At 41.4% G+C, this 71,207-nt stretch overlaps 6 protein-coding genes across 11 annotated transcripts in view; 3 read left to right on the top strand and 3 right to left on the bottom strand.

Moving 5' to 3' along the window:
* LOC122770797 (guanine nucleotide exchange factor VAV3) overlaps window positions 1-22,081 on the bottom strand; it is an 85,961-nt gene extending 63,880 nt beyond the window's left edge. For both annotated transcript variants that reach the window (XM_044027916.1, XM_044027925.1), the window contains exons 1-2: window positions 21,688-22,081; window positions 2,560-2,676 (exon numbers count right to left, since the gene is read on the bottom strand). In XM_044027916.1, coding sequence (XP_043883851.1) covers window positions 2,560-2,676; window positions 21,688-21,894 — 324 coding nt within the window. In that variant the 5' untranslated portion in view covers window positions 21,895-22,081. The remainder of the gene's footprint in view (window positions 1-2,559; window positions 2,677-21,687) is intronic.
* A 7,303-nt stretch (window positions 22,082-29,384) lies between these two features.
* LOC122780309 (crystallin J1B-like) lies at window positions 29,385-35,390 on the top strand. Of its 3 annotated transcripts, none has more exons than XM_044043208.1 (10): window positions 29,385-29,496; window positions 29,807-29,873; window positions 30,357-30,536; window positions 31,298-31,396; window positions 31,838-31,930; window positions 32,236-32,392; window positions 32,551-32,666; window positions 33,532-33,609; window positions 33,992-34,131; window positions 35,048-35,390. In XM_044043208.1, the coding sequence occupies exons 2-10, from the start codon at window positions 29,807-29,809 to the stop codon at window positions 35,165-35,167; spliced, it is 1,050 nt and encodes a 349-aa protein (XP_043899143.1). In that variant the 5' UTR covers window positions 29,385-29,496; the 3' UTR covers window positions 35,168-35,390. The 3 variants fall into 3 exon arrangements, with proteins under 3 accessions (XP_043899143.1, XP_043899224.1, XP_043899309.1); XM_044043289.1 differs by having other exon boundaries at window positions 29,804-29,873; XM_044043374.1 differs by lacking the exon at window positions 30,357-30,536.
* A 1,656-nt stretch (window positions 35,391-37,046) lies between these two features.
* Window positions 37,047-46,388, top strand: sh3glb1a (SH3-domain GRB2-like endophilin B1a). Its single transcript, XM_044040659.1, has 9 exons — window positions 37,047-37,240; window positions 37,601-37,742; window positions 38,766-38,894; window positions 39,302-39,435; window positions 40,555-40,647; window positions 42,152-42,241; window positions 43,061-43,161; window positions 43,429-43,663; window positions 45,338-46,388. Exons 1-9 carry the CDS (start codon window positions 37,178-37,180, stop codon window positions 45,443-45,445), a joined length of 1,095 nt encoding a protein of 364 aa, XP_043896594.1. The 5' UTR covers window positions 37,047-37,177; the 3' UTR covers window positions 45,446-46,388.
* A 5,392-nt stretch (window positions 46,389-51,780) lies between these two features.
* Window positions 51,781-56,447, bottom strand: nrros (negative regulator of reactive oxygen species). Of its 2 annotated transcripts, XM_044029467.1 has the most exons (3): window positions 56,180-56,447; window positions 54,952-55,045; window positions 51,781-53,789 (listed from the first exon to the last, which is right to left on the bottom strand). In XM_044029467.1, exons 2-3 carry the CDS (start codon window positions 55,030-55,032, stop codon window positions 51,843-51,845), a joined length of 2,028 nt encoding a protein of 675 aa, XP_043885402.1. In that variant the 5' UTR covers window positions 55,033-55,045; window positions 56,180-56,447; the 3' UTR covers window positions 51,781-51,842. The 2 variants fall into 2 exon arrangements, with proteins under 2 accessions (XP_043885402.1, XP_043885372.1); XM_044029437.1 differs by lacking the exon at window positions 56,180-56,447 and having other exon boundaries at window positions 54,952-56,172.
* A 4,118-nt stretch (window positions 56,448-60,565) lies between these two features.
* On the bottom strand, window positions 60,566-63,703 carry fbxo45 (F-box protein 45). The gene is made up of 3 exons (XM_044028398.1): window positions 63,114-63,703; window positions 62,022-62,378; window positions 60,566-61,589 (listed from the first exon to the last, which is right to left on the bottom strand). The coding sequence occupies exons 1-3, from the start codon at window positions 63,459-63,461 to the stop codon at window positions 61,404-61,406; spliced, it is 891 nt and encodes a 296-aa protein (XP_043884333.1). The 5' UTR covers window positions 63,462-63,703; the 3' UTR covers window positions 60,566-61,403.
* Window positions 63,704-64,917: 1,214 nt separating this feature from the next.
* The window catches only part of fam168b (family with sequence similarity 168 member B), a 9,470-nt gene continuing 3,180 nt past the window's right edge, over window positions 64,918-71,207 (top strand). The window contains exons 1-5 of one of the 2 annotated variants that reach the window (XM_044038848.1): window positions 64,918-65,025; window positions 69,299-69,390; window positions 69,483-69,569; window positions 70,505-70,647; window positions 70,780-70,978. In XM_044038848.1, coding sequence (XP_043894783.1) covers window positions 69,321-69,390; window positions 69,483-69,569; window positions 70,505-70,647; window positions 70,780-70,978 — 499 coding nt within the window. In that variant the 5' untranslated portion in view covers window positions 64,918-65,025; window positions 69,299-69,320. Of the gene's footprint in view, window positions 65,026-69,298; window positions 69,391-69,479; window positions 69,570-70,504; window positions 70,648-70,779; window positions 70,979-71,207 lie in introns of both variants that reach the window. The other variant, XM_044038837.1, reaches the window with a different exon arrangement.

Here is a 71,207-nt window from a genome sequence, read left to right as displayed (position 1 = left end):
ACACAGACGAGGAACTCTACCAGAGAAAGAGAGAGCGGACAAAGAGAGAGGAGTAGGTGTAGGTGAGTGGCAGCTTCGCCCATCTCCTCCACTCCTCACCTCATTAGCCTCTGCAGAGCCAGACAAGGATTAGGGAGCTGATTCAGGGATGTTAAGTCCACTCTTTGGACTTTGTGGGATTCACTCAAGAGTCATCAAAGTGAAATCACAGCGAGTGAAACTGTTGGAAGGGAATCAACTTCGCCTAGCATTGACTTGAAGCCATTCAAATCGAGTTCACACAACACAACTTGTAAAATGACGTCTGTTCTCCCAGGACGCACATGCAAGGAGTGATACAGGAAATGATGTGGAGTGAATTGATCCGTCTGACTCTTCTTTTTCTGGTGTCCTACATCTGTTTTTCATTTTCTGCCTCCCATCTTTTGTCCATCCTGATCAATCGAGATAGCTGGAGTTCGTCCGATCAGATTCGAGCAATCGGGGAATTTTGGTCAGAGTCGGCGACGACTTGGCAAAACTCTGGGGCGTAGATTTTTGTATGATAAATGAGGCTTTAGTAACGCATTCAATAATGCATTACAAACGCGGAGCTTCAACAGCAGGAGACAACTGTCTGCAATATGTGATGCTACAAAAAGTAGCTAACAGTGTAGTTTAGCAAGGATTGATTTAGATAAATCAAAGTGTCTTTGGTAAAAAATGGAGGCAGATGTTTCGCTGTGGCGACCCCTAAAGGGAGAAGGCGACAGAAGAAAAGGAGAAGGAAATGTCTTGATTGAAGTGATCAAATATGTGTGTATGTATATATATATGTATATATATATATACATACACATATATATTTGAGAATTTCAAACAACAGCACTACTTTTTATGTGCAAATACATAAAGTAAAATAAAAATCATAGGAATATGCAAATCTATCTGTAACATCTTGTGTGGACAAAGATTTTCATGCGCACATCCTGTTCATCAAGACTCTGCTGGTTTCTCCACACTGAAAACGCTCCCCTATGAGACCAAGGCAGAAACATGCCAAAAGTGTTTTTAATTATAGATGTCTAAATGAATAGATGATTTAATACTCGCTGCTTCTTTTTTCAGTTCAGAAAAAAAAGGGAGCTTTCAAGTTGTGATAAATATGACACTATCTGAAGCCCCTTTCATTTCCCTTCTCAATACTTTGGGTTAATTTTTTGTTCATTATGTGCAAGTGTATTCATCTGAAGGACAGTATTCTCACGCCTTTTGTGTGTGAAAGCCTTCAATTGGTCAACACATATCCCATTCCCGCTGGTCAAAAACAGGTGTAATGCCGGGTTAAAAGTGTTTCTCACCAGCGAGAGTGTGACTCACTCCAAAGTCAAATGACTCTGTGACTTCACCACCGATCAGCATTAGTGGGAAAGCAAGACATACTGTAGCTGTGTGACTAATACTGTTAACATAGCTGTAGGAAGTGAAAGGTCAATTCAAAGACTAAAGTCCAAGATACCAAATAGTTTCCATAGGAAAAAGGTATTTTTTCTTCTTCCTTTGACTCTTTTTGTTTCCACGATGTCATAGTTAATGCACCCATGGGTGAAAATAAAAAAGAAAGAACAACCACTGGCAATGGGAGTCTTGTTAATATATATTTATATATATATATATATATACATATTTATATTTATGTATATATACATACATATTTAAAATCCTGTGTATAATTGCTCATTTTTACAGTGACAGTATCTCAGGGATGAACATTACAGCATAATATTCAGCACTGGACACACACATATACTATTACAGGGCCGATTAACAGCACACTGTGTTTATAGACCTTTGATCTCATCTGTTTATGACATTAACATACTGTTTTTGTAAGTTTAACTTCCCCATGTCGGCTAATCAATTGTAAAGTCTCCCTGTCTACATGTTTCTTCTCCCTCAGACACCCACACACGACCTGTCATCACATATAAAGACCCCCCCCCCCCACCCTCTCTCCTACTCAAGGCTACAGTCTCTAATTAAACCTCATGGGGAATTGAGGAGGACGGCGGCGCTGTCAAGGAGCCACATGCCGTTTCACAGCGAACGAGCAAAGTCCTATCAAAGAAACGAACCTCAGGCAAGACTTTTAACCCCACGTGAAGTCTGCACGCTGAGCCATTTTCACTCTAATGAGAGGAAGCCATTAAGCTGCTGGGTCGTTTTGCTGAGTCGGGCTTTTGGACTGTGGGTAAAGCTGCAGCGTGTCATCAGACAGCGTTTAGCACCTGTAATGCCAGGAAGAACATCTAACTAATGACGGTGTAGACATGACAGACAGGCCATAGGGAACAACAACTAAAGAAAGACTGGATTTCATGCACTCAGGCCTTATTTGGATGAAAAATACCTCAAAGAATAACTCAATTATAAATCATTTTTACTAAGTTCTACAACTATGACACAAAAAACACTTTTGCCCACTTGACTAATTCGGTTCAGCCTTGGGGTTGGACAGCTGGCACACAGTGAGCATGGATGCAGGCAAGAGCCAAGCCTGACTGAGCACTCCTGTCTTACCTTTCCAAAGTCCCGGACATCGAAAAGGTCAAAGGCCTCGAACAGCTCGCTCTTCTTCATGCCAAATATCTCGATACACGCTGCCAGAAAGGTCCTGATATTCTTCAGGCACAGGAACTGTTTTGGGAAAGACAGAGAGTCTTGTTATTCGGTGACTCGCACAGAAGTGTAATCACAGTGCGATTTGTTGTCTTTCGACGACATTGTCTGTGTTATCAGTGGTGCAGCTTTGAAAAACAGACAAATCAGTGTTTATTGGCACCACAAGAGCATCTCGGTTTATTAATATGATGCTTTTCCTGTAGGACACAGGCCAGCAGAGTGGTGGCCAATTAGGAGCAGACAATTCAACAGAGCAGGAAAAGAAGCTATATGCTGAGAGAGAGATCTTATTTACTCCCACAATACAGCTTTGTCTTTACTTAACATATGTAAATAAAAACAGATCTCTGACCACTGTTCAGCCGCATCTAATGTGTATCAGTGTGAAGAACGAACATGTTTCTACACACACACACAAGAGAGATCTACTTACTGTAAGTTCCATCAACACCTGACGAACTATGTAAAACACTATTGATTTGTCCCCAGTGTGCACACTGGCACAACAAAAATGATGAAATGACCAACGTTAAATGACCAGGTGTAATGGTGCGGGAGCGCTGTCACCTTCACTCTCCGTCAAAGATCCCTACATAGTAGGTTCCTACAGTAGTAGGGATTTGTCATATGTGACAAATATTGATCTTATTTCAGAGAAACGAATGCTGTTGCTTGTACTGTGCACCTTTTTGTTTTTATGCACCTGGGTTCAATATGACAAACTAACTTATTTTTAATTTTTAAGAGAGCAACAACTGTGAGAGCTACTACAGTGCACTTTTTTTTGTTTTTATGCACTTTCAGGTGTACAAAAGGAGAGAATGAGCAATTTGTTTTTCTTCATCATTGCTACTACCTCTGATTCTGTTCACGTACAGTTCTTTGTTATGCGCCTTTCATGCATTTGCGCTGTTTTTTAAATTTTAAATGTGTTTTGAAAATGCAGCCCAGCTGAGTTTGTAATTAAATGGCCCAGCTCTATTTTGCACACACAAAATCATGCCCATGAATAAAAATAGAACAGTACGATGTGTACGACTGATTTTATGCGAAACAAATAAGACTGAAGAACAATTACCAGTTCTTTTTTGCTTATTTTGTCTCAATGTCAAAAAACAAGCCAAAAAATTTGTGACAAAGACTCTGATTTGCCGGCTTCCTGCAACAGTGCAAGTGAAATTACCATAATAACGACACGTTGGCTTTGACGTGCAACTTCTCAGCTTTCAGAAATGTTTTCCAATAGCACAAACTGTCGTGCAATTACTATAATGAAAAGTCGCTTGTGCAAACATGTCATCTGTGATACGCTCAAGTTAAAATAGCATCATCATGGTCTCCTTAGTTGTGGAGGATTGTTATGTTTTTTTGGAAAGCGATTCTAAAGTGCATTAGTGACATAGATGGAGAAAACTAGTAACGTCGAGGCAACACAGGGGGCTACGGACAAGATAGAATGAGAACAGATTTTGTTTATGATACAGACTGCATACATATCATGATAGCTCCAGTTCCACCCTGTTTTCCTCCAACTGAGCAAACTGTTTCTAAAGCAAACACACCCACAACTCAATAAAACACCACGCTGTTACTCAGAGATTGAATCCAGATTGTTCCCTGATTAATCTACAATATAGAGAAGGCTACTCCTCCCAAAACACATGAAGGCCAGACCTCACTTTCACTCTTATTTATGAGCTTCATAAACACATCAGCTCCTTTGACTTATCTGCTTGCTCTCTAAAGATTGGTTTTGGTGCAACAGGGTGAAAGGAGATAGAATTGTGTTTTGAGTAGTCTTTCTTTTAATTCTGGAATAGTGTAATACAATACTGTCACTGGGAAAAAAAAAACATTGTGACGCATTTTAGTTTGCTCACCTCAATAACCTCCAGACAGTGTTTTCATTACTTTTTATTTCCCTGTTGAGCTGCAGTAGAGGAACAGTGACAGTATATTTGAAAAATAGGAACCTGATTTGCTGAAGTTTCACATTAATTTTGGAGACATAGGCATTTATCATAAAAATGTCATTCCTTATTTTTAACATTCAGGCTTTACAAGAAAAGATAAATTATAAGACGATGAAGAAGATACATGGGAACAACTGCCAAAACAAAACACCAGGTTCAGGTTGAACCCACTTTTTCAGCATAGTCACACTTTTCATATCACACATTCTGTCCTGACATTAAAGTGTATTGTTGTGTTCTCGCCTCCATATGTTGTAATGTAATGATGTACAAATACTTGTAACTGTACTCAAGTAGAATTATCGCATATCTGTACTTTACTCCGTTATTGATATTTCTGACAACTTTTACTTTTACTCCATCACATTTCCTCAATAAAATATGTACTTTTACTCCGAAACATTTCCCTTAACCATCTCCGTTACTCGTTACTACAAAATAAAAGTTGAGTTGATGACGTAATGCGTGTTTGTTGATGCTAGTTGTTTTTAGCGGCACCGGCGGTTAGCCGCTAAGCTGTTAGCCGCAGAGTTCGCCTCCAAGTGGACTTAAAACACACCAGCGGCTCGTTGTTTACCGTGTCCGACACCAAGGCGCTAGTCTCCGGGTCTCTGGTCTCCTGTCTCCGGGTTTCTGTCGTACACTCAGGACGCCGGGTATCAGCTATCCGATATTTCAGCTCTCAGCTGTCGGCTGTCGGCTGAGCGGCCAACCGGTGAGCTAGCGAGCTCAGCTCACGCGGGTAAACCGCAGATTTCGTGTCTAAGTTGAATTAAAACACTTGAAGCTCCACCAACTCCAACAGTTTCAAAAAGGTTCAAAAATACAAGCAGACACAAGGAGGTTGAGAGAGAGAGAGACAGAGAGAGAGAGCTTGTCACCATTCATGACAGAAGGTTAATTTGAATGTTGTTTGCTGGTAACTCTTATGCTTTTATTGTTAAGAAGCCACAATAAATGTCATATTCATAATTGTAACTGCTCACTTTGTTTAAATACTTTTACTTCTAATACTTAGGTACATTTTATATCAGAAAATGACTTCTCATACTTAAGTACAGTAAATGTCAGGTACTTTAAGACTTTTACTCAAGTAATATTCTAAAAGGTGACTTAAACTTCTACTAAAGTCATTTTCTGGTTACATACTTGTACTTTTGCTCAAGTATCGCTTTAAAGTACTTGACATATTGGTCAGGCTTATCAGTGACAATAACTACAGCATATGCAGAAGAGAGGGATTTAATCTCTACAAGAACATGCTAATGAGATGATATCCAGTTTGTGGGCAAACAACTTTGCTGCCAGCAAATAAAGAATCATAATGCAGGTATTCTCAGGAAAGAGGAGAACAACAGGCCAGGGAATACAGTGTCCCTAATTACAGCAGCTGCGGGGTGCATCCTGGGCATGAAATCAAGCAATCAATAAAGTAACTCCACTAATAAACAGGGTTGTTTACTGGGAACGTCTCATCTACAGCCTAAACCCTGAGCTAATGATCTTAATGGGGCCTAGCCCAGACACTATTCATCTAAATTATGTGCCGAATGCCACTAACAAAATGGAGACAACTGAGAAATACGGCTACGGGTCTTGTGAGGTGGCCCGGCTGTCTGCAGGCAGGAAAGAGGATGGTGTCAGCGTGGAGCGGTTAGTAACATGCAGTATCTGTGACTTACACCACCCATTAGCTTTCCTGTAGCTGATACAGGATAGGACAACACAAGAGAGCTGATGAAAGACTTATTGAGGAAGTGGCGTTGCCACATCGCTGTGCACCACATGGATTAGGTTGAAGTGATGATCTCATCTGCAAAGGTGCATTTGAGAAGAATTGCAGCATTTACCTAAAGCTGATTATTATTTTTGCCTCAGTTTGGTCTTTGTGAGTCTATTTATATTTAACCCTGAGAAAACAGAGCATTAAAGGCTGCTTTTTTCCATTACTATGATAAAACGGCTATAAGAATGTGTGTCTTATATTGGGTTTTTTTCAGCATTACCTAGGCAAGCTGATGAAATTATTACTTTTTTTTCATTTTCACCAATTATAAAAACACACATGAGCAAAATTTGTTTAATTTAGCTCACTATCACACACAAAAACAGATTAAATAGTTTTCAAAGCCCGAAATTGTAAAAACATGTATTCTGACACTGTAAACTTCCATCCATCCATCTTCTACCGCTTTACCCTCCACATGAGGGTCGCGGGGGGTTACTGTGCCAAGGACATAGGACAGATCGCCAGTCCATCACCGCCATTCACACATATGGTCAATTTAGAGTGTCCATTTTACCTAAACTGGAGAACGAGGAGAAAACCCACACACACACTGGGAGAACATGCAAACGGGTCGCGAACCCAGGTCTTCTTGATGAGAAGGCAAGAGTGCTAAATTGTAAACTTAATATATATAATGTATAATAATATAGACATATATTATAACAGTGTCTAAAAACCATAAAGAACATATTACATTTGTATGTCAAAGCATGTCATTCCACAAAAGTCTCTCAAAAATCAGTCTATGCATGCCACTGAAAAAATAATCCTTCCTGTCCAGGATCTGTACCACATGAGCACTAAGGGTTAGAAGTTACTCACTAACTTTACCCTGTCCGAAGTACTTTAGGTCGTAACGTGGCACGCATGATGGAACTGGTAAGAGGTGACATCAGTGCCAGCACTGGCACAACAAACCCGGCGCCGTATGGTTGTGGCTTGTGTGTTTGAGCAGTGAAGCGTTGTGGCTGAGTCAGACCATGGAGCAAGGACAACAGCACACCAGTGCATACAGAGGACTGGAAAAGAGATCTGAATCAGCAAAGCAGCCGCTAAACAAGCAAAGATACTTTAATTGGATGTTTGAAAAAACGTGTTTTAAGTACAGTAACTGCATCAAAAACACAACGTGACCACCTTTCAAATATGTTTCATAACAATCTCTCATTGCCATCACCCTCTCCTTCTTCTTTTTCTTATTGGCTAACAGATTTAGAGGAAGTGAATTTCATTAGCTGTTTCCTGTTTCTTTAAAAAAAAAAAAAGAAGCATCACCCAGTCTGTGCTATTAGCATGTGGAAGCCGGATGTGATCGTGATTGACAATCTGTCAGTGTCGTCTTTAAAAAAAACGACAAAGAGCAGGGGGCAGGAGAGACAGAGCAGACGGCAGAACCCATTCCGTTTTTTCCCTAACACACCTTCACCCCTGTGGTCCCCGGTGAGATCTGATTTGTCCGTACATCAAACACTTCAGCTGAATTAGGTTTCACAGTGGCCTTAACAAGAACCAGAGAAGTCCCCCAAGCAGAGCGCTCCAGATAAGAGGCAGCGCAAAGTAGCAGGCGAGCGGCGAGTGAATAATATTCAATGTTTACACTTGTTCACATCACTTTCTTTTATCACGCGGGTACATCCTGTCTGCCCCGGAGTCTCTTGAGAGTCCCACAGGACCTCAGTGTATTATCTGAGGGAAGCAGCTTCACAGAGACAGCGTCCCTGGTGCATTGAGCTGAAGACAGAGAACCGTATCCAGCAGAGAGGAGCAGAATGAGGCAGCTACACTGTCACCTTATACCATGACTGAGGTGAACGGCCTCGTGTGTGCATGTGTGTGTACTCTATGTATGTACTAGGTTATAGAAAACGGTGCTCACTGTTACTATGGAGTGCACTTTTAAAGCTGATGTAATGAATCAGGAAGTATCACTGGAAAAATGGTCGACATAGCAGGGCGTTTTTCCGATCATCGGGTCAACTTTCACTGGACATCCTGAGGTCAAGGAACATGTCACTGACATTAGACTCCAAAACTTTTAATCCTAGTAGCAGTGTGACATTTGCGCTTGTGTTTTCTCATTATATTGATGTGAAGCACATTGGGTAATGTGGGTTAGATAAACATTGATTGATTGACTGTTGAGTTTCATCCACAGGTTATTTAAATATGCTGAGATCTTGAGCTCCTCTCGTCAGAAAGATGAACGTCAGATGATCAGATGATGTCTGACTCTCTTTTACGCAGGGCGTGACGGCTCCAGTGCTGATCTGCTGCGTTCAAACAAGGTTTTGCCGAGGATCTGCTGTTCAGCTTTTGCCATGTTTGACACTGAAAAATCCTAACACATACTTTTAAATACATATGTCTGTGTACTGAAATAAAAGCCAAGACTCTTCAGCCTTGCATCATCCCACTTGCACATAGTGTATTTCACAATAAATCTTTGTGGAATGAGAAAATAAATGTAATCGGGGAACTGAAATGCTTTTCTCGGGTTGATTCGTAGTATTAGGTGTAGTGAAAGAGTCAGTATGAGCGCCTGTGCTCTCTCTGAAGTGTCCAACTTCTTCTTTCACTCTTTTTTGGAATCTCATAGGTCAAAACCAGCCATCATGCTACAAATTTAGTCGTGAGGCTGTAAACAGAGGAGCAGAAAAGTCGTTCTCTCTCAGATTACTTCATTTCCATTTTGCTGAAACATTAAATGGACATAATAATGTCGTAAATCCTGCCTACCTTTAAATTGTGTTGAGGTAAAATGCTATCTTTGTCTCTAATCCTTGGCCAAACGCGACTGTTTCATTCAAAAGAGTTGACACATCAGCCAAATGAGCTGTTTTATCCTGTTTCCAGTCTCTCTGATAAGCAGCTACTGGCAGCGGCCTCATGTTTAGTATGCAGAGGCGAGACTGATCCCTGACTACTGTAACTTCCTTTCTGAATGCTGACAACAGGCGAAAGCGGTTTCATTCAGAGGAAGACCATTAAATGTGACTGACAGCTACGGGAGAACGAGAGATCCGAAACCATCACGAGTGGAACTCGCCTTTCACGCTCACAGACCCGGAGAGGTGTGTTATTATATCAACCAGCAGCAAAACATTTATTCTATCACAATCAGTAAAAATGACAATCAATTCATCGTATTTAAAAATGCTGTGTCTAAGATTTTCTTGATCAGACGTGATTAAAAAAAAACGATGATACTGATGAGCTAAGACCTTGGAGACCTGGACTTGGAAAGTGGATAATTGTATTTATTATTTTACTCTATGAAACCTGCAAACCACCTCGTTGTGTACAAGAAGGAATTAAGGAGCGATTATGTTGCACCATCAAACAGGAAACACATAAAACCAACAGAAAGAACATTGCGTGGAGGATTTCAACTCCCACCTGTGCACTTCATCTCCAGAAACAAACCATCTGGAATATAAAGCAGAAGAAATATCCCTTTAAGACAGGCCATCTCACTCCTGTGCTTTTCATATGAGCCCTGTCGTGCTCTGTATCCACAGTAAGTGTCAAATATCCAAGTCAACGCTCCATAGCAACAAGCTGAAGCTTTTTTATGGGCCCGATGTGTATTGTGGAGCTTAATAAAATCTTGTTCTCCTATAGATCGACACAATGAAACACAGCTGGGGTTTGCCTATCTCCCTGCTTAAAGCTTCCTGGGCATCCATTAATGGCAATCAAATGGATGAGTCTCTTAAAGAGGAAATTAAGGCCAGTACAAAGAATCTAATTTGGTGTTTAAAAGCTTTTTCTCTTGTGCTCAGTCAGAGCAGCGAGGGAGAGCCAGGAAGGAAGATACAGAGAGAAGAGCATGCAGGGAGTGAAAGGAAGAAATCTGTTTCAATCAATGTGCTCCAGCCAGGCCACAACCAGTGACATGTCACAGTCCAAGAGATCAGGTGACGTACATGTCACGTTGAAGCTTTGGTCAGCTGCAGAAACAGGAAATGGGAGGTGGAACGTAGACAAAGGTCTGCTGACACTGACCAAACCGATGCCCTCTTTCAGCTTGACACCACAGTCCCAGCCAGGGTGTTTTAATGGATATTAATGAAATGCTGTCAAGATAATGCAGCGGTCAGCAGCTTTTTTTAAATCGTGGTAACAGTTTTCGTAATAATTCCTTCTCGTTGTGATAACATCTGCACCAGACTCAAGGGTACATGGGTCAGATTGTGTTTTCCAGTCTCATTTTCCAGTCACTTTCATGACTCTGCATATGTTAGCTGCACAGTGATCGCCTCTCTGTCACCGTCCTTTTTGCCCCTTGATTTTCCAAGTGCTGCCCCTCCTGCTCTTTCCTTCAATAATTGTGCCATATTACACACACACAAATATTTACTTTTAAGTGAGTTAAAACACTCAAATTATTAAAACTATATATGATTAGCACTCAATTTTTCAGTTCCTCTCAGCTGTGCTCAAAGTCTTTTTCACCTTATTTCTGAAAGAAATAAAGAAAATTTTAAGTAAAAAAGAATCAGCACAAATGATCCTAAAGAAAGACATCCAGGGCTACAATGATTATTTGATTATTAATCAATTACTAAATGAATCATCAACTATTTTGATAGTCAATTAATTGTAATTTTGAGTGTTATCTGGTGTTTCAACATGTTAAATGTGAATAGTTTCTGGTTTATTTGCTCCATATAACAAAACTGAATCATTTTGGTTTGAGGACAAAACAAAAAGGAACATTGTCATTATTTTCAACATTTTACAGACCAAACAAGTACTCGATTAATCAAGAAAATAATCATCAGGTGAATCAATTATGGAAAAAAATCATTAGTTGCAGCATCATCATGCTAATAATTCTCATCTAGAACGATTCTAAAACTCATGGAAACACAGCAGCAGTGAGCATAGAAGAGTATTTAGTAGCTAAAGAGCCAAATATTACCTTAATTAGATGGTGGAGGCCAAACACAGAGCGAAAAAAAGAGAGAAAACTGAACAGTCAGGTGACCATAAAGGTCATTCCTTATAAATGCTGATGTTACATGTCTGCTGCAGGCTCTCCAATGCCAGTGTTGTGTTTGTCCATGAGTGGCCATAAAAGTATATTACAGCAAGTTCATTCACTTCCTGTTCCTGCAAGATGACAAGTTTTCCATCTCCAGTAAAAAAAAAAAGAAGAAAGAGAGAAAAAGAGGCAGTTCAGGAGGAAGAGCATTTCTTGTAATGCATGACATCTAGTTAAACCTGCCCCAGATGCAGGTCCAACACACCTGATTGAGATGAACAGCTCGTCATTGGGCTTCTGCAGAGCTGTTCATCTGAATCAGGTGTGTTGGAGCAGGGCAACATCTCAAACATGCAGGGCAGTGTTCCCTGAGGACCAGGGTTGGGAAACACTGGACTAGATGATCCAGTCAAGACACAAATCCCGGGAATCAAAAGAATTAAGAATAGGTAGTAATACAACACAAAAAAACTGTGGATGAAGTCATGGCTGAGAAGTTATGGTTCTAAACAAACGTATGTAACATCCGCTCAACTCGCTCTCATTGGGTATTTCGGGGTTCTGCTCACGCCGCCCAATCACTGTTGAGTCTTAAATATCAACAGTATGAAATCAAGGAGACTCTGATGTGGTGTTAAAAGGCACCCACGATTGTCAGAAGAGCCAGATCAGGACCGGAATCTGGCCAAATAATCCTCTAGTGTGGGGCAGGTTTAAATGAAATGGATCATGTCACTGAGGCAAAGACGAGAAGAGACTCCCTTACTAGTTTCCTGCCCAAGTCTCTCGCTGAAAAGTCAAGTTGTTGACACACTATATTTTAGTTCATGAATCTGTACAAAGTGCTAATTAGTGCGCTATAGCGGAGCTAGTGGGTGGATCTTCTTTTTTTTTCTCTTTTTTTTTACCCCAGTCTTCAGTCTTTGTGTGAAGCTAAGATAACAAGCTGCAGGCAGAGTAGCCTCATGCTATATTTATCAATGCTACACAAAAGACTTGAGACAGTGTTCGCTATTGTCACAAACTTGTGTCAGCTCTTTATATGGCAAAAATTCTTCCTCAGTTCCACTGTACGTGCTGGTTCACTGCCACGTTGTCCTTATATTCGAAACATAGACACGGTTCATGTAAGCTGTGCTTTTTCTGCTAAAACAAAACAAAAAGTGGCATCAACAACTGTCTGTTTCGGCTGCTCGCGATGCTCAGTGTCAGCACTGAAAAGATCCCTGACCACGCTGAAACAGCAAAAGTGCATCGCAGCCATCTGGACTTTTGTGAACACGACACAAAACAGCCGGCCACGTCTTTTTTTTCTCCTCAAGGTCGTCCGACAACATGAACATATATAAAATTATAATATTAAAGGTTAATGAATTTTTGATCGCTGTGGGAATAATACACAACGCCTTATATGGACGTCCTGGGTGTGTGTGTGTCTTCATAGATCGTATATTCAGGCTTTAAAAAATGCTTCTTATGTGTTGAACTTTGAACTTTGTCGAGTCAAAGTTGTGATTCATTTTATATTGCATTTTTAGTAGCGATATAAAGTAGCAATAATTGTGCAGAAGTCACAAAATAGAGTGTAACTTCATACAAATGAGCCAAGTGAACTTTGAACTGTGACATATTACATAGCCAAACTTCACAAATTCAATCCAATTTTATACATTTTCAGTACTTTTAGTGAAAATTCTTTTTATTTTCATCAGATCGCCTATAGATTGTGCTGGAAAAATGATAAAAAGACGTTTTAAGTACGTTTAGTAAAGGAAAAAAGGCGAAATGCTCTGTTCTGAGGGTTAAAACACAAAATCACATCTGTTTCTAATGAGTGATTTAGCTCCTGAACAGAAATCAGTTGCATCCACACTGACACACCTGAAAATCACTTAACACTTAACTGTCCCCCATGCCTCTGCAGTTGTTTTAGATTCCAAATGTCCTACTAACAAGAACATTAAGAGCAAGGATTTCCGTTATGAGATCGATGATGAGGCGAAACTGAAACTGAAAGTAAATGTTAACAGCCTTTCGTTCACAGCTGTTTTCTTGTACACTAAAATGGATTCAAACCTCTGTTTTTGAAATTGGAAAACGCCGGGGAGTACGGCGGATGTAGCCTAATTCATATAGTTCTGTCAATGAGGCAATAGGGGAAAACACCAGCACCGTACCACCGCTGTACTTCCCCCACAACACCAATAAGTCTCTCTGCGGGCATTTTCGATTAAATCCTTGTTTTAACCCCAATGACCCCCCCCTCCCCGATATTCACTAAGCTGATGCCACCACCCCCGCCCCGAATAGACAAGAGAATTGAATTAGTATTAGTGTGTGAGATATTTATCTCCTTGACTGTGGGAGCATTTTGTAAGGGTAAAAAGGGGCTAAGGGTGGATTTGAATATCGCTTAAACTGAGTGATGCATGCATAAACGTGAACGTGTGAATGCACAGACACTGAGGCATGAATGGTGAGTTCCTCTTTCCTCCTTTCCTCCCTTCGTTTTTTGCCTCCTGGAAGACGGTGTTTGAAAAAGTGTGAATAATGCGGCGCTGTGCTGCATGAAAGACGACCGTGGACTGGTGTGTGACTCATGTTTGTGTATGTGTGTGTGTGTGCCTCTTCAGACGTGACTTTGACTTATAAATTGTCCTGGAGGACGACACAGCACTTGAGTTGATAAATTGAGGATTTGTGCCTCCAGAGTTCCCACAGATTTTCATTTTTAAAAGGACACACTTCAGTCTGTAGAATGATATACAGAAAGTCGCGTTTTGGTTTCTTTCTCCCTCTCTGCCTCCATAACACATATAAGGATATTACCATTTCCACTAGACAACAGTCATCCATCACTACCACTCTGGGTCGTTCAGTGCGAGACACCTTATACGTAAGTGTCCCTGCAGGATAGGACGCAGGGTCAATAATCTGCAGCAGGCGTCATCCATTCCCGTACGGTGTCTTCTTCACGCAAACACAAACAAATTGCATGAATGTTCCGCAGACATATAGGTTTGTACGGGCTGTTTGATGTCTGCTGCAGACTGTGAGATCTCGGCTATCGTACAGGATCGTTACGAATCACACCGTGCATCATAGTTACTGACACCTACGGAATCCGAGACTACGGCGACTATGTGCCGGATGTAAACAGCAGAAGAAGAAGAATAAAACTCCATATGTGATGGTCACTAGAACCCCGTCCATAAACCGTATAACACCTCTGGAACAACCTACCACATGATCACATCAGAAACTCAAAAGTCACCTCTTCAGACAGGCTTATTCACTCTCATAGACTCTTACAGCTTCAGTAGTGATGCTGTTTCTTGTATTTTATTGACACCTGCATTTTGTACTGTTTTCATACTTTGTACGGTGACCTTGAGTGTCCTGAAAGGCACCTATAAATAAAACATATTATTATTATTATCCTAAATTTCTCAGATTTTTCAGCTCTTTACATGTGAATATTTTCATTGAAACTGTTTGGGAAACAGTGATCAACATTTTTCAACATTTTATCGACCATTTCATTGATTACGGTGGCTAGTTGCAGCCACGAGACCATGCCACTGGCGTTTTTCCAACCTCTCTCGCAGTATTCTGTAAGAAATCACCACCATTGTCTCACATGGGGCGTCTTTCAGCCCCAAATCGTACAAAGTCGACCAGGCTTTACAACCACCTCGCTCGACTCCGGGTTTCCCCTACAATGAACCTGTCAGAAAAGATTGCACACTAACACACACTCTGTGCCGCTGGCTACGTCCGTGGTAGTAAGTCGTTATCTCCTGAATAAACATGTACGACTCCAGACAAAGCAAAGCATAATCATTGCCATACTACCATACTAAACGGGGTGATACTATCATTGGTTTCACCTTGTTTTGAAATGTCTCCTCTGATGTGCGTGTAAGAAAATGCCACTTGAGATGATAATAGTTTGCCAGTAAAGACAATAGACTGTATTGACTTTCTCGGAGCTTTCACAGCACTCAGCAGTGATTAACTGACCACCCCCCTTCTCTGTCTCACACACACACACACACACACACACTAGAGCAGAGTAACATAATAAACATCGACTGCAGGAACGCTCTCTACCTCTGAATATCACCTAATAAAATCAGCATATACATTATCCATGCTTTACTGTGCACTGGAGCAGAGCCTTTACTGGTCGGCTGTGGGTGCAGGCCCGTTTCCTTGGCGACGGAATGGAATGAAAGGTCACATGCACGAGTGAGACGCAGCGCAATCGTTGCGTCCACGTCGGCGGACACGTGTCATCGCAATGACACGGTGGGAAAGAACCAGAGCGACTCCACTCTCTGGATTTGTAAGACGGGTGAGAAGGCTGCATATCCTGTGCAATGTGGTGTTCTCACACTGACAGGTGCAAATCCTTTCTACGCGACGAATTTACGAGGGCAGCCGAGCAGCAGGAATACAGAGGGAGTCATCACAGGCCTCGTAAACTGCATAGCAGCCACATGTAACTGGTGGTATTAGTATGCAAACGCAGTAATGTTAAGGATCAGTATGCATGTGACATGTTGTATGTGGCGGTATCTGACCAAATCTGATATTTCCATATTTCCTGGAGCCTTATTGTTCCCATAGAAACAACACAGGAAGGTATAGTACATACTCTACACTTGTGTTCCTCTGAGCGTCATCCTTGGGCATTAACAAGGTCAAATCTACATGATAAACAGTATGAGCTTGTTTCCATCCAAACAACCAACCTGAGACTGCACCCCCTGAGTGATGAACTGAACTAGTGGTAGATACAAGCTTTGGGTAACAAGATAACAACAACGGTTGTTAAGAAAACAAGGGAATAGTCGGCGAATAGTGAAACAATGATTCTGTAGCCAGTGTGAAAAATACACGCCAGTAGAGTTCACCTCACTTTCTTGGTTTGTCGTCACGTACAGTCACTTTCGAGAACAAACCCACATTTGGTTTTAATCATTCATAATTACAACTTGATACTAATCCCGAAAATCAGCCCTCGTCGTATCAGCGTGCATTTGAGACGCCTTATTTTGCAGCACTGTGTAGCTGCAGGTTTTAAAGTGTGTATGACTAAGTGTGTGAGAGAAAGAGTCTGGATTTGATTTTGTAACTCTCGCTCTCTCGCTCGCTCTCTCTCTCTCTCTCCCACGCTGTCTTGAATTTTGTCCTCGCGAGTGAAGCGAACGCCTTTGAAGACTTCACTGTGTGAGCCCCAGCTTTTCTCCTCACTGCTTGACACCACAGAACAAAAAAAAGTGTCTCGGGCTTTATGAAATAAACATACGTGCCATGTATAATGCATAATGGCATTATTAAAAAAGCTGAGGTCTCCAAGAGTCAGGTTAAGGTCGGTGTAGAGGTAATAGAGCTGCCATCACCTGTCCAGTATCTGCATAACCTACAGTAACATCTGATGATGTGTGACTTCAAATATGCTCCAAAAAGCCTGAGTTCTCTGTGTGCACTAGCCTGTATTCCACAAATCAAAAATAAACAACACAGTGGCATCTCTTCATTTTCCGCTCTCTGCCGACGCTCGTTACTCGCGCTCCGTCCGCCTCGTACTCTTGCTTCCCAAAAAATGACGACAGAGTCTTTGAAGCCGACTCTATGAGGCGCTAAGTGAGGAGCGAGGCGGCTTCACTCTTCATTGAGTTTGACATCTCGGTGCTTTGGTCTGAACTTGATCAAGCGCATGTTTAGTTTCACTTCCTTCCTCTATTCCATTTCCTGATTTCCTGTGCACGTCGGGGCCTCGCGGCCGCTCTGTCACGGAGCGCTTCAGCTGCTCGTCTCATTATGAGTCCGCGGCTTGATGGGGGAACAACGTTTCTCACTTCTGGTCTTTTCGAGATATTTGTATTTCAGTTAATGTGCAATACAGATAACACTGTTGAATGGATGTGTTTACATGGCAACACTTATTTTGGCTGAAACTTCTCATTATAATGTTCAAACTAGTTGAAAAGGGTGACCTAACAACACCGAGCGTATCGCTGACGACACGTTTGCACGAGCGCACTCCGCCTCTCCGCAGTTACAGCGCGACAGTTATCGGTGATATCGGAGAAATTCCAACAGTTTCGGGCTGAGAATTTGCACGTCAACGCCGACCAATGTGGTTATTATGGTAATTTCACTCACATTGTTTTGGGAAGCCGGAGAATCAGTGTCTCAGTTTTGTTGTACATGTACAACTGTAGTGTTTTTCTGAATAAACCATAGTGTTTTTAAATTGTTAAAACAGTATTTTAGCATGCATTAAATTGTAAATAACCAGATATTAGACGTTATTCTGGAAAAATGCAAAAGTACTTAGTTGCAGGACATTCTCTGGTCCTTTTATGGTTAAAATAAGCAACAACAACAACAAAAGCCCAGATGGACATTTTGAGGGTTAGGCGTGAAAGGGTTAACTGATCTTTCATTGTGTTTTTGGACATTTCCCCCAGCCCTAGTATCAGGTCACAGTAACCAGGCTGCTCCTGCAGAGGATCTACATCCTAACCGGGCTTTACTGCTATGTCTCTTTAGACAGTTTTCCCTGGTTCTGCAATGGGAAAAAAAAAGAAGCATTTTATGCCTCTTAAAGTAGGCGCAGGAGCCAACACAAGCCGAGTCTGAAAGACGTGTGCAGTCGCCTCGGTACAAACGGAGATTCAGCACAATGCCAGCCCACATGTTTTGAGGAAGAGAAGCATGGAAGGAGTCCACTAAACCATGCAGCCGCTGATTATGTGGCACTTTCTCCTAAAGAAGAGCAGCAGTAGCTGTGGTTGAGCTATGTCTAGACTATGTAATTGGTACATAAGCGGCCTGTAAAATAATGATCAAAGGCGGGTGAAAATGTCGCTTCTTCGCGCTGATCGCCGGCTCCTAGCGGGAACCCTGAGAACCATTTTTACAAGTTGTAAACTTCCGCAAATTCCACGTGTACATGCACAGAATAAACATTCGCCAGCCTGCGTGCGCTCGCGGCACTTGCATCAGTCCTCGTCTGTCAAAGCGGCACCCGTCGTATAATTTCATCAGCAACTAGGGGGATTGTTGCGACTGCCGATTATTGTACTGCTTTTTCATCATGCACACGAGCACTTTGCTGGCTCTTTGTTTCCCCCGACTGAGTCCATTCCTCACACAAATACGGCCTACGCACAAATATCGTCGCAGAATGAGAAACAGGCCGCCCTGAAGCCAGCGTGACACATGTGGACCCTCCGGAGCTCCTAATGCAATGGGTTTTAATTACGCGGCAAACGCGAAACAAACCCCGCCATGACCCTTTATGTCCACAGAGATGCGTCTATAGAGGCCAGACAGGCTCCTTTGTAGCCCTGTTCCTTCACTGTCTTTGTCTTCCTGTCTCATGAGTCCCATGGGTGAGGCCACTGTGGCGTCCCATGTGTTCACACTGGCCAATGATAAAGTAGCTGCCACGGACCTCATGAATTATGCAGGACGGGGATGCAACTCCACCCTCAGTTATGTTAATGTCACTTTGGGGGACACAGAGGGAGGAACTGACGCACATGTTAGAGGACGGCTTTGGAGTCGCAACCTTCAGGCCGCAGGTCTTCGCAGGACCAAATTGGGAACTTGAACTGAAACACTTTTGATTCACTTTCAATAGAGCAGTATCAAGCATATGTGGGTCCATTTAATCCAAACACTACTTCGGAGCTCAAACAGAGCTATCGGACAAGGTTGTTCTCCACGTTGTGAGGGAAAATTCGAATCTCAAAGCCAACTTTAAGTTTAAGTACGCTCATATTCTTATAACCAGACCTGGTGTTCAATATTAACAGCCATAACTTAGGATAAGACACAAACTAGGCGCCTTTCAAGGTTCCTTCACTAGATACCAAGGCGCCAGACATCTGGACCTGATACACTGTTTCAAGGCTTACTGACTATATGTATCAGACCTGGCACTCTGACATGAGGCCTTTCTGTTCAGATGTTCAGGCATTTGTCTCAGTTCTCCTGTGAGATCTGATCTCATCAGAAGATAAAGTGCACCCAACCATGGCGGACATCGCCGTCACTGAATCGCCGTCACTTTGGCAACACGAGCCACGACAGACACAGCTCTGCTGACCTCCAGCACCAAGCATCGCCAATCACCAGGTATTGACTTCTCAGAAGAACAGTGCATTTAAGTGTTTATGAGTTAGTTATATCCACTACACTAAGGACTTTGGTCTTTTCAGGAAGTACAGGGTGCACATGTAGATGCTGATCACTTTCCCACTCTTGTATTGTCACTCCAACAAAGACTTGCGATGTTTTTACTCAATAAAAACAGTTTTGCTGCATGGACAATAAAGTGCCTACAAATACTACATCTAGTCTCCACACAGAGACACATGTGGGTGTGGAGCGTTGTTGCTGTTGCGGTTATACTGTCTATAATAGTTTGGTGTTTTTGCAGGTAAAATCCTCCGGACAGGATGTGATGCACTTGACAACTCTGGGGTTTTCGCAATAAAGAAAGACGACCCCCTGAAGCTGCTTTACACAGTTTAACCTCAGTTGTTAGGCAATAATAGGCAAAAAGAAAATGATCTCCCACTTAAATAGGCTGACGATCCACGATGATGAATGACTTTAAAAGAAACACTAACAGCCCTGACAGTATTACTTGTGTATGGCATATCCTCACATGCACTTTGTAAATATACAGTTTAGTGCGTAAGCCTACAGCTAATTTACATCTGAATGGAGTTTTATCACTGGCTCACAGTGAGTAAGTCACTCAGCCATGCATAAAACAAACTCGGCCTATAAATAACCAAGGCCAGGCACTGAACACCCTAATACATAACGTGTCATTATGTCACCGGCTGACAGTAAAACCCTGAACTACTGCTGTCTGTCTATTTAGTAATCACATTGTTCAAGCATAACTTCTAAAACTTAATGGACTGTCCGGCTCCTCTTACAGCCCCAATCCAGTTTTGTCCGAGGCCTCCGAGTAAACAGATCCTTCGACGGTGGATTTCCACTGCTGCTGATGATATTACAATCCTCCAATGTGCTTTTTTTTTTTCGATTGTCCACCTCAACTGCGGGCGGCATCATATTGACCGCACCACTGTGACTTTGACTTTGGTTTAGAGCAACACAAAACTCATAATTGGGCCTCGGATGAGACCTTTAGATCCCTTACATTACGATACTGTAGTGCAGGCAGAATTTTCATTTCTGAAAAACAGGTAAGGTTTAAGGGGTTAAGATTAATTGGTTAAAGTCGAGGCTGTCCAAATGAATGGAAGTCAATGAGAGTCCTCAAAAGGATAGCTGTGCAAGCCTGTGTGTGAGTCTACAGCATGTCTTTGTTGTCACTGAGCCAGATCCACTGTTATGAAGGTGAATATTAATCTGGCCGTGGCTCCGGCTGTCCTGTTACTGAAGCAGATGGTAGCTCACAAACAGGAGCCATGTGGTCACATCCATCGCTCCATCCATGGTCATTTGGATTCTTTTTTATTTTATTTTTTTAAATGAGTCGTACAAAAAAAGTACACAATTACGAATTGGTAAATGTTGTGAGATGAACCCACTTTCCTGCAGAGTAATCCTTACCCTCCCTTACTGTGTCTGCATCACCTGTAGGGGGCAGATTTAGGAGCCAGAGCACATAACGGTTCAGTGATGCCCAACAGTGTCTCTGAGTCACATTTACTGCAGGTTACTGATTTTAACGAAGTGAAAAATATAAAAATATGTCATTTCGGCTCGTTGTGTAACTTTGAACAACGCGCACTATGTCCAGTTCGGTGTCTACCAAATGCCGTATAATTATTCAGCAATTTAGTCTTTACTTGCTCACTTTCATGTGTAATCAAGTGACAAACCAGATAATAAAGAGCTCATATTAATGGTAAGGAGCACATCGTTTCATCGGCATGTTCTTCACGCACAAGTAGTGACTGAATAGAGTACAATTTCATCTACTGGGAGTTGAAGACTTCACATTTGAGCGGATTTTCCGCCGTCAGAATACAGTGTGGGAGCTGATTAAAAAAGTTGAAATGTACCAAAAATCAAGTGCTATTTTGTGGCTCATATGAACCCGAATTTGATCTCCATCCATCCTTGTTCATGATACGATTCGGCGATGTTCTAGCATGAACGTCATTTTACTGACGAGCAAAACAAACTTTAAACTGAAAGAATCCTGACGAGATCTGGTTTCTTCCCTGCACGTCGGAGCAGCAGCGGGTAAATGAGCGCTTGTATCTCACCTGTGACATCTGAGGTCTGAGGTTGATCTCCTTCAGGTTGATGGACTGGCCTCTCAGGTTGTTGAGCAGATGGCACAGCAGGACTCCATCCCGGAGCGTCTGGGCCAAATCGAATACCTGCGCGGACTCCCATGTAACCCGGTGGTTGACTGGTAGCACCTTGCAGTTGATCAGCCACAGCGAGCATTGCCTCCAGTACTCCATCATGATCGAGACTTCGGCGAGGACGAGCGAGGGCAGAATGTCTTGTTATAATTCTGTGCGAAGCGGGACGAACAGCTGACAGCGCGACAGTGCTTCTCAGACCGCGTCCATGTTCACTCTGAAACCCGGACAGGAGGAGCGGGAGGGGGGCCGGCGGACAAGCAGGCAGACGACCGCTTCAAAGATGACACTCCGGTGCACTGAGGCTGTGGATGGAGAGCACCCTGCTCTCGCTCTCTCTCTCTCTCTCTCCCCCTCTCTCTTCCCTCCCCCTCGCCTCGTTCCTCACCTCTTCCGCCTGCCACCCACAGACCGCCTGTCTATGTGCTGTTGTCACTGACTAAACACTGCACAACATAACAGGGACTACAGTATAGTTTAAAGGCAATATTCATATTCATATGAGAGCTTTTCCATAACCAGGGGATCACCCACTCCTGATGACAGTCCACACACATATGGAAGAGATTAAGGGCCACAACAATTGAAAGAAAGAAGAAATAAGCATGAATTCTGAGATAAAAGTCAGAATTCTGAGGTTTTTTTCTCACAATTCTGATTTTAATCTCAGCATTCTGACCTTTTTTCTTTCTTTCAGTTTTCCTTTTTACATGTGGCCCTAATACTCTTCCTTACTTGCATGTTGTATGTTCAGTTTCTGCTGAATATTACACACCAGACCTTTAAATGAACTGGTATTGATCATCGTCCCGTCAAAGCCCGAGTCTGGTTCTTTTTTCTCCGTCACGTGCAGTATCAAATGAAATAAAATGACTGCATGTTTGGACGTTTTTTTACAGTCTCTGAGTCATAATTGCAGTCGTAATGTTGCAGGTTTAATTAAACAGAGTGTCAACGATATGCTCTATAACAGGGGTGTCAAACTCATTTTTGTTCAGGGGCCACATACGGCACAATGTGATCTCAAGTGGGCCGGACCAGTAAAATAATAGCATAATAACCTATGACTAACAAGAACTTACAAAACATGACATTTCTTGAGATTTCAACAATATCATGCCTAAATTTACTATTTACACATCACACTGGGTCTATAAAGGCACAATCATTTAGTCACAGGTATCTGGAAGTGAAAAATATTGCATTTGACATTACGTTTAGATTGTAATCGTGGTGTGAAATTTCAACAAATTCATCCTGTGGGCCGGATTGGACCCTCTGGCGGGCCGGTTCTGGCCCCCGGGCGGTATGTTTGACACCCCTGCTCTATAATGTGTCATCAATACATCTTCAGCGATGTGTGATCAGCTGTCAGTATCAATGCACCGAGGGTATAATATAGCTTTCACTGCGTATAGTTTACATTCGTGCCATGTGTGGCTTCATGCTCTGCTTCTGTGATGCATCTTGGATATTCCTGACCTTTCATTTGCAGGAGTGAATCATTATGGGAGGAAATGGCGTGCGTGTGTGTGTGTGATCTGCACGCACATCATACGTGAGAGGTGTCGTTGGGCACAGTTAGAGCTCGGTCTCCTGATTTTGCCTCTGTATTTGATTTATTGTTCGACAGGTTTGCTGGTTTTCGTGGTCGGCTGAAATCAGCAGCGTTGTGCTTCCTCATTTTGAAAGAAAAAAAAGGATGTTTGGCGTTTCCAAGCCATCGTATAACATGACACCGGGTTTAATGTATAATCCTGGGTGAGAATATCTGTATGCTCTTTAATGAAACGTGTAGAGTCACTTCTGTTTTTGACTTCTTCTGTCGTTAACAGTGTCCGCCCACATGACGAAGCATTGCACGCTGTGATTGTGTCCGATTTAGCTCATACGGTTTAAAATGTCTGTTATACACACATTCACTTGTGTGCAGCTCTGAGGCAAATGTGGTAACTGTGACTTACTTCACTGTGTCTGCTTATAACGACTGAGCCAGTGTATGTTTTGTCTGACGCTGGGTTTTTTCCTCTTACTGCTCCCGTCTGTGTGGGTGAAAAATGTCTTCAGATTTAGATGCACACTGACTTCCTCTGCTTACACTTGGGCTTCAAACGAACACCAAGGGTTTGATGTACAAGGTCCCTTTTTTGATTTCCATTTTTATACTTATTCTTAATGAGTTTTTCTTTTAAAGTGTAGTGTAATCCGCCTTAACTCAGCTCAACTTTGTGTATAAGAAGTGCTTCAGCATCATAAAACAATATACATTTGAAATAAATGGATGAAACAGACTATACGACTGGAAAAACTTGCAAAAACGCAGACGGGAGCGGTAAAAGCGATGGCATCAAATGTTTTTTGGAAACATCACAAGCCAGGAAAGCACATGTGTGTAAAAATTAATAAGTAGGCTACATATACTGTGCAAGTCCAAGTGCTGCTAATCACATTAAGAGTGAAACATGAAGATGCATGAACACACAGAATCCAGAAACGATTGGAAGACGGAGAAGAACTGAAGTCTCGTTTCTTTTTATACATGGAAATAAGATCTACCGACTCTTAGATTTGCAGAGGAAGGAAACTGACGGGGGGGGAAAAAAAAAATCATCTGCACAAAGAAAGTATGTCGATGAATCACTCTGTACAGAGTGCATTTACATACACAGACTCAACACAGGCCTGTGCAAACAATAGTCCAAAAGATTAGTCTCCAGCGTTTGCAGCTGTAAACACTGGCGCTGTCCCGGATTCCATCGCTCGCTCTGCATCTCGGCCCCCGTCGTGCGTGCGTGCGCAGATGAGTGTGATTCTGTTTGTGTGCGACGAGCAGAGCGATGAGGGTTCTGAGTGTGTGTGCGCTTCACGTGTGGGAGTTAAGCTCCGTGTCCCAGTGGGGGCACAGACTGGATGCCGTGGCTTCATAGTGCAGATGACAGCAGAGGTGGCTCGTGGCCGGATGCTGCGTGACATGCCTCTCAGGACCCTTCTCCTGTTTCAGCTTCCTCTCCTGAACTGGAGGGACAGTCATGGCAATTATCAGCATTCCCCTGATTAATACTGTACAGGGGAGACACACACACATGCACTCGTGGAGTACACCATATCATTTCAAGGACTGAGGATGTTCTCTCGTAGCTTTTCTCTGCGGCAGCCGTACATACACTACATGAACTGAATCATTACAGCTTTACCATGAGGTCTTTGTTTAAAAATAGCATCACACAAAATAGCCCTATACTATAGACCGGTGGTTGTCTAACCTTTTATACCACCTGAGAAAATACTGAGCTCTCGAGGTAACACCAACGTTAAAATACAGTGGCGTAAATAGGCCGAGCAAAGCCAGCTCTCTCATCATCCTCCTCTTCCTCACATATTCTTCACACACTGGTATAGTGGAAATAGATTAAGCTGCAGCGAGAGATAAGGTGACTCTAATTATTATTATTCCCCATACCCTGGTATCTACAGCAGAACAGTATTTCTGATTTTCCTCCAAGAACCACCAGAAGAAGCTCGCGTACCACTGGTGGTGCACGTACCCCAGTTTGAGAACCTGGTGAAAAGTGCCTTAATTGCTCTCGGGTTTCCTTCAACACACACTTGGATGATTTCTGGGTTATTTCCCCTGGAATCTGAGCAGCGCTTGAAGGTAACGACTAACCACGTCAGCATCCAGGAAACAGCATGATTATGTCTGGGCACATATGGCAGAAACGATGGTATTGCCAATATTTTTTTTTTAATTATTGTGTTAGTGTCACAGCAAGCAAGGAAGCAAGCAAATAAAAGTGGGACGCTAAGGATAAACACAAACAATGAGAGAAGGGAAAAAATGTGAGTACATCAGATTAAATCCAAAGGTTTGTAAGAACAGTGTTTGTGTCCGTCAAAGTGTGTAGACATCAGCGCACATATCGTTGTTTTTATTCTGAATGAACGTCATTCTTAAAAATGTTACAAGCCTGGCTTATTTAGGAGTTATAGACTGCAAGTTTTCAATGTGCAAATGTCAACCCTAAGAACATGTAAGAGAAATTACAGTTAAATACAGTGTTGATACATCGACTGACAGAGTGACTCTCTCTCTCTCTCTGTCCGGCCTGAAAATGGTCTGTGAAGCATAAAAACAAACGGTGCTGCCAACAGGTCGGGTGATAACGAGCTGTTTCATTTCCTTCCCATCATTTGCTGTATCTTGTCCAACACCATGCAGGGGTCATGTGATAGAGAGCAGACACACGACACCGCTCATTTACCTGAATAATCTTCTATTGTGAGGCTCTGTGTTGCGTTTAATTTCATTTTAGTTTAATTATAAATGTTGCACATGTTTTATTAATAATAATAATAATAATAATAATAATAATAATAGTGTGTCTTGAATGATGTCTCTATTTGTTTGTGTCTATTTTATTACTGTTCTGTCCCAGTGATGTTGTATAGTTTTGGAATTTCAATATCATATTCTGTTCTTAGGGCGACACTGATATATCGGTGCAGGGACGACGGATAAAAATAGCCTCTTGGCTGACTCTGGCACATTAATAGAAATGTTTATCAATGTTGTATTGTTCCTGTTTTAATAAACCTGTCCTACCACTTCATCAAACAACGCAGATGTTTGCCACCCTGCCACATTGCCTGCGCTCCATCAATACCTCCCTGCAGCTCTGATTTACCCGGCTTCTTTCTGCTCCTTGTGTCACTTGATCTGGCGACAGTGGCTGGCCTGTTATTGCAGCTTGTGTGTCCTCTCTCTGTGAAGGACACGTCTTCCCCTCATGCTCTCTGTTTCCTCCCTCGCTTAACAATGTGGAATTATCTCACAGCTGCGCCTTCATGAAGTCAGTTCATCGACGATGAACCCCGATTACAGCAAATAATGTGTTCCATCTAAATGCAGAGAACATCACTGTGTGTGTGTGTGTCGCTTAATCACTTGACAGGCTTCAAACTCATCAGGCGACTCAATGAGGGCGCCAGAGTGTGCAGTTCCAAATTGGGCAGTGTGGCTTTCTTTAAATGTTACATAATGGTTTTTTTATTTTAATGTTACATCTCGGAAAATGTGCATTCTTTGCCCAGAATCAAATCAGCCCAAGATGTAATATCGAAGATGACCATAGCAGCTGCTGTTCATTGTTTTCTAACTGCTATTGATCGCCTGACCCTGCCCCTAACACGCTATTTTGCTGGATTAGGAGGCCAGAGGAGAAATCAATGTTCCTGGGATCCTCATGAGAGTCCTCGGATAAGTGGAGGCTGGCCAGGCCTTTGCAGGCGCTCCATCAGCGCTGGAGGGGATCAGCTGCGGGACGCAGTGAAGTGGAGGGAACATAGAATCACAATCACAATGACCAAAGGGGTTTTTCTTTTTCATCTCACAGTATTTTGACTGTGGTGTTGTGGTGCGAGCCTGTGAAATGCAAGTCCGCCAAAAGAATGGAGATTGAGAGGCCTGTCTGTGGTCTAGGCAAGAAACAGTCATCACACCGCCCCCAACAAACAGGGGCGTTGGAGCACTTTAGGCGAAGCACATTGTCTGTGGTACACCCCGCTCTGAGAACAGCTTGTTACATCAGGCAACAGCGATGACACTTTTGTGAGAACACCCTTAAATTTTATGATTTACTGCAGAAAACTGCAATGACGCCACGGCTGGAACTCTCCTCACGCGGCTCACTGCCAGCGAGGCCCCCATTCAGAGTTGTTATTGATTCATTGATCCCTCACGATTGATCCACCCTGCCCTGAGACATCCAATCACAAGTGAACAGCAGCGGCGAGCGCGACTCTTCACACATGGCATTAACACGCATCATGGATTCTTCTCCTGTGAGCACATGTAATTTGATATCTCTCCCCCGTGCTGTACGGAAACACACACGGATGTCATTTCTGACGTCGTACGTGTGTGTGTGTGTGTGTGTGTGTGTGTGTTGGTCTGAATCAGCGCGAGGGAAACGAACAGATCAAAGGTCTACTCACGCAGCTGTAACATGAAATACGTGTGAAACGATCTCATGAGCAATTAGCATTAATGTAATAATGCCTGCGTCAACTCGAGCTGCCTCAATCTCCACCGTGCTTATCAAACACACCCTTCCTCTATCTGTACTTCAGCACGTCGCGTCCATCTCTCTATGCCTGTCATTTCCTTTGCCTCCTCACTCTGATAAGATATTTGCTCATCACTTCTCATATCTCACGCAGGGCTGGCCCAAGCCTTTAGGGGGCCTTAAGCTAAACTTTGATTTGAGGCCCCCCTTCCCACCACCACATCGCCTGTGCTTGACTATTGTTGATATAAATGTAACACTATAAATTGCATTAATTATATCATTGCTATGTTATTTACTCCAAGCCAGTCAGTGAAATCACAAAAATAGTATATTTTATAATTTACACTTTCATATGGGGGTTAAGGTGAAGCGAAAAATAAATAATAAATAAATACAACAGCAGACATTTTGCATTTGGGAGGGGACAGATGCACAGATTTGCACTAAAAGTGCAATCTTCAACTCCAAAATAAAACCAAACAACTTATAAATAAACATTATTTAGATATAAGAATGCACAGATATCTAGATTTCTTTAATATGTTTAAATGTCTGGGCCCCCATAATGCAGCCGATTATGCCTCAGACCGGCTCTGTGGAGAATGATTAGATCTTTTCCTTGTAGTACTGGCTACATGTGATAAATGTGTGTGCTGGAAGGGTAAAAAATACTTCATGTTCACTATGAAACTGCAGCAGGACAGGGGACATGAGTTGAGATGGCTGTCTTTAGTGCATCCTGCGTACAGAATGCTTTCACACATGCTAATTTGCCGTGGGAATAATACACAACTCCTTATATGGACATCCTGGGGGTGTGACTTTATAGGTCACAAATTCAGGCTTTAAAAAAACGTGTGTTTTCTGTCTTCTTATGTGTTGTTGAGTCAAAGCTATGATTCATAGCATTTTTATATAAAGTAGCAATAACTGTGCAGAAGACACAAAATGGAGCCTTTTTCTTTGGTTTTTGTTCATAAAAATGAGCCGAGTGAACTTTGAACTGTGACATATGTCCAAATTTCACAAATTCAGTCCAATTTTAAACATTATGCGTAATTTTTGCTCAGGTGTGTTCATATAGTTGGTGAAAATGTATTCTTTTTTCATCAGATTGCCTAAGTTGTGCTGAAAAAAAGCATATACACATTCTTATAGCCTCTGTATATACTGTACGTGTTAACAGTAATGGAAAAAAGCAGCCGAAATGAGAATGAGACCCCATGCGTATTTAAAACACGTTCAGGTATGTATTTTTCGTCCATTCGAATATCTCAGGACAGATGTCGAGACAGGTCTGAGACTCCTTGGGCCCCAAAGTCTCTTGAAAAGCCCCTGAACACAAAGCCATCACTCATTTTCTATAACGCACTGAAGCTTCAACACGTGTTCTGTTTTACTGTTGAAATATGAAACATGAAATGAATGACATTTCACTTGTGTGTGTGTGTGTGTGTGTGTGTGTGTGCTTATCTCCAAGCTGGTGGTATCCACGCCCCATCTTCCCCTGTCAGGAAACCAAGGCAACTTCATTCAACACACACAACAAGTGGATGTTACAAGGTGAAGACACGGTGTTGAGCTGAGGACACATAAAGTCTTATTCATTTATCCAACGACACTCAAGGTTTTCAAGGTATGACAACACGACACAAACGCTCCCTCCGTTAAAAAGAGATTTGAAGGCTAACTTTCTGATCTTTTAACCAGGTGTAATGTCGCTGAATAGTATGTATTAGTAAGAATTTCACCAAATATAAATATGACACAGAGTATTATAAGAATTTCCAACAACAATATTGTTTTTTTTCCTCAATGATAGTAACGCGTGTTCTGAAAAACAGTGCTTTTACAGATGTTGCTTCATATGCAGATGAACAAGGTGTTCGCTCTGGGCTTTTTTTGTTTTAACGACGGTTGCATCTGTGTGTGTGTGATGAAAGCAGATGGCGTTGAGTGTGGCGGACAGAGCCATAGGGGCCATTATTGGGGCAGCAGTTGCAGATGCAGCAGGTAAGAGAACTGATGATTCTGCTGCTGATACTGACTCTGTTAGAGCGAAAAGGATAAGATTCAAATACATGGTGTGACGCTCCTTTTATGTCCAATGTGATGCCAAACAGGTCAAATGTCACGCGCGTTTGATTTGAGTAGATCCACGATGGTCTGCGGTGGCACAGTGCGAACGTTCACGCGGCTTCGTTATCAGTAGCACCGAAGCCGTGTGTGTGTGCAACCGATAAAAGACGGGGCGGACACAAAGTTACGAAACCCAGCCGCTGTTCTGATAAACATGAACCAAGAGGAAGACTTATTTAACCACCACACATCACTCTCATCAACCCACAAACCATATATAACAACATACGTTCACACTTTCATCACTCAATATCTGTCAATATCTGCCCCTCTGATATCGACATCAGGAAAAAAAAGAAAACGATTGAATGTTCCAACCGCTTTTTGTTGTGTGTGCGTGCTTCGCCGTCCACGCAGCCCAGCCGATGCACTGGATCTACAGCCCAGAGCGGCTCAGAGAACTTCTGAGCGATGTGGAGCCGCGTCCAGAGTTTAGGCCTCAGTCAGCGAATCCTTTCTACCGCAGAGCGACGGGTGAGCAGACGTGCTATGGCGACCAGGCCTACGTCCTGCTGGAGTCACTGAGTCACTGCGGAGGTACTGCTGCCACAAACCATGTGTCATGTGTTAACATAGCTTCCTCTGAGGCCACGAGTGTTGGAGACAAAGCATGAACTGGGAATGAGCTGATATCGGTGTTGTTGGGCAGATACCGGCCACAACTACTGGATCAGATATCGAATGCCAGACGATCCATAATGTACATGCTTCTCTAAGCACTGGTGGCCAGTGTGTGAGTGAAAATAGAGCGTCATGTTTTTGAAATGGCTGCACATATTAAGCATCAGAATAAATGTTTTTGTTTGTCCAAAAATAAATGATATTGGAATGGGTAGAAATTCAAGGTTGTAGAGCTGAGATGTTGAGATGTATGATAGAAATTCCTCACTTCCTCTTTTCTTTTTTCTTTTTAATTGTATGTGTTGGTGGGGATGGGTGTGCGGTTTTTGTGTTCCTCATTTTGTTATTTGTCCTGTGAACCTCTTTAGATATCTCTGGATAGATAGATAGATAGATAGATAGATAGATAGATAGATAGATAGGTAGATAGATAGATAGATAGATAGATAGATAGATAGATAGATAGATAGATAGATAGATGGATGAACTTTTACTGTGGTGCATTTGTCACCTGGCCTTTTCTTCCCTCGCATGACCTCAAACCACTTCCTGTCATCTTGTATTTTAGTGATGCCATTTAGAGAACGTCGACGTCATTTTTGTCTGTATGCTTAAGAAGTAGAGCATGGCGGTGCTGCTGGTGCAGCTGTGTAACCGTTTTCGTCACGTGTTGGCAGATGTGGACGTGGACGACCTGACTAAGCGCATCTACAAGTTCTTTGGCCGGGGAACTGAGTACGACCTGCCTCTCAATGATCCATACAGGGAGAAAGGAGGTACGGCACCTCGTCATTTTATCCCATATCAATAACTGTGTTCACATAATTGACCCAGCGCGCCTGAAACGATGCGAGTGCCCATGTTACTGTCTGAAACATAGTGATTTTCCTGTCTGTGGGTGGGAAAATCCCTTTCCGTGAAAATATTCTGTACAGTCAGACTTGCCCGAGCTGATGACCAGTACATTTTTTTTTACCGTCAAGATTCCACATAAATGTAGTGCTGATGTAAATCACCATAACAGCACAGTAAACTGCAGGCACCTTTATGTCTGGGCTGTGTCATCATCATAAAAAGTGAAAGTCTTCATGAAGGGACGGAGAAAGAGAATCTCCCACCTACAGAAACGTCTGAGGGAAAGTTTCCTCTCACTTGTTCATATTCACCACATTGTCGATATAACTTTACATGAAGTTGCTGTTATTGCTATTTGCCAGGTCCTAAAGCCATCCTCCCCATCGATGGCCCGTGGAGGCACGCCAGCCTGAAGGCTTTCATCAGAAACGTGGATGCCGGCAAAGATGAAACTGGTAAAGAACAAACACTAAGCAACAGATTAAGAGCCATAAATACATCTGCAGTGTCATGCCAAAGGCTTTCATCAGTCTCTATGGTTTCCTCTTGCTCCTCCACCTGGCTACTTGAAGAAACTGCATTGAACTATATGAAGGAAACACCACGAGTGGACATTATGTAACAGACGAGGTTCATCAGTGACCAAAAATGATGCCAATAAATAATAATAGCTACAGAAAAACAATAATAAAAAAAAAACACTACCAGGCTGAAGTTTCAGATTGTTGTGATGTGTGTGTGTGTGTGTGTGTTTTGTGAGGCTGTGATGTGGACTGCCAGATGGACGGTGTCACTAAACTGGCCCCAGTCGTGGCCATGTTCGCTGGACGACCCGAGATGCTGGAGAAGGTGGAAAGAGCCGTGCGGGTCACGCAGAACAACGACATGTGTGTGGCTGTGACACTGGCTGCTGCGAGGTATAAGAACGACAACGCAATAAACATCACATCACACAGTTAGTTAGCGCTGAAGGTCGAGATGCTGTTGTGTCTGAATGTGTGTGGACTCCCAAAGGCCTGAAGCAGTTTGGAAGTATAAGACAACCCCCTTTTCTTTTTCTGTCTGACTTTATAAGGTTTTTGGAGCATTTCATTCTGAATGGCCCAGATCCCAACGCCCTGGATGCAGTTCTGGCTCAGCTGAATGACCCGAAGAGACAGAACCCTCAGGAGCTGGACCGAGCTGTCACTGGTAAGAGTAAATGTGCTGCTGTATGTGTATTTTTAGCTCGTCGTTCAACTCCCTCTCTATCGAACTGTGCAGCACTACAGCCTGCTGGAAGAAGAAGAGGAACCCCTCCCTGGATACGCTTCAAAAGCTAAACATACCCATCACCTCTAAAGCTGAAAGTTGTCCTTTTTGCTTTTAGCGAAGACAATATGGAGCATAAAGAGATTAGAGGAGGATGCCAACTACTGTAAAACAAAAAAGAGTGTGATGTCAAAGTGGCCGTTTAACACAGAATATTCAAGTTACAAATTCACTACCACGGTTGCCACGGCAACCTGCTCACAGCTCAAAAGGATGTGTCATTTCGCCACGTAAGACGGGGCAGAAGTGTCTCGTTTAGCGAACATGTCCGTCTCATTTCTATCGACGTCTCTTGTGCGTCTTGTCCAAACACTGAAAAGATGTTCCTTAATTAAAGCTCCTCAATTAACTTTCTTTCATCACTGTCACGTGAATTAGTCAGGGAAAGAAGTGCACAATAAACAGTGAACTTGATCTATTTGACTCTGCAATGATGATGAGAGTAGTGTTTACCTCCTCATTTGTCTTATTTGTCAAGCTTTTCTTTAGTATTTTCAGAGCTGCTTGCAGCCTGTACACTGTTTTTTACTGTTTTTCATGTGATGTTGCTGAATTAATGGGGCGATTTATCTCCCTTTTTAGGAAGAACATAGACTAAGCATATGTTATTGGGAATGCGTCCATTTTAAAGGAAATTCTGACAGTTGTTCTTTTTGAAATCAAACTATTGTTTTTAAAGCTGTTCTAACATGTGCGTTGACAACAGGCAGTAACTTATAAGGTCCTCCCACTGTCTCTGCTTCAGCCCATATCCACCAGGTGAAGGCGAATCTGGCCAAGACATCCCAGCAGCTCATACCTGCTGTGTTCACAAACACATGAGGTAAGGCCGTCAGTAGCAGGTCTATTGACGTGGCATGGCCTTCCTGTCAGTGGGTCTCAGGGAGCTGCTTCTCTGGGCCTTTGATCTCCTCACTAGTACGTTCTCCCTCCTCCTTTCCTTCTTCATCTCCTACTGAGGATGGGTGTCTCAGATTTTACAAGGCCGTGAGCCTGAGACACTTAATGTGCTCACGGGGAGATCAGCTCCCCAGATCTGTTCACATGCCTCATATAAAAAGGAAAAAGTAAAGCACAGCGTGTTGCCTTTTTTTAAGGGACATTTAGCCTACGAAGTAAAACGTTACCCCCGACCACATCCTCTGATCTATTTCTGTAACATGTGCGATGCCTCTGTCTGCCACTGACTCGGTGTCTGTGTCCAGCTTTGCCCGGTGCATTCCAGGGAGCGCTTCACGGAGTCCTGACGCTGAACCAGCTGGAGGAAGCAGTCAGGGACACCATGCGCTGCGGGGGATGCACCTCCAGCCGAGCCTCCTTCATAGGAGCCTGTTTTGGAGCTCAGGTAATTTAGACGTAATAATGTAGTTGACAGACACTCAGGAGGAAATTTAAAAAAACCTGAATATAGGAGTGGAGCCACACCGTTGGTGTAATGGTTAACACTCTTGCCTTTGCAGCAAGACGACCTGGGTTTGTGGTCATGTGGAGGATAAAGCAGTAGAAGATGAATGCAGTGAATTTAAAGATGTTCACTGACAGCGTTCTTTATTATCGCATTAAATCACATCTTTAATTTAGAGGTCAAATGTGAGTTTACCTATGGCCGATGCTGATCTTTTGTCCAGGCCTTTGTGTTTTCCATGCGATAAAACATGAATACAAAATATTTCAATGATAACAAATGGCAGACAAATTTCCTTAACTCTGTTATTTTGTGTCTGTGCTCCAGCAATTAAATAGCTATATATATTTTAAATGGGAAATAATGAATACACGTAATATTAAATAAATCAAAATAGATTATCATAAAACTTTGTCAGAAAAAAATGGATGGAAAAATATAGTTGCCGCAATCATAAAGTTTAGAACAAGACAATAAATAAATAATTAAATGAATGAATAAATAAATAAATAATAGTAATTTAATTATAAAGCTATTGACTCCTGACTAACTGACCAGCAGCTTGTTTGCTTTTTAGTGCGATGGATTCAATGTTGTTGGGTTTTTTTTTGTGTGTTTTTTTTACACTTAACACTATTTGATTACCAGGTGGTGAAATACATCATAATCATATTCACATGTGGCACAATGCGTGGCCTGACACTCACTTACATTCAGGGTCGAGCTCAGACTGGCGGCGGTACGCGGAAACTTGCCGCCTGTTGTCGTTGGTCTCTTGCTGGATGAAGTCACCAGTGAGCTGATGTTGTATAACGTCTCCTTGATGCTTTCAGCTGTCATCTTGGTGTGTTTTCAGACCGGCCCTCAGGGAATCCCAGAGTCTTGGAAGGACAGGACGCTCAGATACCGTCGGCTGCTGGAGCTGGCTGAGAATGTGGTGCAAAAAAACAAATCAGCAGTTGAAGTTCAGCCTTGAATATGACTGAAGCTGTTGATAAGACTTTCCCATGTTGCAGTACTTTGACGCAGCAATCCATGATGGTCTCATTCTAAAGTCATGTACTGAGTGAAACCTGAACCTCTTTGTTCTGGAAAAGTTGCTTCATGGGAGAGAGTGAGTGTTGTGTGAGGAGTGAGACATATTCATCTAGAGCAGCTGCATTGTAAGCGACAATAATAAACACTGTTTATGTGCTTAACATGTCTGCTCTGAGCCATTTTTTAAGTGAACTTAAAGGATTTATCCCAGGAGAAAGTATGTTTTCTGCCGCCAGGTTTGGATCTTCTCCTTCCCTTAAATACTTAATGTTATTGTGAAGTGAAAGAGCAGATACAGACTTACTAATGCGACATATTCCTTCCTCAAAGGGGCTGTTCTGACTTCTGAAAAGTGCTGACTTCCATATTCATGTGCTTTAAGCACCCGCCTCAACAGCTCTGACAGTCAGCCAAGTGTAAAGCAGCCAAAGCTTTAATATCTTTGACACAGTGTGGTTGTAAAAAAAAATGCAGTGTGCAAGCTACTATTGGTTACCCTTGGCTGCTTTTTACAGCTTATACTGACTTGTTGAAAAACAATAATAAATAGGCAGGAGTCCGTGCTTGTTCAAACACAGTAGATCAAGAATCCATGTATGTGACGAAGCCACCGTTTCAGCTGTGCACTAAGTTGAGCTGAGCAGAGATGTTGCAAATGTACAGAGGGAAAGCCATTTGATTTCTCTCCCTTTCTGTGTGTCTGACTTCCTCCCACACAGCAGGTAGGAGCCACTCTCTGGCATAATGACATCCAGACCTGTTTTTGTTTTTCCAGAATCTGCCAAAGTCCACTTCCTTGAGACGTTTGCTGAGGCAGAGCAGATGGTTGCAAAAGAGATTATGTTGTGGAAATATTATCTCCATTGTGTTGCTCATCAGCACACATGTTGAATTAGATTACACGTCAAACAATACGTTGTGCGGTTTTATGAGGATATACTGTATATATATACAGTAGAAAATATGTAATATACTTACTTACTTTACATACTAAGTTTGGAAGGTACACCTGCCTTGGTATAAAACAGTATGTATGCTGAAAGAAGGCAGGAAGTAATCTCTTTCTATCTCCTATGATAGCCTCACTTACACCATCCATATCCACCCATGCCAACTGATTTGAATAAAAAACAAATGTTTGACTTGTCCAAGTTAAATATGTCACTGGCTGGTTATAGTGGAGTTTAACATGTTTTTAAATTAAATTGCTTTTAATAAAAGTGGACAAAAGTGTTTTATATTTCCATAGAAATTGTGTGAAAACTGTAAAACACAGCGTTGACACTAGGGGTTGTTTGACTGTCAATAGAAGTCCTATATGATGCATTCAGTTCTCAGTGGTAAATCACCACAATACATTTATGACCAATTTGTATTTTTACATTTAGACCTCAATATTTGTTTCATTTTCACTAATTTTCGAGAATAATCTGCCTTATTGTGTAAAAAAATAGTTTTAGCCCACTGTCACACCGTCTAATCACGCCGTTGCTAGAGAACAATTCAATCTTACCACTTATAGTATTTTCATAGTGGCTGAGATGTTTCTGATATTTCCGGTACATTTGAACGCAGCAAAAGATTGTTGGAAATAAGAGGTAGCAAGAGAGAAATCTCCAGCCAACTACCGTCTTCGCTTTGACATAAAAACAAACTATTCGTCTTCTGGACACTTGATTGAAACGAACAGCAACGGGTCACTAAAATGTGAAAAAAAAATGTAGTTCACGTTTTATTGTTGTCTTTCTGGTCGTCGGGTGTTTTTAAAAGGGCGTAAGAATAAGCCTGGCGCGTAAATTATCTTGTATACGTACTATCTTTGTAGGAACAGCTGGGTGGACCTCTAATGAACACTGCTGCTGCTTCTACGGCATTTTCTGTGGGGATGGACGTCGGGCTGTGAGACGGGCTAGTTGTAGTGTAAAGTTTTTGATATTCCCTCTGTGCCATGGACTTCAACGTTAAACGGCTCGCCGCGGACGCCGGTACTTTCCTGAGCCGCGCGGTACAGGTACGTTTAAACTGCGTAGTTGACGGAGGCTGACACTAAGCATTATTAGTTATTAGCTTGTGTAGCGTTAGCTCGTCCGCTAGCTGCACTGCTAAAGTTACTGAAGCTGCTGTGTTGTCGCTGTATTCTGCAGAGAGCTAACAAACCCCACTGATTTAAACACTTTCGCACCATGGGTTGTTGTTTTAAAACTGTTGACCGCCTCATGTCACAATGTGCTACTGTTTATTTCATCGCTCATCGAGGGCCTCAGGAAGCAGCAGCAGTCGGGCGGATAACTTTAGTTCATCAGCGAGCCAGTTCAGCCTGCCAACCACAGCCCTTCGTCCACACAGTATAAGTGAGTTCTTTCTGTGTCAGTTCACAGAGGAGAAGCTCGGCCAGGCTGAGAAGACGGAGTTGGACGCACATTTGGAGAATCTCTTGGGCCGAGCTGAGAACACCAAGCAATGGACAGAAAGGATCATGAAGCAGACAGAAGTCTTACTGCAGCCCAACCCGAGTAAGAATATACGTCTGACTAATAAACGTGACTAGACACATCGAGGCAGATGTCTCCCGAAAAGAGAGGCATTAAATAGCACTCAATTAGCCAAGTATGTCTTCAGGTTTCCTGATTAATGTCAACATAAGTTTCACATTCTCCTGCTAGAATCGTTTCAAGACTGATCCATTCACTTAATATTTGTAAATCACCTATTTTGTGTTACCAGTCACAAGTTTAAACATGATATGTATAAATATGACTACAAATTCCGACACTGCAATCTGCTTTCATTCAAATGTTTTGCAAAATGTAACCACATTTTTTTATACATAAGATAGATAAGAAGGTGCATCTTAATGACATAAATAAAGAGAACCAATAGCTGATGGTATTGCTGTTTTCTGCTACTTCCCATCTATTATATTAGTTATGTGTTTCTTGCACAATGTCGACGTGTGATGTGGTTTTATCATTATCCGCCGCACATCTCTTCTCATTGACAGTTTTCACTATTTTTCCAGTGCAGTGAAAGTGGTTGCAGTGGAATCTCTTTCACATTCCCAAATTTGGATTTACCTTGAACGATTGCATCCATTTGCTACCTTTTCCACCTCCCGCAAATGTAAAAATGTTAATATGACATATTGAAAATGCACATGGAAACAGACTGATGGAAACCCACCATTTGAAGTGTCTGTTATGTCTGTCAGTGTGAGCTCAGCTGTGCTGCATCCTCCTTAGTTCATATCATGCTGCTATACTATAGCATAACAAACACTGACAGGCCAGCTGCTGGGTACATTATTTTAAAGTGGATTTTTACTCTACTTTTCTGTGTTAATACACTACATGTATAACCTGTACTGTTTGTGATGGTCCATGACATTCATGTGACTTAATAAGAATCTCATCAGGTGTGGCAGAAGAGTGGATTAGTTGTTATGAAAGCTTCTGTATGGAGTCACTGTCATTACTGTGATTGGCTCCCTCACTGTAGTCCTGTGATTTGTAATTGAATTTTCTTGTTGCCAACCACAGATGTACGACTTGAAGAATTTGTTTATGAGAAGCTGGAGAAGAAAGTCCCGACACGAATGAACAATCATGAGTTGCTGGGCCAGACGTTGATCGACTCGGGCAGTGACTTTGGCCCTGGAACTGCTTATGGTGAGTGACGCACCCACCTGATGCTTTTGGACTTAAATGAACTTTAAGCCCCTGCTGCATTGTGGGGAAACTGTGGGTCATATCATTATTTTTTGTTAAGGATATTTTGCTTAGCCTTGTGTCAAATCTCTTTTCTGCAAAAGCAGCTAAGACGATGTTTGGTGTCAAACTCAGGGAGTCTTGTCGGGACATAGTAATTTAATGGTTTTAAAATAATCTTTTTGTGTGTGGAGAACGCCAGAACACTCTGTCAGGTATACCTTGTCCTTTCTGGGTTTTTGGTCTGATCCACGGATGTTTTTATTTTCTCAACATAAAACCATTGTTTAAGATGAAACAGAGATGCTAATTAACAGTCTCTTGTCCGCTGTTGTCCTGGGCATGACGTTTTGTTTGTGCCATTTCAGGAAATGCTCTGATAAAATGTGGTGAGACAGAGAAGCAGATTGGTGGAGCGGAGAGGGAGCTCATCCAAAGTTCTGCCATCAACTTCCTGACACCTTTCAGGAACTTTCTGGAGGGTGACTTCAAAACCATCCTGGTGAGTCTGACTTTTTATTTAGAACAAATTAAAGTTAGTTATTGTGGAATTAACTTGCTTTCCATTAATGCAACAACAGCAATTATATATCTTTGTGTATGAACCAAAGGCAACTTTTTCTTTTTTGAAGTGGCAACAGATAACCTTTATAATGTCAAAACTGATTGCACAGTGAAATGTTCTACAGCTTACATTAACAATATAAGCCTCATATTTTTTTTTGTCATGAAAAAAATCAGAAATGTGATTTACAGCATGAAGCAGGAAGTCTTGTTTGGACTAACATACTGGAGTAATTTCCTCCCTGGTCTTTGAACTGGAAATAGGACACGACTGGAGCTGAAACAATTAATCGACTTACTAATCAAATTAATTGACAACTATTTTGATAATCGATGATTCGGTTTGAAGCTTTTTTCATGATTAAAACAAGTTTTCCGATTGTTCAAGCTTCTTAAATGTGAATATTTTCTTAATTTCTTAGCTCTGGATAACGAAATAAAGAAATCATTAAAAGTTCATTTTGGTTTGTGGACAAAACAAGACATTTGAGAACATCAGCATTTTTTAAGGACCAAATGATTAATCAAGAAAATAATCAACAGATTAATCGATTATGAAAATTATCGTTAGTTGCAGCTCTAGACACGACATATAAACTACAGTACTGTTGCCGGAAAGAGTCATGCTCGATATAATGATTAACATGTACAGCAGGTACGAAACACGCAGAACCACAGCACGATCCAGCTCACCGTCCATTTTGATGGTCCTGTTTGTTTTTCTGTGACATAAAGGTCAACAGGAAACTGATTCAATGCCCACTAGCTACAGGGATACAGTGCCACCTGTGGAGGTGGAGTCGGACATATACGGGCATGTATGCCCAGACTCGGCAGGTTGTCTGAGTGCCTGTCTTGGTCGCACTACAGCCTTAGCTTGATTAAACCGTGCTTGTTGACACATTGACTGTGAACATGTGATTGCACGTTTCGCTGAAGTCTAAAACGAGTGACAAAAGCATTGCTGCATGAAAAATGCAATTGTGTGCATCTGCATGTGATTGTGTTTGATGCCTGAAGTAAAGAATTGTATCTCTCTGTTCCATGTTGTGTCCAGAAAGAAAGAAAGCTACTGCAGGTCAAACGCCTGGACCTGGATGCAGCCAAAACCAGGCTAAAGAAAGCCAGGATGGCTGATGCAAGAGCTGTGGTACGTACACACATGCACATGTCATCGTAAGTGGAACACAGTCAATTTTTGCACCTGTTTTTTTTTTTCTTGGAGGGGTATTAATGACGACTTTGTCTCAAATCATGAGCTAACGGGAGGAAAGGCTGCCAGGCATGTTCTTTCTCACTGTGTGACAGCCTTGAGTTACTCAACATAAAACTTACCATCTTGTCTCTCGGAACTTAAACATAGTCACATGAGCCACTTCCCTCTTTCTGGACAGTTCCTGTAATGTCCCCATTTTCTGTCTTTGTGTCTTTGTTCTTCGAACAAATCATTTGGATCAGACATTTATAAGAACCCTTCACTCTGTGCTTAATTTAGCAACAGGAAGCATCCAGTTCCATTAGGAATGTGTGAGGGAAAAGCATTTATCGTCATGCGGCGCGTTTCACCCGAATCATCAATTTGAGCCTCGCTTATGTTTATATAGTGTGATTTTGGAGTACTTAATCTGCACATAACACACACACACACACACTTACACAGTTAATCAGTGTAGGGGTGTCTTGTGTTGGCTGTGCATCAGCTGTAGTTCTAACTACTGTGTCACTGTTTTCAAAACACAAAGCAGCAGATGTGAGCAGAGGAAGTGACAGAGGTGAGTGGAATGTTGGAGCCATCTTTGAAACACACACACACACAGATGCTAGGCTTGAGCAGCTGTCTCGTTCAGAGCTTGTGAAATAATGGGTAACAATATATAGTACAGCATCAACTTGATGGTAATCTAGTAATCTGTCTTTTTTTTCTAATGCAGTTTCCATCTTGATAATAATGGATAATATTTCACTAATTCCATGGTGTTTCAAAAGTAAACGGCTTTATAATTAAAATTACTATGGAATACAGTCAGTGTAAAACTTTCACGTGAAAATGTTTGTGAATCAAAATTGATAATTACCATGTTTTGAATTCATTATGTCCTGTTGACCTTTTTCCACTGTTATTGTGAAACTATTACGTGGTGATTTTTATAGAAACAAGATTGTATTACCATAGAATTACTTCCCTATTGCAAAATTAAGACTGCACTTTTACCATATTGTTACTGTAATGTAAAGAGTTACTTACCAGCTGTGAACTCTCCCTCCTCCTCCTCATCCTCCTCAACCACACCTCCCTGTGCCTCTAATGTAAACTGTCAGGAGCTCAGCACACTGAGCACATTGTTCCTGTCACTCTCAGCTAATATTTATCAAGTCACAAGAAGCCATTGTTTCACCAGGTCTCGCATTGAATCCTTTTACTCAATAGGAGGAAAAGGAAACTTCATTATCAGTGGTGGATTTAGTTTTGTCAGTGTTTATTTATAACTCTTCTTTTTTGTTTACACAGAACAGCTTGTTTGAACAGTTTGAATTTATGATTTTCTTTTCCCACTATGATACAGAGGTGGAGACACTGACACTGACACTGACAGACATGATCAGAAAACCCAGTTTGTTTGCCTGAAGTTTGTTCCTTCGCTCATCTCTTCCAGGCAGAGCAGGAGTTGAGGATGACCCAGAGTGAGTTTGACCGGCAGGCGGAGATCACCCGGCTGCTCCTGGAGGGCGTCAGCAGCACACATGTACGTACATAGTCCCGGTTTCAATGTTTACATGTTGTGTTGAATCAGGCTTCCATTCCATAATTGCCATTTAACAAACAAACCATTGACTCCCAGTGGAATTATTTACAGTGCTGCAAAACTGACTTATCATCTGCTGTAACTGCACCTTTTTCTAATATTAAATTCAATATGTCTGTAAAAGAAATGTCTTTCACAGAAATTACCCAAGGGCCACTTCATCCTAAAAATATATAATTTTCTTTACTAATTTCCTGAGAAAAATCTGAGATACATGTCTCAAAATAAATAAAATTGACAAAAGGTTGACGTCAAAGTCACTTCCTTCATAGTAAATAAAAGCCCTACTCTGCTCTTTACTGTGTTTCTGTCAAGTTTTATGAGTAAAAGATCTGAGAATATCTGTGTCCTAATTCAGTCGGATGATAAAGTTGTTTGTTAAAGATGTTGTCATGGTAATTATTTAGTTCAAATAGCTGACCTATATTATGACAGCTGTCACTGATCTAGATTATTTAATCTGCCCAGTCGTCCTCCTCCCCCATCTCTATTAACTGCTATTTATCTTTAGCCAAGTCTAAATGTTCATCTTCACAAACCTTGTTCTATTCTTTGTAGCATTACTCCTTAATAAACAGATGACCTCACCACTGCGTGATGAAGGAATGAGACAGTCCTACACATTTAACTTCAGGATACAAAAAGCTAGAGTTGCGCTATCTAACTAAAATCCCACTCTAGTGGTTCCACATGTAGGAAAGCTGATGAGAACTTGACAGTAAAGTAACAGTGTCCATGTCTCTGCTGGTGCATTTCCAGGCGCACCACCTGCGCTGTTTGAACGACTTTGTGGAGGCCCAGACCACGTACTACGCTCAGTGTTACCAGTACATGGTGGATCTCCAGAAGCAGCTGGGCAGGTGAGATACGACACGCAAACATGAGCTGGCAGTTTGTTTGATTTTTAACAGAAACTGAAATTCATGACTCATTTCGAATGCTGTCAGTTCTCGGATGCAAGTCACGTCTTTCCTGTGTCAGTTTCAAAAGACGGTGTTTTCAGTTGAAACAGAAAAATAAGTCGATCCACGGAGAAATCTGTTGTGATTGGATATTTTTCCAAAGCAGTGATGTTTGATACTTTTTACTGCTCAGCTTGTGCCTCATCATCTTCCTCCCCCCACTAGTTTCCCCTCATCATTCTCCAACAACAATCAGTCATCGGTGTCAGGCGGCGCCAGCATCTCAGTGCCTACCATCCCAGTGTCGGCCTCCCTGCCCAGCGTGTCTGCAGGCCACGGCAGCTCTGCAGTATCGGGAGGATTCAATGAATTGCGCAGCTCCAATGGCAGCCGCAAAGCCCGCGTGCTTTACGACTACGACGCCGCCAGCAGCAGCGAACTTTCACTGCTGGCTGATGAGGTGAGCAAGAAGCACAGAATTGTCTATAAAATGTAACTCCTTACATTACAGTACAGTAACAACATGGTAACAAGTTTGTAATGTGTAATAACATGCTATTTCTAATGCAATTTCATGTTTTTATAATACCAATAGTCATTCTTCCTAACGGCATAATTTATGTTGACATCCGAGAAGATCAACCTAACCTTACCTCTTCTTCTCTTCTGATTGGTTCTCTTCATTTTCATCTAGTTTTTATTAGTTGACGATTGTTTTTGTCATGTCAATTTTCTTTTTATTTACCTAAGTCTAATTTTTGCAGTGAAAAAGGTGTCTAGGCTGTTTTTAAAACCTGCCTCGTTGCATCTTGGTGTTCTGTACCTGCGTCCGGAGGGAAGGATTGTGAGATTGTGACGTAGTGGGTGGGAGTCTTGTGATGGGTGTGGTGGCTCTGAGGTTTTGCTCTGGGAGGGTGTGAGTGGAGTGAGTCCTATTATTCCGCTGGCTGTTTTAGTTGTGCGAGTGAGTTTGCACGTGGAACAGTACAGCAGTGTAATCTGAATAATGCTTTTGTACAGCAGTAGAAGGAGACGAGGTGCGACATTGAGTCCTTTTACTTTGCCGATGGTCTCTCGTTGCTTCATCTTTGAATGTCCGTTGTGTGTCTGTCAAATCTAAGGTTATTGTCCAAGGTATTTAAAATTGTCAACGGCCTCAACAATTTCATTATTTAGGATTGTGGGGTTGCAGATGTTCCGTGATGCCATGGACCAGTTCCTTTTGTTTTATTGACATTGAGGTAAAGATGGTTTTACTTTCACCACTGAGTGGAATAATGGACTGAGTTGTGATATTCCTGTGGAGGGTTTTTATCCTTGAGGAAACCAATGATGGCTGTGTCGGCTGCATATTGAAGGTATGCAGTGGTAGGTGAAGGGCTGTTGCATTCATTTGTGTGTAAGATGAAGAGAAAGGGGCTCAGCACACAACCCTGAGGGACTCCGTTGTTAATGATGATTGGGGATGTTATTATATTGGATTTTAGTGCCTGTTCGGACAGTCTGCTATGTTGTTGAGAGCCTGTAGTTTTTGGATCAACATGTGTCTCTGGATGGTAAGATTACAGAATCCTTGAGTTCTGTAGGTCTGGGATTTTTTGGCAGTGGAATCATTGTTGCCGTTTACCAGAGAGTGGGTAGATTTCACAGAAGGGTGGGTGTAGTACTGGAGAGAGCTCTGTTATGTGGACTTTCATTGTTGGACAAGAAGTCTCAATTTGTTTGTATTTATAACTACAGGATAATAATATAGTAAATCCTAAACAGAGGTTCATATGTCTATTACTTTCCCCCATGAGTCTTTCTGTAGCAGCACTGCAGCAGTGTGCTCCCTCCTTTCCTGGAAAAGCTCCCGACTGTCCGTGACATGTGGTTAACCAGCAATGAACCAGCATTACCTCAGTCCATCATCCCCTCAACTACACTCATTCAGAAAACCTTTTCCACTCTGTCCTCACATCACCAGAGCCAATGAGATGACTTTGATAAAAACCAGGCTTAATAACCATGTACTTGTGAAGAAATGTGCTTTAAGTATTAAAGACTCACTCAGTTATTTGTCTTAACCACGAGTAGAACATTGATAACACATGATAAAATACATTTCCAATAAACCCTGTGTCCGTCCTTTCAGGTAATCACAGTCAGCAGCGTCCCCGGCATGGACTCAGACTGGCTGATGGGTGAGCGAGGCAGTCAGAAGGGCAAAGTGCCAATCACGTACCTGGAGCTGCTTAACTGAGCCCCACGCTGTGATCCCATATTTATATAGTAGTGATGCAGTTTCAGTCATTTCACATTATGTTCAGTTTGTATAGAAAAAGAAGATGGAGTCTCACTTTGAGAACGACTTGACCTTGGAATGAATAAGTCTCGCTGAGGACGGGGACAGGAAATGGACCCATTCCCTCTTTAAAAAAAAAAAAAAAAGTTTGTATGCACCTGCAGTACATCTCTTAAACTCTGCTTCCACCCCTTTTTGTGTTCAGTGCCATGCGATCTGCAACATCTCCCAATCTGTTACTCTTTTTCTTTTTTTTTACAACAAATAGATTTTTCAAATAGCAAAACAGATGTGTTTTTATTGGAAAATGTGCTCTTGTGGCGAGCGATGCGGACGGTTTTAAAGTCTTATTTTATAAATGATCTCTTATTCTGAATAGGAATAGTCCTTTTTAAAAAAAAGAAAAAAAAAAAGAAATGATCTTATGTGTTATCAGCTTTATTCAAACACTGTCTTAGTGCCTTGGATTAAATCACATGTCCAACATCCTTACCAAAGTGCCACTCAGAACCAATTCTTCTTGCAGCTACACCAGCAGTATTGAGACTCGGCCCAGTCTCCTCTTTACCAGAAGTTTATCCACTTTTATTAATGTGCACAAATACACACTTAGTTTTGTGTAAAGTGCCTCAGGTTTCGGTCAAATTAGTGTTTTTACTCTAATTGGGGTAAAAAAAAAAAAAGGCCTTAAAAACTTTATAATTTCGTCAGTTTTCCCTCAAACCTACATTTCAACTCCCTGAATTATAAATATATATACAGAAAAAACTAATTGCTGTTGTGGGAGATTTCAGTCTATTATGACACAACCGCTTCTTGTTTTGTGTGTAACTTGAAAACTTAACATGCCATTGTAAAATAAATGCAAAGATGTCGCATTAATAAAAAGTAAAAAACCTGAGCTTCAATGTTCCATTTTTGTCATTCTTGCTACTGTGCACTCTCATTTTGAGCCACCGGGGGGCAGAGCAGGCACAAGGCATCTCATGCTCATTGTTTCTGTCGCTGCTGCGCATTATGCATTGATCAGTCATGACAAAAAATAAGTTGTTCTATGATGTGTTTGTGCTGTGTGTGTGTGTGTGTACAAGTAAAAATAAACCACCACAGAAAAGTGGCAAATTCACATCACGGGAAATGTTCTGTGAAAAAAAGGTGTCATAACAGGAAGCTTTACGTTACTACAACACTTTTAACTCAGTATATTTACGGAGTGGAAAAAACATATTGAAAGAAAGAGTCAGAATTCTGTCTTTAATCTCATGCTGTTTTATTTATTTTTTCTTTCTTTCAGTTAATTTTTTTTTAATACTCTTCCATAGTATATTCATATTAATCAATAGGGCCAGAATTTAATCTCTCATTCAAAGTAGAGTTATAGATCCTTACTAATTTAATCCTAAATTAAAAGTAAATAAAGAAGCAGTATTTAGTCAAATGTGATAAAAATGGAAAAAGTCAACAAGTTAATCCTCATAAAACCCCCAAATTGTCAGACAAACGACAGGAAGAAGAATTCAAATAGAAAATATGACTGCTTCTGTCTCTAACTTGTCTTGAACTGGCTCATTGATGACAGAAGGACAAAAGGCAACAAAGGGAACCTATTTTAATCTCTCCGTTATTTTCACGATTAATCTGGCACGTGTCTTGATCGTAATGATGATGTCTTATTCTATCCACAAACCGAAACAAATCACTTTTAATGATTTCTTTGTTGTACGAAGGAAAGCGTGTGAATATTTCACATTTAAAGAAGCTGAAAACATCGTAAGGGCAAAGTTCAACATATTGTTATTTTCATAATCGATTAATCTGTCGAATTGTTTGGTCCATAAAATGTCAGAAAACGTTAAAAAAGACATTGATCAGTGTTTGTCGAAACCTGGAAATGACGATGTTCTCGAATGAACCAAAAACGATTCACCTTTAATGATTTATTTGTTATATGGAGCAAAGAAACCAAGTAAATATTCACTGTTAAACGTGGAAATTATTTCCATTTTTTGTTTTGTTTTTTATTAAAATTTACTCCTGACATGGTTCCCCAGTGTCTCCATGACTCCCACAGGAACGCCGTGGTGCAGTGTGAGCGTCCGTGGACCACAAACACAGACCTGAAACTCACTGTGAAAGTTGTGAGAGCCACGTCGGATGCTGCTCTGTGCACTAACATATTGTCTCCTGTAAAACCTTCAGTCAGACACTTTTTTTTTTTTCGTTAATCCAGAAAATGAAGTGCTATATGAAGAGTTTCCTGACTAATCAGGAAGTCCAGGAGTGAGGGCCTGGGCCTCACTGTCATAAGAGCAGGAAGGGTTAAGAGGAAGTGGAGTTTTACTCTGTGACGACTGAGAAGCTGCTTGTCAGACTTTTCATTTTTTCCACAGTGAACACGTTAGTGAAACATCAGACAGTGTGTAATCTCACCCTTTCACCTTTCAGCTTGTGGCACAATTGATCAAAAATGACTTCTTCTTTTTTTTTTAAAGTATTAAAGTTTTAAACCAAGAAATAGAAAGGGAAAAGTCTAGAAACACAGATTACCCTCACAACCATGTAGCTCCAACAAAGTCTTACCTCTTCCAGTAAGAATTAACCATGTCATATACAAGATGAGTGATAGCATGATTTTTTTAAAAAACAAAACCAAACACTTCCTCTTTCTCCAGCCCTTACGGTAACACTTTACATAATATTAATATGTAATATGTAGAATAATAATGTATATAATAATAAAAAAGAAGCTTGGTAATGACAATATCTCTCATCTACTATCAGTTATATTAAAATATTGGGGGGTTGTTGTTAAATATAACAATAACTAAATATTAGTTAAATATTGTTTTTGCCTATGATGTTGAAATTCATCCTCCATTACACACTTTTTTAAAAAAAGATTAAGATTAACATTACAATTAAAAGAATAAATCAAATACAGGCAGTAAAAATACAACATCCACAGCTAAAAAAACATAAAACAACGAGAAAGCTAAACACAAATCAGGTAAAAAAAAAATGTACTTAACCTACTGCATACCTGAGAGGTAGTTCCCCAGGGTTCAGAGAAGAGAAGGCTTTTTATTATTATAATTATTATTATTATTGTTCTCTTCACTATGTGGCACATGAAAAAAAGAAAGGTTTCTCAGTGACAGTGACACGGGCTGATGTCGGCCTCTGTAAGTGATGCTGAAGGTCCCCTGAAGATGAAACACACTGACTTTTCCTTTAGTGTCTCCATGACTTTGACATTCGTGACATTTTCTTCTCTTCAAGGGTCAGTGTGTAAAATGTAGCAACGTTTACCGTAACCCTAACCCTTTCTTTCCAAGTTATGTTGAACTTGATTACATTACACTGAACGGGATTACCAAACAATAATGGCCTGATTAAAAAAAAAAATCCTCTATCTTTAATTTAAGACAAACTGAGAATTCTCAAAACGGTACAAGAACAACTTACTGACAGACTCTTAACTGCAGGTGCCTCCGGTTTTATTTTAAGTACTTCGGGGGCTTTTCTGTCCTGTGGAGATTGAGTGGGATTAGTGTGCGTAATCTATCTTCCTGCTAACTGTCCACAGACATGCAGATTGGGGTTAGTTTTACTGGAGGCTCTAAATTAACTGTAGGTGTGAATGGTTGTTTGTTTCTGTACGTTGGGCCTGTGATAGACTGGGGAAACTATCCAGGGTGAATCTGCTTTTAAATAACATTTTTATTTTATATACTGTGTATATATATATATATATATATATATATATATATATGTGTGTGTGTGTGTGTTTTAAACTTGTATCCCATGTTGCGTTGATCTAAATTGTATTTGTCATTCAACAAAATGTCACCTACAGCTGCTGCTAAAGCAATGATTGACTTTAAGTATAGTTTTGTAGATATTTGAACTAGATTCAGTTTGGTTTTAATTAACTTTTTATCTCTTTTTTTCAAAATCAAATTTCTTGATGATCTATGTTTGACTTTGTTTGCGCGTGTGCTTCTTTATTTCTAAAGACGGTCGATTGACCTCGGTGATAGAGCGACAGACCGACTCCCTCGCCATTATTTTGTAGTTAATTCAAACGTTTTACTCTTTTTTGGAAAGGACGTCGCCACATACGCACTCTATCTTTCCACCACACACACTCGAAAATGAATCTCGTTTGACCGCCTACGGTCAAATTTCACTTCTCTGTTCACGCGTGCGCTGCACCTGTGGTCACTAGTTCAATGCCACAGCACTGGCACAGAGCGACGTGATGCACATTTGTTTGCCCGCGTCACGTGTGGACCCCCATAACCACAGCTGCATGGTTGGTGTGTTTGGCAGGTTGATGCCACAACTTTCACATACTGTGTGTGCGCATGTGTGTGTGTGTGTGTGTGTGTTCAGCTTACAAGTGTATCACTGCTGTAAATGCACTCTGCCTTTTTTTAATGCAGCTCTCCTTTGACTCCTGACCTAAAAACGTTGAGTAATCAAATGAAATTCCTCTTGGTCGACAAAAAAAATAAAGTGTCTTCCGCAAATGATGATCTTGTTATGCTTCCCTGCTGTGATCAGGCTTTTTAACCCCTTAACACCTCACCCTCAAGATGTCCACCTGGCTTATTTTAACCATAAAAGCCCCAGAGAATGCCCTGCAACTAAGTGCCCATTTTTCCCCAGAATAACGTCCAATATCGGGCAGTTATTTACAATTTACTGCATGTTAAAATACTGTTTTAACAATTCAAAATGAAGAAAAACAAAAAGGTTTATTTGGAAAAACACTGCAGTTAGACACGAACAACATATTTTGCATGTTAAATTTGAAATATCAGTAGAAAACATATTTACAATAACATTTTTTTGGAGTCTCTCTGTGTTTCTTTGTCTCTCCATGTGCAAAAAAATGGAGTTCTTCCTTGATCTCTCCACTCTGACAACAAAGACGCTGATTCGCCGGTTTCCTGAAACAGCGCGAGTCAAATTACCGTAATAACCACATGTTTGCTTTAACGGGCAACTTCTCAGCTTTCAGAAACCGTTGGCATTTTTTCTCCCGATAGCACAAACCGTCGCGTGCACTCGTGCTAACGTGTCGTCATCGCGACGCTCTGCGTTCAAGGGCTAAAGTGTGTGTAGGAGCTGAACATTTATCCTGTTTATCAGGTCTTGTGTTATGGTGACAAATTATCAAGAAATTCAACCCAAAGTCGGCCTGGTCATCCATTCGTTGAAGCGCGCTAAAAGCGGGCGTCGGCTGCAGCTAGCGTAGTGGCTAATAAGTCTACGCAAACTGAAGTTAGCATCACTTTGTAGAACTTTTACTTCCTGCACCAAAGCCCATAGAGAAAATGAGCGATTTTACATCATGGCGCACACGAGTTGTTGATCCACTGTGTGTTATTTTTGTTATTCTTGTGTTAATTAACTAAAATCTGTTGTTTTTTCCCCGTGTTGGTACATCATACAACCACACTTCAACTATCACCTTCATTATAATGCTGCTCATTTTTGCTACTTTTGCTACTAACTACAAATAGTAAAGTAGAGATCCATGTTGAATGATGGTCAGTGGTTTGTTTCTCCTTTTCACCCGTTTCAAAAATCATTTGGCCTAATCCTCTCCACTCTTGGTTGGTGGTTTCATAATGATTTATTAAAAAAACAAACAAAAAAAAAAAACAAAGCAAGGCAGGCTTTTACAAAGCTGTGCTCCAGTTTCTCTTTTTTTTTTTTCTTCTGTTCAACCACCATGACCCTGAGCATCACCACAGTGGTATTTTGGTTACATTCTGGTTAAGGCATCAGCTCTCTGCACAACCGATCCATCAAACTTCTTGCTGCGTGTATGAGTACACGCTCAAAGAGGGAGTTGTCTTCGGTGTCCCCTTTGTTAAAATTGGACGGCCCATGTCCTTCATTTCCCCCACATTGTGCACGGCAGCATAGAGCCGCTGTGCGTCAAAAAATGGAACCAAACGAATTCCTCATGACTGCAGACACTTTGGAATTTCATGTCGATGTATCGGCGTGTCAGAAAAAAACCTCAAACCCCTCCTCCCTGAGGTACAGAACTGGGCAGTTGCTTCACATCTTAGCAAAACAGGAAATTTCATGTTTCCTCTGCTGCTTATAGCAACAGATTGTATCACATTACTTCTGCATATGTTGACACACACACACACACACACACACACGGACAAAGCCACATCTTGACACAAGAAGTTTGGCCTGGACCACACTTAAATAAACAAAACACAGCGATGTGTAAAACTCCGCAGTCCCTCCATTAATGCAGACACTTTTACAATGGAAGTCAGTTTATTTCCACAGTTCATCCCCCACACTTAGTATGTGTTCAGTATCAGTAGGATGTACGCTTCAGACACTTCTTTTTAATGGATTTTTTAAGCATTTTGGGCTTGAAGGTGAAAAGGACAATTGCCGAAATGCCCACAAACGAAAGGCAGATGGGTACAAACAGCACAATGTACCAGAATATCGATTCCCTAGCGTCGCCCGAGCACACAAATGACGGTAAGTGCTGAACTCTGTGTGTCGTTACGAGAGGATCCTCGCATTCAATGTCCGATTGTTCGACCATACTGATCGTCTTTGTCTTTTCGAATGTCCTGAACCACTCCGTTTGGCAGCAGTTGAAGGGATTTCCTGTCAGGAAAACAAAGCGAAGTTTTGGAGCTAATGCGTTGGCCACACCTGGAGGGATGGTGGACAGTCTGTTGTCCCTCAGGTCGAGCACTTTCAGGTCAAGGTTTAGGAGCGACTGAGGAAGATGTGCAAGAGAGTTCCTTGAAATGTTTAAAAACCTCAGATTTTCGAAAGACGAGAAATCAAAGTCTTGTATGTGAGTGTTTCCTAAGCCTAGATGTTGCAAAGTTCTGCTCAGACTTTGCATCGGCTGTTGGACTATAAGTCCAGGGTTGTTGGACAGTTCCAAATGCGTTAGTGACAGCCCGGCAAACGCCGTCCTTGGAATGACTTGAAGGTTGCACCCTTTGAGGTAAAGCTGCTCGAGGGACACGACATTTTTCCAATCCACACAAGACGCGAAAGTGTCCGTGCTGATCTCAGCTTCTTCGGAAAAACAAATGTCAACGTTGTTATAGCTGAGATCCACTGACCTTAAACTTGGCAGTGAGGAAAACAATCCCGAGGGCAACCCCCCGAGATCGTTCAGGCTCAGATTGAAATATGTCAGATTACCAAGGGTGGCCAGTGTTCTTTCATCTGCTACAATCTCGTTCAGCCTGTTGTCACTGACGTCCAGCTCATACAAGCTGCCAGAGAACTGTTCAGACGTTAGATTCAAGGATTTCAGACAGTTTTTGCACATCTGGAGTCTGAAGAGGGCGGACATTTTCTGGATGAATCCCTGGGGGAAATACTGCACCTGGTTCACTCTTAGATCCAATATCTCCAGAGACGAGATGTCACCGTGAAGGCTGTCATTCCACAGCTGAGCGGTGATGTTGCTCACGTTCTTGTTCAGGTTGTAGAACTCAACGGACGTAGTCGAGTTCGGGAAATCCAGGTTTTCGTAGAACCTGAGGGTGTTGTGGGCCAGGTAGAGGTTGCGTAGACGACTGTGGCTGGGCAAGAAAGGGAAGAAGAGCAGTTTGTTGTCTGATAGATCGAGCGTCTCCAGCTGGAAAGTGTCATTGAGATCTTGTCGAGAGATGAACCACTCGATGAAGTTGTGGCTGGCGTTCAGGACCACCAGCTGGGTCATTTGGAAGTCGGTCAAACAAGGCAGATAGTTGTAGGCCAAGTTGAGCCGCTGGAGCTTGGTGTTGCCGTGAAAGGCGCTATCAATCTCAAAGATGACGTTCCTCTGCAAGTCGAGTTCTTTGAGCTGGCGAAGATCCCCGAAGTAGGTCTCGTCCAGTCTCTGCAGGAGGTTTCCCGAGAGATTGAGGTATTCTAAGGACGTCAAATTCTGGAGAAGAGTGATGACCATTTCATCCCAAAGCTTATTCTCCGAAAGATCTAAAGCTCTAAGTCCAGGTAACTTCTTCAGAGCGTCACTGGTCTCTTGTGTGCCAATATGAAGACTGTTATTTGCCAAATTAAGGCTTTTTAACAACTTTGAGTTTTGAAAAGTGTCTGATTCAATTTTCTCCAGAGCGTTAGAAGCTAAGCTCAGGCTGTTTAGTGAAGGGTAAGCGAGCAGAGAGTCGCCTCGTAGTGTTTGGATGTGATTGTAGTTGAGCTGAAGCTCCTCTATGTTGCGCGGTAATTCTGAAGGCACCGACGTGAGCTGGGCATGATTGCAGAGCGCTGTTCTTTGTATCTGCAGAGGAAAGAAGTACAAACACGTTTGAGAGAATTCATTTGTTTCTCAACATTGGCTCTGGCTCTGCAGTAACAGTACAGCCTCATGAGAGATTAAAGAACATCTTCTCCAAGAGAGGTTTTAGTTTTAAAACTCTGATTCATTTATGTTTCCTGGCTGGTTCAGAGTGACTGTTACTTTAAAGAACGTACTGTAGCCATTTCTATTAGTATTGTGTAGATGACAAATGACCAGGAGGAAATAATATAAAAATAAAATAAAATCTTGTTGAACTTGAATATAATATCATCCTTACATTTATACGAGTGTAAAATCACCTGATTGTCTAAATTGTTGTTTTTCATGACCCCGGAATGAGCCTTTTATTTTTATAAATGGAACTGGGTCAGCTCTACAGAGACCGGTATATACAGTACTTCACTAATAAACTGTACACTGTACTTTTTAAATAGAAAAACACACAAAACTGAAAACAAATATGAGATTACATGTCTGTTTAGATATTTTAGGCTCCATAGACCCTTAGTAAATAAATATTAGTACATAAACCCTTGAGTTTAAGATTTAATTGACTATAAATATCAGTTATACGTTATAATATAAAAGTTATAGTATCTAAACTTGAGTGGATATGGGCTTTCCTAATAAAATACCAGCATTAATGTAATGTTTAGAGCTGCAACTATTGATTATTTCCGCAATTAATCGAGTAATCGGTTGGTCCCTAAAATGTCAGAAAACATGTAAAACTGAATATGATGATGTTCTCGAATGTCTTGTTTTGTCCACAAACCATAATGATTTCTTTGTTAAATGGAGCAAAGAAATGAAGAATACATTCACATTTAAGAAGCTGAAACAATAAAAAATTATGAAATAAGCGTCAAACCGATTCATCGATTACCAAAAAAGTTGATTTATAATCGATTCATCGAGTAATTGTTTCAGCTCTAGTAATGTGTTGACTTTATCAGCAAGCCTATGTTTAAATTTCACATGAGAAAACATCGGATGTAAAATGTGTCTCGTAAAGGAGACCGAGGACGCTTTTCATCCTAAAACGTTATTATATTGCACATTTACACAAAACACACGCATATAAAAACAGTTTTGGTTTTTTTTTATGTCCAGCAAAGAGAAAAAAGGGAAGACGTCTCACCAGCCGACTTGAGATTGGTGTCAGGATCATCCACAGAGGTAACAGGCGCAGCAGAATGGGGGTGAGCCCGTGGACTGGCATTTTAACATTTTTACTGTTGAACACATGACACAGCGACAGAGACATAAGGATCTGATAAGGACGGATTATCCAGGGGTATCAAATTTCAAAATAATAGCAAAATAACCCATAAACAACAAGCAAAAGTTTACCATTTACACGTGTGCATTATTACAACAGACAGATCACAGTGGATTAACACAGCCACAAAACATTCAACAGTCACAGGTGTCTGAAACTGACAAATATAGTTATAGTCACATTATGAGCAGACTGTCATCATAATGTGAAATGTTAACAGAATTTTGACTGATACTAGTTTGACACCCCTGGATTATACAGTCTATTACATCTCTGCCATAAATGCAGTAGCAGCCGTGGACACAGAAATGTGTAGGTGCACAGGCTTTATTTATGTTTTTTTTTTATTATATGTAGCTTTTTGTTGTATTTTTTACGTCGTATCTCACATACACACATGTGAAGAGAGTGTTCAGTGAAGTGGAGTCATGTACACAGAATGCAGATGTCACTTCTTTTAAATGTGGACGCTATCACACGGTTTTGATTCACGCTTGATAAATGATGGATCCGTGTCCTCATCCGTTGAAATAGAATGTCCCCTGTATCACAATCTACCGTGTTTTATACTGAGAAAAGAAGCTGTTTGAAAAGAAATGTTTAAAAAAAAAAATCCCCAAATTCAAGTCAAATCACTGGCAACACAAGCTGAATTGATACGAGAAGAAAGTGGCTCCCTCTTAGTGACTCGCACACTCTTTTAAACTGTGTCATTCAGCGATCTTGAGCAGAAAAAAGCTGTCATGAAACCACTTTCATTCAGTTTGCTGCAGTTTTAGCACAATCACACACAGAGCAGGTGTTTTTTCTGAGTGTAAAACCTCATGATTAATAAAAATGACACACAAATTCAACATATTGTCCGGCATTTGTAATATGTCCATGTAGCACTGAGGAAAAACCACAGTTCTTTACTGACAGGACATGTACATTTGTGACACAGAGTTTATAGAATGCTGCCCGGTCAGTGAACAAGACAAAGACTATTTATTAGAATCTTAAGTGAGGCCAAGTTTGCTTGTGTCAGTGGTCACAGCATCTTTGCATGAGGCAGTGGTAGACTAGTGCATGCAGTGCATTTACTTACACTGGTGGTTAGGTATAGATTTCCCAAGCCACTGATGGTTGATTCTCTGACCATATCGCTGGCTGCCTCGCTGCTGCTGCTGCTGCTGCTGCTGCTGCTGAGTCTTCTCTCATGTGTGAAGCTCGGCTGCCTTCCTCTGCTCTCACTCAACCACCGATGCCTCTTTTTTCTCTTTTTTTTTTTAACCATTCACGGAAGCAGGCAGGCAACGGAAACCAAGTCACATGGACAAGCTGCAATCAGAAAGAGGTTCTCAAGCCTCGGGGCTCAACCAGCACTGCTGATGTTTTTTTCTCTCTTTTTTTTTTTTTACTATAGAAAATGATGCTGCACGACTAAAGTTGGTAGCACAGCTTTGTACCACAAAAACCTAGTGAAAACACACCCTTCACACCCTCGGCTCTCTCTGATCACTCAACCAACGAGAGAGGAAACCACTCAATGCACACACCCTTCCTGCCTGACTTCTGGCCTCCTGCTGCAACAGCTGTTGCTTAACACACATTAATATTCACACAGAGACCTTCGCCCGTGTGTTTATGTTATAATGACAGGTTGTGACGACTAAATGACATGAAGACAGAGAATAAAGATGACAACAAAACTGAACCACGTGATTCATTCGTTCGATTTTCAATATGAGAATAGATCATGGCTGCTTTTGTTTTATACCTTCAGTAAACGCTGCGTGCCTTACTTCCTCTCTCTCTTCCCTGTGGTCCAGCTGCTAAAAGCGCCCCCACCGGGTTTATGTTGTCTTTTTGTTAAGACCGCTCTTGAACTTGATTCTTCTTTACAGTTGCCCATGTGTACAAGAATAGGGAATTAGGAAACAGGAAGTGATGGTCCCGTAACTTGGAGGGATGATTTTGTCGGTGGTTCCTTCCTGTTTTCACACAGGACATCTGCAGATCTCACTTCTGACTCTGTTGTTGATGTGAGCGCGGACAAGATGGACTCCGCGTTGAGGTCGACGGGCAATTTGACCTTTTTCTCACATTAAAAACAGAGACCAAAACCTGGTCCTGATGAGTCAGAACCTCATTCACTTCTGAGGAACTGGTTAAGTGTAGGGTGGAAATTGTGGTGAGCATCACTGTTTATGGTTGTGGTCAGGGACGTATAGCTGCACAAACTTGTGTGCGTTTGTAGGTGTTTTGTTTTTTATTTAACCTTTATGACACCAGGAACAGGGCCACACGGTTGGTGTAGTGGTTAGCACTCTTGCCTTTGCAGCATGAAGACCTGGGTTCGAGAAACAAGGGCCTTTACTGCATGGAGTTTGCATGTTCTCCCCGTGTGTGTGCGTGGGTTTTCTCCGGGTTCTCCAGCTTCCTCCCACAGTCCAAAAGCATGCAATATGGGGATTAGGTAAATTGGACACTGGTCCCTGCGATGGACTGGAGAACTGTCCAGGGTGTGACCCTGCCTATCGCCCCTATGTCAGCTGAGATTGGCACAGCACCCCCCCGCGACCTTCATGTGGTGGATAAAGTGGTAGAAGATGGATGGATGGATGGAAACCAGGAACAAATCCGAATGAGATTAAGCAGTTTCTGCAGCAGCACAAACAAAATATCACATAAAACACAACAATGCAGATATAAACACTTCCCTATAGACATTTCACATCTGGCTAATCTAAAAACAGTGATTCCTATTTTTGTGAGGACTCTAAAGGACTTTCTGAGGATTAAGACTTGGTTTTAGGATTAGGGTTAGGTGTTTAGGCTGCATTTACACCTGATGTGTTTTCTTTCTGACAACCTGCTTTCATTATCTTTCAAAAATGACCCATATCTGATATCTACACTGACACATCCGGCACAGCAAGTGCGCAAGGATTAGATGGCTGAAACGGAAGTAAAAGTGGCGTTATTTTTTTTAATTTAGAAAACCTCGCACACAAAAGGCATGAAACCTCAGCGTGAGTCAGCATGGCTCAAACCCTCGTCCTTCACTGGTCCCAAAGAGAGTCATGTCATTCACCTCTGTTGCATTCACACAGACAGGGGAATATCTGATGTTTCTGCTTAGACACATATTTTCCACATATACCAAAGCGGCTTGAATCCCATCTGATTATACAGTATTTGAATCCATGTGCTTTTTTTTCCTGCTTAAAACCTTCATGGGTCACATCTGAATTATACCACATGCAGTGGAAATGCTGCCTTTGTTGCAAGTGTTTGTGGATGTTTCCGTTTATCGCTATAAAGAGTAACTCAGCTTTGCAGATTTTTATCAGAATGAGAATAAACACGATAAAGATCCTCACAGTGAGAGACCAGCTCATGCCCTTCCTTTCACAGAAGAGTCATCACTTCACAGCTTCTCCACTCTTACACTACCCGGCTCCTGTTTACTGGTTTCAGGAGTGACTTAACGTGCAGCTATGACTCAGCAGGTTCACTCGTGTGTGTGTGTGTGTGCATTAGCGTGACCATGTGCAAATTATGGGAACTATTCTTTTGTCTGTTCAGGGCTTCATTACCATGATGATACAATGACATTTTCTGTCAATACCTTTCAAATAAGCATATTATCGATCGACAGAGAAAACCTCACTTGATTTATTTAGGATTGAGGGTAAATTCAAGTGGAGAACGTCCTCTTGAGGTTTCACTGACTGTATGTGTGTATTGTTGTTGCACAGGACGACTACTGTCCTCTTGTGGAAGGAAGACTTATTGCATGTATACAGTCAGTTTGAGTTTTCAGAGGAATAAGATACAGTTGAATGGACATTAGTCTGTTACTACATATTACAGGAGTGCTCATGAGTAAGAAGGCGTGAGTTTTATTGCAGGAGTAAATCCTTATTTCTACATTATTAGTCCTTATTACTACACTATGACTTTATGTACTTTATTTCTACAGCCCTTAACAACAACCCACAGTGCCCTCCAAAATAAAAGCATTACAGACACACAGCATTAAAAACAGATGGTGATTTTTTTTGAATTGAAATAGATATTAATAATGAATTTATAGTGTTGAGCTTTAAGTTATTACATTTTATTTGGGGGTTGAAGATTTGCTCGTTGCACATTGCACATTTGCACACCTGTTCTAACCTTTAAAAACCAAAGTCGTTTAACTGGTTTAGTTCATTAGTTTAATTCAAGTTCAGTATTAACACACTTAGTGCTTTGCTTGGAATACAAATGTGGTAATTAATAATAGGTGCGGTGTAAATAACACAGCTATACTTAATGTAACGTATAGTGTTACATTTTGTTTTTAATAATAGTCAAGCACATGGCTGCTCCATTACTACATTATTATAGTACACAGAACTGATGCAGGAGAATTATTATAGTGGTCATGGGTTGGACCAGGAAACAGTGTGCACTAGAGCTGAAACAATTACTCCACGAATCGATTACTAAATTAATCGTCAACTATTTTGATAATCGATTCATCGGTTTGAAGTTTTTTTCACTATTTAAAACGATTGTTTCAGCTTCTTAAATGTGAATATTGTCTGTTTTTTTTGCTCCAGATAAGAAAGAAATCATTAAAACTGAATCATTTTGGTTTGTGGACAAAACAAGACGTTTTTTTTAACGTTTTCTGACATTTTATGGAGCAAAGGATTACTCGATTAATGGAGAAAATAATCGCTAGTTGCAGCTCTTGAGGACTGATGATAGAAATGCAGCATGGTTAAACTAAGATGGCGAGATGAATCCGTTTGAGTGTGCTCTAGGTTTCTTTGCTCCATAGTAGTTATAAAAAATTGGTTTATGGACAAACATTTAATTTTGATCAACAGTTACTTATCATTTAATTTTATTTAACAAATCTAATTTGTTGCGGTCCAGCGAATTGGTCAGACAGGACAGAACGAGAGGAAGCTGCAGAAGCTGCTCTAGTGTTGGTGCCGTTTTACTGTACGTGTGGCGGCTAAGCTTTTAAAACATACTCAATAAATCATAACTCTCCGCCCTGCATCCATCATACTGCAGTGCCTGTTGTTTCCTGCTGATGGAGGCTGAGCGTCTGTAAGTGGTGCACTTTGAAATAAAGGACAGCAGACGATGACAAACTTATGCCGAGATGAAAGCAGTAAATGCAAGTCAATCATCTCAAGGAGTTATCATACATGATACTGTAAATATGTTGATGTTATGTTAATTTTATGCAAAAATGTAATGTAAAATGTATTTTTAAAGGTTAGTTGTTGTCAAAGAAACATCCTAATACAATTTTTCGCCTAATAAAGGAGGCTGATTGTTCCTTTTTTGATTTATTTATGAATTTTCCATGCATCTTACTGTAGCATGGTCTCCAAATTTTGGTTCTAAGATTGGACTCATGACACTTGGGCTGGAAAACGTGTAACGTCACTGGACAGCTGTAAATATACACACAAAAAAAACATGAGCATCGAACATCTTTTATTCTAAGAGTGGCACCAGGTAGACTTTATTTTCAGGCCTTACACATACAGTATCAATAGTACCTTAGATAAAACCAATAAATAGTGTGTAATACTACAGTAGCACATTAAAAAGGACACACATTAACATCATATGCGTATAGTTTCAACCATGACTGGATGAGTATTTTAAAAAGGGCAAAGGTTTCAGTCCACACACCCAGTGTCCATGCACATGCATGACAGATGGTCCCCACAGTCTGTTTGCCTTTGTCAAAATACATCAATTGGTCTCACTTATTTGGCATGAAACCATATTAATCCATTCACTGATTTAAATTCACCTCTATTAACCCGCAGTGCGCCGTTTCCATTAACTTGTACAAACGACAGCTATTCATATCGACTACTCTGTCAGTTCTTAAAACTAGGTCTTAAAGTATTTGCCACGGTTAAGAATAGTTTTGGCCTCGTTCAAACAGACATAACATCAATGTTCTCCTGTCCCGTGAAGAAAACAAAAAAAAAGTCCAGCAGCTAAACTGTAAAGGTGGGGCACTTCCACGTTTGATCCAGAAACCCATTTACGAGAGTTTCTCTGTAGTCTAGTTCAAAACCTGACTCTCGGCCTGTGTGTGCAGCTGTAGGAGAAATGCCAACAGTTCTGTTTGTGTGTGTGTGTGTGTGTGAGCTGAGTTGTTTTGCTTAGAAAAAAACAGTTAGTCTCCCAAACCCTTTGATGCGGTGCAACAAACATGGCTGACAGTCTGCTGACAGGAAAGGTCCTGCACTATCTGGTGGCATGTTAGTTTTAAACGGTGGCACGTGTTGCTCTGCTTTTTAGCCGTCCAGAGGTTTTCCCAGGTACACCATGGTGACTTCAGTGTTGCCGTAAACTGCAGAGACAGCAGGGAACAGGCAGACTTTGGGCAGTCCACGAAATGCTACTCCGAGAAATTCAAAACCTCTCTCGAAGGCTAACGTCTTGTCATCCATGTCGAGGATGACCCGGATTCTCTCCCCAATCTGTGGACAAACACGATGACACGTTAACGTCGATTCAAACAACATTAATTTCATGATTATAGCCCAAGCGGTAAAGTTTGGTTCACTATAGTACATGATGAAAGGATTTGCGTTTCCATTGTGAAATACTTAGGGTACCAAAATAACCGAGCAGTACCTTCCCAGTATTTGGAAACCTCCATAAAGTTCTCTCTCAAACAAATCTAATTGTTAAAAACAGTCGCATGCCAACAAGAAAAAAACATAAACCACTAGGTGTCCTCTATTATTACCCTTAAGTTACTATATCACATTCTTCTTTTTCATGTCATTTGTTTCCGATCAGCCAGATTAGGGTCTACCTCTCCAAATCCGAGGCTTACTTGGATCAATCAGCGCCAACGTGTTTTTAACATCACAAACAACATGCAGACGTAGCTCAAGCTGGCCCACCTGATATTTGGGTGCATTGTTACACTGTGGGAAGTTCCCATTCACTTCGCCGTTGTGAAGCAGGTTGTTGTCGACCAGATTCCAGCCCCAGCTCTGGTCGTCACTGCCCAGGAGCGCCACATAGCCCTGACACTGCATCGCCGCCCGCTTCGTGGCGATGCCTATTACTGCCACAGTACCAAGGGGGCCTTCCCACCAGATCTCCCAGGCGTGACGCCCTTCTGAGAAGCCAATCTTCCCCCGCGCACCGTCTGTGCTCTGGGCAATGGGGTTGCGGTGCAGGGTGAAGCCGTTCTTCTTCACGTAGACGTTGCGAGAGCAGTCGTGGGAGCTGAGAGCGTGTTGAAAAGCCTTGAGCTGTGAGGGACAGGACAGTAGTCAGTTAGATTAAGAATTAGTACATTGATTGTGTTTATAATTGTAAAGAAGACATGGTCACTGTAGTGGGAAAGTATTTTAAGGTATTTAATTAAGTGTATGATTTAAGATATCTGACAATCAGAACAGAAGAAGCTTCTTGGATAAAAAGGTAAACAGAACTCAACTCATCAAACTCAAGCCCAGTTGCCCTTATCAACAATCACACAGATGAATGACATACAATTTAAATAGATATAGATCATCAATATCTACTTTTAATACAAACATATTGTGCATAAGTATTAGGTTTCACCTGGAACTTATTCTGATACTATCACAGGACCAGTGACTTCTGGAAACCTTTAAAGTTTGCACTGCAAAGTAAACAAATGACATTTTTGTTCAGCTGGTCCCAAACTAAGTCTTATATAACTTGAATCAAACCTGAACCAAATCTCATTTAACAATATGTTATATAATTCTGATTTTCAGCACACATGCACATTTATTTTGCACATAACTTTTGACAAAAATACAGTGTATGAATCACGTCACGCATGCACTGCTGTATCCTATTGATTTGTCGTGCAGGCAGTGTGCAGTTAGGCCATCATCAGCCATGTTCCGCGCAGATGTGCCGAAAAACAAAGGTAACATTAAAATGGCTGAGGAGGTCGTGACTTATCAGTGTTCTGACAGCGGAACACGTCAGTGGTAAACAGGTAAACCTACTTTTCCTCTGTAGGTGGGCAGGTTGCACAGGATGTCTGACCGCATAGCTTCATCGCTCAGAGTCCGGCTGCAGAGGCTGCGCCACACCTCGCTGTTTTCATCCGCCAGCATATTGTACCAATGCCAGCAGACAAGCGCGCACCGCATCAAATCAGACAGCTCCAGATAGGAGAAAACATGCTCCAGGACACGGGCCGGCAGCCTCCCGGCCACCCCAGCACCTCCTCCGGCTGCAGCAGCGTAGGGAGAGCCGGCGGAGCTGCAACTGGCTGCCGCCGCTGCGCCCAGACAAGAGGAGCCTCCTCCTCCTCCACCGACAGCTCCAGACATTACAGCCGCACAGCTCATCGACGGCAGAAGTGTTCGACCTTACACCGTAGTACGTCTCCTAAGAGGAGTCATATAACAACATTTGAAACCTGTAAAATCTCATACTGGTCGCTGTGAAACCACAACAGCACGAACCCTGCTCAACTCCACTACAATGGCTGAATGGAGGCGATGTGTGAAGGTCCTGGAAGAGCAAAGCACCGCGCTGAAGTCTTAAAAAAAGAAACTTGTGATGAAAGATTAAAAGCAGTGCATAAGTAGACATTATCCACAGTGGCTATTAAACCCAGTGAGTGAGAGTTGTTTTATACAGAGAACCCCCCCACCTGAGTCTCCAACATTTTATTCCCTTCCAGGACCACAGGCTGCGCTGCGGAAGCGCTGCCTCAGTGAGTGACAGTGCTACATTATTAGACATGCAGCTATGTGACAGACACAGCGGTCGTGTAGCTGTATAACACTGCTTTAATGTGTCGTGTAGCTGTACAACACTGCTTTAATGTCACACTAAAGCAGTTGTCTTACAGTTTTAAAGTGTAGCTGTGTTTCACTGAAGCAGTTTTATTTTATTACAGTTTTAAAGTGTAGTACTGTGGCAGTGGTACAACGTTGGACACGTAGCAATGTGACAGTTGCACGTTAGCAGTACAGCTTTGAGGTGTCGTAGTTTGTATTTACAGTGTTACAGTGAAGCACTTGTGTCTTAAAATGTAGTAGTAGCAGTATTACTATACTTTAAGTGTAGTATTGGGACAGTGTATGTTATTAGACATGTGATGGACAGCACACTAGCAGTTTTTAACTGTTACATAGTGGTATTATTACAGTGTTTAAATGTAGCATTTTTACAATGTGGCAGTATCATAGTTTTACAGTGCTTCAGTGTAACAGTATTATTGCAGTTTTAGAGTGTTGTGGTGCGACAGTAGTACTACAGTTTTACAGTGTACATGGTTCATACGTGCTTTTTCAAGGTTCACGTTCAAGCACTTTCAAGGTCAGCTTTTAAGCTGTGGAAAATTACATTAAATGCAAACACCTACATACTCAACATCACTGAACCTTTTTCACACAATAAAAAGAAAATTGCATTATGTCATAAACTGAAATTGTGGTTCATTATAGCAGAAGGATAAAAAAATATATAAAAAGGAGAAGTTTTTATATATTTATATATAAGACAACAAGATCTGTGTTTCAAAATGTGTGACCTGACAAATCATTTTCAATAATAATTATTTCCTGAAAATATGAAAACTAAGAAATTTTGTCTTGAGGTAAGTAGCTTATCAATAATTTGACTTTTTTTTAAGTATTGTGCTCTTAAATCCATTTATAATACTCTCACAGACTTTGCTCTCATGACAAATTTGAAAAACAAAATTTATTCAGAGAAATACAAAAAACTAGAAGAAAACAAGACGATTAAAAAAAAAGAAAAAAGTGTGACCACGTGACGGCAGTCGGAAGTGACGCGCGGTGCTCAAAAGAGTTGAGCACAGCATCTGGATCAAAGCAGCAGCAGCTACGTCTTACCTGACGGCAGAGGACAAGAGGAGGGACAGACAACCAGTGCATACAGGTACTCCAACTGACCGTCGGTTACTATCCACACAACACGGTGTGTGTACGAGAGAGTGTGTGTATGCGTTTGTGTTACCTGTAATGCGGAGACCGACGGGGGCTGCGGGACACAGCTGTCTGGCTGTCCGTGTGTGCTCTGCGGCCTGCGGACCAGTTGCCCCTGTCTGCCCGCTGCTGCCCCGGGGACGCTCCGGCGGTTTTCCGCGGTCAGACGGGTGAGCGACGGCGGGTCCGTGCGGGGGCAGGAAGCAGCCGCTTGCGGCGGTGGTCGAGCTCAGGTGGCCGCAGAGCTGAGAGCAGAGCCCGCTCATCACAACAAAGCCCCGGTCGTAGCTCTCAGTTCTTCCACTGACAGGTTGCCATCTTTATTCGCACAGGAACATAACGTCACCTGTAAACAGGAGCCTGTGTGAGGTCGTGGGTGTCTTTTTTTCCCCCTCTAGCAGTTGTGTTTTCTTTGTTGTTGTCAGTTTTGTGTTGGGACCAATGCACAACTCAGTTTAACACCTTTGTCACAAATGTGCTGAGTTATTGCTGCTCACTGGTCTGCGTGTGTTTGCACAAAGCAAGTGTGAATCGATCGATTGATAAAGAGCTTTTGATAATTGAGAGGACATTTACAGTTTGCACCGATGCCATATTTTCATGGCTGATACTAATACTAATATAGCAATACCAATCCAATCCAATATTTATATTAAATTACACTTTTTGTGTGCATGTTTTTTTTTCTTCTTTTAACCGAATTAAGTCAACATTAGGGCTGCAACTAACGTTTCTTTTCATAATCAATAAAATTTTTTATTATTTTCTCAATTAATCGAGTAATCATTTGGTCTAGAAAATGACAGAAAATGTTGAAAAATGTTCATCAGTGTTTCTCAAACCTGTTAAAGATGTGTTGTTTTGTCCACAAACCAAAAACCCCCATAAAATATTCACATTTAATTTAAGAAGCAGAAAAATATGAAGCTTCTTTTAATAATTAAAACCCTCAAATTGATGAATTGTTTATCAGAATAGATGATTTTGATGGTTAACTTGGTAATCGATTAGTAATTGATTAATAGTAACTGCTTAACAAACCATTAATATGATATATTTTTTCTTGTGCTGATATGTGATAATAGACTAATTTGGGACCAATATCAATACTGAATATCAGTGCCGGCCCAAGATTTCATGGGGTCCTATACAGAATGCCTGGGCTTAACTATTATTGATACAAACCTAACATTAGCAATTGTATTAATTTTATATATGTGTGTATGTATGTATGTATGTGTATATATTTTTATATATATATATATATGTGTAGAGCAAAAAGTGGCCTAATATTAAATTGCACTTTCATATTAAAAAGGCAAAACTCTAGGTGTGGTGATACTGAACTTGACATTGTATTTGCTCTAAACAAGTAAACCAGTTTAATGGTTTTAGCTTTTAAAATTTAGAACAAACTACAACATCAAACCAAATAACTTAAGATAAACTCTATTTGTATATCTAAATTTCTTGGAAATGTTGTTTTTTGTCCCCACACAATCCTGGAAGCCTCAAGCAGCCGCTTAGTTTGCTTATACCTTGGGCCGACTGTGCTGAATATTATATCTGCTCATCCCTATTTTCCACCCATTCAAATATGCTGATTTACTTCTTTGGAAAGTGCATAGAGAGGTCAACTAATGTGTGTATTTCAATGGCTGGTGCTGCTCTTTTGAAATCAGGGCAGCTAATCTTTTTTTGGACAGTTTGCTGTTTTTTTTCCCCTCGGTATGAGGAAAATATAACCATTTAGTCATACACAAAACTGTTTAACGTTACATAAACATTTATTGAACAAATCTAATGGGCTTTTTCTGTAATTTTAATTTTATGTCTGCACTGCAGTGCAATTTTATGTACATTTTACATGAAAATATTGTGTACATAAAATTTTAAATACATGACGAAACGGGTGATTAAACAGAGCTTTGTCAAATAAAGTTTTGGAAGAAAAAAATACAATTAATCAAGAAATTGGAGCAAAACTGGCCACTGTTTATGAAAAAAAATTATAAAAGTAAATGTAAATTCCAGGACTGATGTGAAGTGAATTATGAATACTCGACCAAACAAAGTTACATAAATCTGAGGTGTGATTGAATATAATAAGTCATGCATGCCGTATTTTTACACTGTGTTTAATTTGTCTTTTAAAATGCAAATCACAAGACCAGCTCACAAGAAATGTAATTCCATCTGTGAATATGTGTGGACCGCACACAAAATGACAAAGGAACTAAAGTGACTGTGACCTAGCAAGGTCATTCCAAAGAAGCCCCCTGGCACCTCGCTGTTCTCCTCACCACAGGATGAGATCATGTTCTCAGTAAAACGCTCCTGTCGCTTCATCACTGAAATGAAAAGACGGATGTATCTGCCTAAGAGCTGTGCGCCCTCTAGCCTCTGGACTGTAGTGATGGACGGATGCCTGGCATTTTGAGATAATCAGCATTGACTGATTAACTGAAAACTGTGCTGCCATTTGATCTTTTTTCTCCATAGCAGACCTCTCATGCTCCTTGTGCTGGTTGTTTTGGTTTTAGCATTAGGAGTGTGACGTCTGCTATAGAGAAATTATATTAAATGGGAGCAGTAAACAAAACCATAGTGAAAACTCCCATGTTGGTCAACCAATACCATAGACCATTGGGTTTGTGATCAGTTCCTCTGTTATACTCCGGTATACTTTTGCAAACCGTGGACCCTGGTATACTCGCGCGTCATGGTCCTGTAGTGTCCAACTTCACCATCGGGTGGCGGTACAAGTCTGGATGCAGGGAATAGGACGCATTACTACCAAAGAAGAAGAGAACAATACTGTAGCTCCCTTGGACACGTTTGGTTCACAGGTGAAAGGCCTTTCGGGCCGGGGAGTCGGGGGGTCGCCAGGTCGAGGCTTGGATGACTATCCTTGGCGACTACTTCTTCTGTTGCTGAAATGTTTCTTCTGCTTGGTGAGCGGGGCTTATACTCCACCTACCGGTGGGGCGGAAGTTCAGTTGACACATGCGCTGTCCACGCGTGCTGTGCGCGAAAGTATACCAGGGCCTTAATCCCTTCATTTCCAGAGGAGCACTCAGAATTTTGATGTTGTCATTCAGTTGCACGAGATGTATCGTGATTCCTTTTGACATTTTAGGTTTTAGGAATCTTTTGTTTACAGTCTGTGGGATTAAGTTGTTACTTGCACCAAATTGTATAATGTGACTATTATAATGTGCTGTATTTATATTTTATTATTGTTCACAGCGTCATTACATTCCTTTTGCGTTTTGCTGTGATGAGGGTGATACTGTCAGGTACTCGATCCTGCCCACTGGAGAACACGATGCTAATATCAAATTAAGTCGCACTATAAAGATTAAAGAGTGTACTATGATGCTTTTTATGTAATGACGTGTCCTTGTTCAATAACTAACTGTAATGAAGCAGTTGTGTACCTTTTCCAAGTCTCTCAAATGATTGTTTGGTCCATAAAATGTCAGAAAAGGAATATTCAGAATATTCAGAACAATCTGGGAGCTTGTTTTAATTATAAAATAACATCATCAAAAATAGTTGCCGATTAATTCAGTTGTCGATTACTTGTTTCAGCCCTAGATATTAGATGCCATATATACAGACAGAGAACAAGCTGTAAATAATTGACGCAGTGTTGTTTTTGATTTATTGAGTATTAACAGCTCTCCTCTGAGTGGTCTGTGGCTTGGAGCCTCGTTTTTTTATCAAATTGGTGCGGTGAGTTCATAACATTTTTGTTCATTTCTTTGGAGGGAGGTCAGGAAAATATGGAGAGCTGTTCAGAATAGTTTTTTTAGTTTGTGTTGTTTTTCTTCGTCAACGTGATATTTGTGTTATGATGAGATGCTAAAGACTGGAAATGCTGCATTAAACAGATAGTTGAATAAGAAATGCTTACATCAGGATGTGAAATAATTTTGTTGACATTAAATTTAAATACCAAAGAGTGGTGTCATTTTAGCTCAGTATCTGTCGACTGTGATACGTTGTCAGTTGGGATCAGATGAACTTTTTCTTTTATTTATGAAGGCGTTGGAATAAAAGCTTCTATTTTCAGCATGTGATGTCGGAGTTTGTCAGTCATGTGGTTTCCTTCGGCAGATTCATGCTCGGGCACCGTGCACCGATCTCTACCTTGCATTTAAACCAACATGCTCTGAAATTGTGTGATGGAATTCACCTGACCTTTGCTCCTCCCATTGCAGTATCCGTGACAACGTGACCATAATGAATCCGGTGTACAGCCCGGCACCAACAGGGGTCCCCTTCACCAATACTAAGGGGATAAGCTACTCAGGTAATATAAAGGGTTTTATTTCCAGGAGAAAGAACCCATACTTAATAAACGCAACGTGTGCTGACTTCATCTGCTCTCTTTGGTCACAGCAGCTGGATTTCCTGTCGGCTACGCAGCGGCAGCTGCTCCAGCTTACAATCCCAACATCTACGCAGGAGCAAACCCAGCCTTCACCAGTGGTAACAAAGAGCTTTTATTAAGATACTGTAGATCAAAAGGTTGCTCATGCATATAGCAATGTGTGTCATTAAAATTATACTGTATTTCACTACGGTACTATGCAGAAGTCGTAGGGCACCAACCAGCTTTGTTGTTTTTATGTCTGTGATCGCTGGCATTTGGAGCAAACTGTCAAGAAGTATGTCAGGTTATGTAGTGTTCAAGCATGTCTTGAATAAAGCTGGCGTAATAGACGGCAGCTGTTTGGCGACTTCAAACCGTGGGACAAACACAGGTTTTACCAACAACATTAATTATGGTTCCTGGACGTGTTCCATTAAAGTGATTGAGAAATAATTATACTGTATGGTCGTCATGAGAGCATTGGAAAAACAACAAACTTAAGACTTTTGCACAGTCACGTAAATGACATATCGGAATACAATAGATAATATCTTAAATTCAACAGGTCAAACTGAGGAGCTTGAGACTGGTCAGTGAATAGAAGGTAGACATTTAGTGGATCAAATTGAAGTTGAAAATCTTCTAACTTGCCACCTTCCTGCCTTACTATGGCCACATTTTTTGACTCCTACACCAAAAAGTATTTTAGATTTAGTGAAGTGGTGTCTACTTAAAAAAAGAAATGAGGCTGGTCTCTTCATCTACCACAGACTTCCTGCCAGAGAGAGACACAGGGAACGGAATCTCGGCTCACAGCTGCACAGTGACACATTCCTGAACAGTCATATGGTCTCGGGTCGTACTAACCAGGACACAAAATAAAAATAAAAAACAGAAAACAAAGGGACACACTGAACATATTAATTCATTCAAACTGCATCATGATCTGAGGTCACATCAAATTACTCCAGCAGGTTTTCATACGCAAGCAGTATCTGTGTGTGACTGCACAGCTGCAGTTCTGATGTGATTCTTCTTCCTCCCACTTCAGGCTATGCTCCAGGCACTCCTTTCAAAATGTCCTGCTCCCCCAACACGGGGACTGTGCCACCGTACTCCTCCTCACCCAACCCCTACCACACCGCTGTTTACCCCGTCAGGAGCACTTACCCCCAACAGAACCCATATGCACAGGTCAGTATACTTTATGCCCACAGGCTGTCTGTCTCTGGAGAGCTTTCCCTCCTGTCCCACAGCCATGCAGTTTTGTGTTGTTGTTATTGTTGTTCACTTAAAACATGCTGCTCTGTGTCCCCCGTGACCCAGGCATTAATACCGTCACAACAGCAGGGCACTTACTACACACAGCCGCTGTATGCCGCGCCGCCTCATGTTATTCATCACACAACGGTGGTGCAGCCTAACGGGATGCCTGCAGCCATGTATGCCCCGACCATCCCTCCTCCCCGCCCCAACGGCGTCGCCATGGGGATGGTAGCCGGCACCACCATGGCCATGTCTGCTGGTGAGCAACAGTGGTTTTGAGTTTTTGTCAAGTTTATATCGTATATATATATAATTTTAAGAGGGGACAAAACAGGAAGATACAGAGTTGTGGTGGAAAATAAAATCATTTGTTAAATACTGTTTTAAAAAAAGGTAATGGTCCGGGCTTTAGTTAATACATTATATTAGTACATTATCAGATTGTTTCTCAAGCTGTACTCAGTCTATATGAATTACAGACTGTTAGG

The sequence above is a fragment of the Solea senegalensis genome, linkage group LG1 (assembly GCF_019176455.1).
Source record: "Solea senegalensis isolate Sse05_10M linkage group LG1, IFAPA_SoseM_1, whole genome shotgun sequence".
In the NCBI taxonomy this organism is placed as follows: Eukaryota; Metazoa; Chordata; class Actinopteri; order Pleuronectiformes; family Soleidae; genus Solea; species Solea senegalensis.
This window is presented reverse-complemented; position numbering and strand designations above follow the sequence as displayed.

Coding starts and splice junctions, on each gene's coding strand:
- nrros (XM_044029437.1), bottom strand. CDS start 55,077: ATGTCTCTGTCGCTGTGTCATGTGTTCAACAGTAAAAATGTTAAAATG. Junction 53,790..54,951: donor CACCAATCTCAAGTCGGCTG/GTGAGACGTCTT, acceptor TTTCCTCTGCAG/ATACAAAGAACAGCGCTCTG.
- sh3glb1a (XM_044040659.1), top strand. CDS start 37,178: ATGGACTTCAACGTTAAACGGCTCGCCGCGGACGCCGGTACTTTCCTG. Junction 40,648..42,151: donor TGGCTGATGCAAGAGCTGTG/GTACGTACACAC, acceptor CATCTCTTCCAG/GCAGAGCAGGAGTTGAGGAT. Junction 43,162..43,428: donor CTCCAGAAGCAGCTGGGCAG/GTGAGATACGAC, acceptor TCCCCCCACTAG/TTTCCCCTCATCATTCTCCA.
- fbxo45 (XM_044028398.1), bottom strand. CDS start 63,461: ATGAGCTGTGCGGCTGTAATGTCTGGAGCTGTCGGTGGAGGAGGAGGA. Junction 62,379..63,113: donor TGCCCACCTACAGAGGAAAA/GTAGGTTTACCT, acceptor TGTCCCTCACAG/CTCAAGGCTTTTCAACACGC. Junction 61,590..62,021: donor ACAATGCACCCAAATATCAG/GTGGGCCAGCTT, acceptor GTTTGTCCACAG/ATTGGGGAGAGAATCCGGGT.